At 29.4% G+C, this 72089-nt stretch overlaps 2 protein-coding genes and 1 long non-coding RNA gene across 3 annotated transcripts; 1 reads left to right on the top strand and 2 right to left on the bottom strand.

Moving 5' to 3' along the window:
• The first annotated feature begins 33529 nt into the window (after window positions 1-33529).
• Window positions 33530-34375, top strand: LOC122269237 (tigger transposable element-derived protein 4-like). The gene has a single exon (XM_043041323.1). It carries the CDS (start codon window positions 33530-33532, stop codon window positions 34373-34375), a length of 846 nt encoding a protein of 281 aa, XP_042897257.1.
• Window positions 34376-36874: 2499 nt separating this feature from the next.
• Window positions 36875-59594, bottom strand: LOC107446989 (ATP synthase subunit d, mitochondrial). Its single transcript, XM_016061784.2, has 5 exons — window positions 58925-59594; window positions 53864-53960; window positions 46527-46598; window positions 42208-42270; window positions 36875-37132 (listed from the first exon to the last, which is right to left on the bottom strand). Exons 1-5 carry the CDS (start codon window positions 59044-59046, stop codon window positions 36974-36976), a joined length of 513 nt encoding a protein of 170 aa, XP_015917270.1. The 5' UTR covers window positions 59047-59594; the 3' UTR covers window positions 36875-36973.
• Window positions 59595-61198: 1604 nt separating this feature from the next.
• On the bottom strand, window positions 61199-66999 carry LOC107447452 (uncharacterized). Its single transcript, XR_006225070.2, has 3 exons — window positions 66425-66999; window positions 63394-63543; window positions 61199-61412 (listed from the first exon to the last, which is right to left on the bottom strand). It is a non-coding gene; the product is annotated as an uncharacterized lncRNA (long non-coding RNA).
• Between the last annotated feature and the right edge of the window lie 5090 nt (window positions 67000-72089).

Here is a 72089-nt window from a genome sequence, read left to right as displayed (position 1 = left end):
TGGTTATGAGTACTGAAATAGTTCCTTTTCATTGGCAGAAATGAGAAGTGTTATGCTATTGCTATTTTATTTTGAATTATTTTGAATTGAGCGCTTTACTATTCCACGTTTTGTTATATTATCTTTACATCCGGCGTTCAGTGGCAGACTACTATTTCATATTGTTTTACAACACATGGCTTTAGCCCTTTTGTGGGAAAGACTTTAAAACAAAACTTACAACAGTTACTTTTCTCAACAACTGAAATTTAGAATAGTGTGATAAAGAAAAATATGTGAACTGTTTGCAATTTCAAATTAATATTGAAATGTACAGGTTTAGAATTTTCTACAGTGAAAATTTTTCGGAACTTCAGTGTTCAAAAAAGTATGCAAAAGTTAGACGTTAAGAACGTATCCAATGAGCGAGTAAAGCGAGCATCGGATTGAGAAGCAATCCGAAATGAACTGCGAAAGCAGTTCCGGGGGTTGGCGAGCACCAGAGAGCAGGGGGCGAAGCCTCCTAGTTTATTTGAATTTTGTTACTGTGATTTCATTAAAAAATTTTGATTTAAAGGGAAAAAACAATTGCACTCGCAAAAATAATACATGCCAAACGCAATTCGTTATACATGCATGTTCAGAGCAAGGTGGGAAATGGTATGTTTTGTATGTGAGGAATGCTTCTCTCTCAGCACGATATTATTAAGCAATTCGCACTTTGCTTTTTATTATATCGTAAAAAAAGAAATTTAAAACCTGAAATAATTTGCTTATGACACCGAGAAAAAGGTATGATCAAAACTACCAGAACATGGTGAAATCTGGCTCTGTGGAAACACTAAAAAGCTCAGTAATTTTCGACGAAGCACTTTTGAAATGAGTGTGGTAAAATGGACAAAAAATATGGTTCTATAATATGAGATAAAACTAGATAAATGTGGTAAAATTTGGTTATTTTATCATGATACCCTGGCTTAAAAACCATTAATTCGATTAAATTTATTTTTTAGTTTAGTATTTATTACTAAATGAATAATAATAAGAACTATAATTTTGAAAACCGAAATTTCCGGCAAACCTCTAACATATGAGCGGAAAAATTATCAAATGAATGGTTAAAATACCGTATAATTTGGTTTTATCTCCATAATTAAGTAGTTGTTTTTTTTAACCAGAAATGTCGTTACTAAACGCTGTAAAAAATTCCGGATCAAATTGCGGTGCAAAGTAACGGCACATCGAGTGCATCATCCATAAAATCTATTTTACCGTGAAATCTAATTTTACTATAAAATATTAAGCCATGATTTTTATTTAATTAGAGTGATTTTACTGTTATTATTTAAAAATTATCCATATATTAGTATTTTTTTTGATACATGTTCCGGTAAAAATGGATTTTGAGGTAAAAAGTACCTAATCCTTGAGTGCCGGTATTTTTTACCGTAATTTGATCCAGAGTTCGTTACAGTATGGTAATTTTACAAGAATTTTTTCTCCGTGTCTGATAAATATTGATTTAGGAACTAATGTTAATGATGTCGCACTACTTTCTAATATTTTTGACTCCCCTTTCTCTCATACTTTACCGTACCTTTTTATTCACTTAGTGTCAAGTAATATTGCATAAACAAATATTATTTATAGCTCAGAAATAAAACACCACGTTCTAGATCATATTTCAGATTTTTTTAATGTTTTTTAATTACATTCATGAGAGTAACTACACCAATGATTATAACTGTAATAATTTAGTATGATCAATGTTTACAACAGAAAGCTTAACCAATATTCATGCAATACTAATTCAGTGTGAATTTTGGATTTTTAAGTTGAATTTTTTATTACTTTTATGTCCTCTTTTAAGAGTGCCTATACTTCAGGAAGGTAAACTACGTAAGGATTTCCTAAGAGGTGTATGTGAACCCAAGACAATATTTTTAAATAAGGGCAAATTTAAGTCTTACAGCATCAATTTTTTTCAAAATAAAATAAAACGAGCAAAAAACTTATATAAAATCTATTAGAATGAAGCAGCTCTTTTATCAGTTAAAAATAAATATAAAATTAAGAAATATTGAAATATTCAAATTGCTATTTTTATATTGTTTTTATTTCAACCAATACGAATGAACTCACTTTTCTTGATACCCTTTGTCACAACCTGCCACAATTTCACAGAACATCATTTTTCCTCTTTGAGCGTAATAACCATTTATGTACGGTTGGTGATACAAATGATATTTTTAATTATTTTAATAAAAAAAAACAATTATGGCGAAAACGAAATTAGCAAAACCTGTTAAATGAGAAAAATAGGTATAGAGGAGGATAACCTATAAAAAAATCGCGTAAATCATAATATGATTAGAGACAAAATAATACAGATAATAGAAAATTAACAGATTTCAAAAAGTTTTTAGCTACACTAAAAATAATTCAAAATGAATCTTGCCCTCGTTTTTTTTTAATGAAAGTTTTTTGATATAAAAACTTCAGCATAAATTAAAGGAACTGCTAAGAAATCAGAAGAAAATCATTTTAGAATACCCATTATTACCATTAAATATTTAAATTAAAAAATCTTCGATATAGTACCTTGATAAGATTCCCGTTATTTTACCCAATTACATTAAACTTTTTCGGATATTTAACATGTTGGCCTGATTGCCGAGCGGTAAGCGTGCCTGACGGCAGAGCCAATGGTGCGGTTTCGAATTCCGTTTAGGGCATGAATGTTTCTCTCCGTGCATTGTCCTGCGTTGTGTGAATGTGGTCTGCCCTATGAGCAGGGGTTTCTGTGATAATGTGGCCTGGATGATGCAACTCGCAATCGTGACTCCATGTTCACATGTCCTGCAGAGGACTGATCGTTAAGGCACGGTTCCCAGCAGATCACCGAAGTCAAGCATCACTGGCTGCGGTCAGTGTGCGGGTGGGTGATCACTTGGATCAGTCTGCGTAGGGACCGAGGGTGTGCGGTATTGGTCCTCGTTAAACTGTGCTACCGTAAAGTGCTCGACTTCGCGCGCAGGTCGACGGGCTACCGAAGCGGGGTGCCATCCCCTCCGCAGAGGATCAAAATTGTGATGGAATGTCTTCGGATCATCCTGCGAGATGCTTCCCAGACCGTCGCCAATAGCCCATTGTGCAGCTCCAGTGCGACGTAAATAAACAACAACAACAACCATGTTCACATGTGCCCACCGGGTAACTTTAAAGAGCAGCACTTCCAGCATCATCATAGGCGAGGAACGATCGATTCTTCATAGTCTACCGTTAAAAAATAAGTAAATAAAAAAAAAAAAAAAAACACATTGTCTAAGAAAACTGGTAATAGAAATGTCAATATCGTCCTATCGGCGCTTTGAAGTATAAATTGTTAAGTTGGCGATATTTTTTTTTCTATCAAAAAGAAGTCTTCGAGTCAATTTGGCGGCTTTTTTCTTCTTCCTTAAGTCTTGTTTTATTTTCATTTTTGTATTGTTCTTTCTTTTGAAATGCATGGTATTTTTATTTAACTAATCGCTCTCTTTCCTCACATTCACGCTATTTAAATATTTTTATGAAAAAATGGAAAGATTTTCTTAATTAATTAGAACTATTACAGTGACTATTAATTGTGANTTCCCTGAGAAACAACCTTTAATTTATATATATATAATTTTTGTAACAATAGCACGGAGTACTTTATGTACCCTTACTCTAATACAAATGAATTGATTAATATGAACTACCCCTTAATCGTAATCAGGATTCGCCAATGCAGATCCTATACAAAAGGAGGTTTGTTTTTTTTTCAGAGTATACCCACCTGAAAAAATTCATATTTATACCCATTTCAAGTGAGGTATTTTCAGTTTTAATCTATATCTAAAAAAAAAGCTCAAATTGCATTTCATATATTTTTTTTTTTTTTTTTTTTTTTTTTTTTTTTTTTTTTTTTTGCAATTATGAAACCAATTCTAAATTTTTTCTATAAATTTAACTTAGCAATTACAAGTTGAGACCATTCAATAGTCTTCACAGAAATATAACACTTATAAAATATATTTTTTTCATTGTTTTCAAATATTTATTTGCATTGAACATGTTTAAAACCTGATTCATTTACAAATTTTATCACTAAGCTTAAAATATACAGATGAATTAAATTTGATTTTGGGAAAATCCAAAGGATGGTTTAGAAAATTCCTTTTATGAATATATAATTAAGAAATTGCAACTGAAAATATTATGTTTTGCATTTTACAGAGAATCATTTATAATCAAGAATCATTTATATAATCATTTATGTATAAATTATCATTAAATATAATCAATTTCAAACTCATTATGCAGTTTATTAAAAACATAGACTCTAAAAAATAATTAAAGTATTCATTCTCAAAACCATTTTTTTCTTATTGATTACCTTAAGCTATCACATCGCAATAATTTTTCGCATATACTTCTTATAAGCAGAGCATATCAACAAAAAAGGATTTCTTTTTTTTTTCCAATGCATAACTTCTTTAAAGCACCTGAGGGTTAGGTCTTTTCCTTTCTTTGGCCACGTTTGGTGAAACCTAATCTAAATTTATTTCCTTCAATCTAAATCAAGTACTTAAAACACAAAAGAGAAGAGAAATAAATATTTTATATATTTGAATAGAAATAAATATGCTGTTCATTTCTATTGCATTTTGCGTAGTACTCAGCTCCTCTTGATTCTTTATCACGTCACTTTAAAAAAAATTGTTCTTTTCTAAAAAAAACTAATACCGATAAACTTAATCACGCAATCGAAATATGCATATTTTTTATTTTATTTTCCTTGTTAATAATATCATTTGTTTAAATGTCAAAAAAAAAATTTTTTGCTAATTTATTATTAAATTAACTAAATTGTATTTTAAGAAAATATGAATTTATAAAGAACGCAGTGTTTAATTCTAAGTAATTTCAAGGTTAGATAAGTCAAGGCTCTATATATCTCTTATTTTTTGATCGATTTCAGTAATTTTATTTAAGTAGTACATGTAAATGCTTAAAACCTTGAACTCGTTTGCTTGCTTTACAGTATCTTGTAGGCGCAAAACGTAATTATGTATCATGATTTTCTGACCTTTATTTCATAAAGTTAGATAAATGGTAAAGCATGAAACAATTTATTTTTTTCCGAAGTAACATAATAGTTTTAAATGTTTCTTAACATATTTAAGTCATAAATCTATAGAACATCTTAAGTCAATAATCTTACATTTTTAGATGAGACTGTGACTTAAATATATTGTTATTTACATAAAAATTATATTTGACATGAAGGTCATTATTGAGAGATGTAAAATTAATAATATTTGATGTCTGTTTGAGTTTTTCTTTTTTAAGCACTCAAGTGATTGATTAATGACATTCACCTTTAATATAATTGAACTAAAGAACAAAATATAAAAATACAAATAAAATATTTCATTTCTTTNTTTTTTTTTTTTTTTTTTTTTTTTTTTTTTTTTTTTTTTTTTTTTTTTTTTTTACTATTTACACTTTGATTTGTTTCCAAATTTGTAATAATTTCCCTGAGAAACAACCTTTAATTATTTTTAACTTTCTTAGATGTAAAATATGGAATTTCACGAAAAAAATTAAAAATAAATTTAGAAATAAAATGTCAACTATTTTGAAATTATTTAACATTGTTATTTCATGCTTCCTAATAATAATAATAATTATAATAACAATAATAATAATAATAATAACCAATTTACGATATTTACTATGTAATAAAATTTAAATTCGAACTATCTTAACAAAGTTAATTTTTATTTTAACTGTATTAAAAGTCATTTTATGCTTTAAAAAATCTTTGATATTGTTCGTTTTTTATACCCTTTCTCGTTTTTATTATAAAACTGTAAATTTTATTAAAATTAAATTCAATTTAAATTAAACTGTAAATTTTAACTGTAAATTTTAATAATGTTCTTTTACACTACTGTTCCTATAAACTTAAATTTTGGCATTGATGCTTTTTACAGTATTTAGATTAACACTAGAACAGCCAGATTTTGGGCTTACCTAAAATCGTTATTTAGGGTCAATTTTATCCTCATAAGAAACCGATGTTTTTTCTAAGTAACGATTTTTAAATTTATGAATATTGTTGAAAATAGAATATACAATAGTTTTTAGAAATTTTTTAAAAAAAAAATCTTGTTTTTTTATTAACGCAATGACAATATTCTGCATTATAATGTAATATTGTATGGCAGATTATTTTTTCACAAGAGCGCAAGTAATACGAATATAAACAAAACATGAATATAAATAGTACACATTAGCACACAGCATGTTTTAAAATGTTTAGTTCTATCACTAGTTAGGCAATAAAGTTGGCTTATGCAGTATATCCGCCTGACGTGAAAGTTACAACAAAACATAGATCAATTATTTTTTAGCATTTCTCGCAGCCAGTATTCGTTTCATTCCGTGCTTTTTGATGTTAAAGGCATGATGTTTCTTACATTTTAGGGTCTGAATTTTATCAATTAGGGGCTATCTGATGAAACTGAATTCGCAATGAGTAATTCGAGTGGCAAAGGATTCAAGCATTGAGGACAGAAACATCACAAACGTTGTAAAGAAATGACACTTGAAGCTACACCTATTGTAGAATAATTCCATAGCTCTAGTCTGCTAAGCCTAAGTCACATTTCGTACTATTGTGTATTTCGTAGTAAGTGACATTGCTTGACTTCTACTCTGTGCTATCGTTTGCAAACACGCTCGCATGAATACTATTCAGAATTATAGTGTTTTTTTTTCTTTTGCACTTATATAGTAAGTATTTAGTTTGCATTTTGCCGGGCAAAAGATGAATGTAATGACGAAAAAGTGACATTAAAATTAGGAGGACATTTCCTTTTATTCAAACTAGTATCTCTGTAATGCAGGTTTTTTTAACGAAAAAAATTCTTCTGCAAGTTTTATTAAGGCAAAAGACAGTTATTCCACCGCACCTGGAGTTTAAGTGTGGTTCCATAATTAAAGCACTAAACTTTTCCCCTCATTTGCTCGTTTTCAACTTATATAAATTAAAATAACCTTTCAAAAGAACAATTTTTGGACTTTATATCAGATTAAATCAAAGTTATGTGACTTGAACGTCATACAATAAATTTTCTTTTTTATTTATATGATAATAATTGTTCACCAACGATACTATCTTGCCCAGGAATATTGCAAATATAACCGTTTATAAACAGCATGTACATGGTTTCTTTTCCACACAATAACAAAATTATTATTTAATAGAAACAAATTATAATTCAATAGGAATTTTTATAATTCAGTAATCGAATCTATTCTAATTTCACGAAAACTGTTGCACGTGACATTTTAACATCATGGACCCTAATTTCTATTTTGCAATTCATCTTGATAATGCTTGCAGTTCTGCAAAATCAAAAACTGGCGAAAAAAACTTCAGAAATCAACTTTTTTCCTATAGGCCACACATTTTAGCACGTTTTGGCTGTTTCAGGTATTTCCATAAGTATTTATTTTACTTATCAACAGTAAGGCATGACATTTTGATATAGTATATTTAGAAACAATTTAGATAAAGACAAAAAATATGAACTTCAAAACTCAAGTGTATGTTCAAAAATTTAATAAGATATGGTAAAAAATGATCAAAATGACCCTAATGGAACTTCTAGTGTTTATTTAGCACAGCTTTTACCCAAATATTTATTAGAAAACGATCAGTAAATGTGTAAATAATTTTCTGGTGTTTTTCAAATATCCTTTAGCAATTATTTGTGCCAAAGAAGTATTTCTTGTCATTTTCTTTCAATCGGTATCTTTCAATTTCTTTCTATATTAAAAAAACTTAACCCTCGATGCCGCCGCTGTTTTAAATAATCATCTTTTTATTATACTTATTTTTGCTACGCAAAAATCTTAATCTTAGAAACCTAAAATTACGAAAGTGTGTAGAAAAAGCTATAAGAAAAAAGATGATTGAAAAAAGATGATGAAAAAAGATGATGAAAGATGAAAGAGATTTATTTCCTTTTAAACTATTAGTAAAGAATACCATGCGGCCACTCTACAAATCGCAGACATGCATTTATAGAATTGAAATTGTACGTGCTGAAAGGACTATATTTGTTTATGGGTTCAACTATGTCATGTTTAACTAAATTAAAATTTGTTCGAAAGTTTTTAAAATTTTTAGAGCTTTTTGCAACAAAAAAAAATTCTAAATTTTAATTTTTTTCCTTTTTTCTTGTTGAGCAAATACTATAAAACCTAAAAAAATTGAATTACGATATGTTACTGAGAAAAGAACGGAATAAATGAGGGAATAGAACATTTAATACTTGATAATTAATTCGGAAAAATTATTAAATTGTGAAGTAATTATTTGTAAAGCCAACAACAATGTTGTTGTTCAACATGCTGAAAGAACAATTTCTATTTGTTAACATAGCACGAGTTTTTTTTTTCCCTCTCGAAATTCTAATTTGTTTGAAAGTTATTAAGATTAAGTGCTCCTTTTCGTAAATTTTTCATATTTATTTCCGTTTTTTTTCTGTTTGATTTAAATATCGGCTATTAAACCATTATTGTAGAAAAAATTATTTTTCTTTTTCGAGATTTTGATTTTATAAGCATGCACTAGAGTTAATTTCAAATCAACGAAATGAAAAGGGGTGGGAAAGAGAGAAATTCGAAGTTGCTAAATATGTATTTTAACATTCATATTGATTTTAAAAAAATAATACAAGAGAAAGCTGTTAAAAGTATCATTATTTTTACTGTTATTTATACAGTTGAAAGTATCATTAATTTTGTACTGTTAAAAGTATCCTTAACGAAAACAATGAATTCGAAATTATTTCTTCTTTTTGAGGCACACAATCTGTATTCCTTAGGTTAATTTCAAGTATAGATGATTATTTTTTAAACCCTAGTAACCATTCTTTTCGTTATAATTAGCATATTGACAAAAGTTCGTACATAAAATTACAACTATTGCATAATTTTTTTAACAAAATGTTCTTTATTTTATGGAAAATATTGACTTTTAAGAAGAAAAAAACAGGTGATGAAGGAGAAAAAATACGATGTAAGTGAACGGAGTTAGCAGGTGTAAAGTCTCCTAGATAGGATGATTTATGTCCACAAATATTTTACGTTTTAACTTTTAGAAATTCTCAGGATTTTTTTTTTACTTTTGAACATTCGTAAAAATCTTGAAAGAGGTATTAGCGATCAGCAAATAATTCTAAAAATAACGAAATTAATAAATAGTCAAAGGCAGTCAACATGCTTCGAACTGGCAAAACAGCTGTTCTCATTAAAATAAAATGCAAATATGACACATGTTTGAAAAAAGGTGAATATAAAAATACATACAAAAATAGGGAAGTTTAAAAGAGGGAGAATTTCTCGAACAAATGGAAATGCTTTGGTTTGATTGTTAAAGTCACTCTAGCGCTACACTAATATAACTAAAGCTACACTATTCAAATATACTAATGAATCCGAAGACAATGCAGGTACATAAGTATGCTACACTATCACAATTTAGATTATATAGCAAGCGGTGGTATTAATTCTCAGGCCTCCGAACCACTCTTTCTAAGTGCAAAACCTTGCTTGGACTTCTCTGACTTAAAAATTGCCGGAGACATTAAATTAGAGCAAAGGTTATCAAATGATGTTACGTACATACCTGCCAACTTTTACGCATTTGGTATAAAATTTATTTCGATATCTAAAGTGGTAGTAAAATGTATGCTTTCTATTTATTCCTTGCATTTATAAACTTAATTTATAATCTTTTTGGCCACCACTATTTTTGAAAAATATTTAGCATATATATATTAATATGTAATACTGTCGTAGTAGTCCACATAAGCTTTTTCAAAATACAGCGTATGCTTCTGCCTAAAGTTGTAATTTAAATTACATTTTACTACCACTGGGGAAAATCATCCTCTAAAGGATTAAAAGCTGGCAGGTATGTACTACGTGGAAGTGTTACAGGGCTCCTGAGAGTTAAAGCTCTTTTTTTTGAAAGATAAATTTTTTTCTTATAAAAATATAAAATAATAAAGTATAAAAATATGAAAAATAAATAAAGGATATAAATTTACTTAAAAAAATTAATTAGCATTGCTCATCGAGCTTTAAAATTCACATCAAAATAACGAAATTCAACAATAAAGAAGTATGCTTTCCTGATAACCATTTTCAACGTCTAGAACATTCTTTTGCGTTTTCATTTTAACATAACCATAAATCAACTTATATTAAACTTACTTTTAACTTATTGACTTACTAGTATTTAACTAATTTCAACTTCAGCAAATACAAACACCAAAGACAAATTTAGAACCAGATTAAAATCAGCGATAGGCCTGCAAATTCGAGTGTTGGACATAGAACCCATTAAGTCTATCTAAAATAATAAAATGAAGAGTTTGTCTATCAGTCTGCAAAGGTATGCGTGAGTGTGTCGCTTAAAGCTTCAGAACCGTTTGTACCGGCATCCTCAAATCTTGACAGTGGGTGAAAAGGTCAGTTTTAACTCTCGATTCTAAAAATTGTTCAAAATTCAAATAAAAAGATTATTTGAAAAATGGAATTTTCTCATTGGTTTGAACTCACGCAAGTGATATAAATTGAGATGCAGACGATTTTGTTTTTCAACTATTTTAACGATAGCATCAGTGATGTTTTCTTGCTTATAGCTCTCATTGATCAAAAAGGGAGTTTATTGCACTTTCTTTAATACTTAATTTTTTTTTTCGTTATGTCAGCTAAACTCAATGATCAAAGTAAACGTGGTAGCAAGAGTGGCCTTCGTCAAAAATTTGCACTTCTACAGTGAGCTAAAACCACGTATTTATCTTTGTTTATAGCTATGCTTAAAAAACATGTTTATATAGAAATAAATTTAAAATCAACGGTAGCTGAAATAAAAAAAGTTGTATACTGAAAAGTTTTTAAATTTCGAAATAGTTCTAATTTATTTATGAGAGACGTAAAAAAAATTTTTTAATGAAGTTTGAAGTTTATGAAATTTATCAATTAATTTTAACTTTTTCTTGTTATAAATTTTAAAAAAGTGCCAGCCTAATTTAGGGTATTTTGTACATTATACGCCCATTCTTGCAAGAACTGCAGATTATCATGATTTATAAGGAATAATATATTAAAGAATAATATATTGAAGAATAATGTATTAAAGAATAACATATTAAGGAATTATCATAATATAATAGAGAACATTATTTAAAAAAAAATTCAATCTCATTTTAGTTTAGATATATGGATATGTATTAAAGAAAACACCGTGTCAAGTTATAAAAAGCTAAACAGTTTCTTTCTGGGAGTAAGATTTTAAAAACTTTCAAGTTTACAAAATCATTTGAAAATCGTCAATATATATATATATATATATATATATATATATACAGCGCTCTAATACTTTTTCCAGAAATGTACACAAAAAGACGAATTTCAGAAGTTTTTTCTAAAAGCAGTAAAAAGTACTCTAATACGATTCGGATCGACCGTCTGTAAGTTGAGTCACCTCCTGATTTAGAGCAGACTTTTCCAGCCAGGTATAACATTTTTTTTTTCTTAAAAGTTCTTTGAAATCTAGATAGTAAATTTATTCCGTGAGTTTGAAAGTCTCGCAGATTTGCAAAGTCGCCGGAGAAGAAAAATGAAGAGCTTTTTTAAGACTGACATTATGAAAAGGGATAAGGAAATGTGCAATGAAAGAATTTTTTATTTTATATTTTTACTCTCTTTGGAAAATGTTTCTCAAAGTAGTTGGAACTTTTCTAAAACAGGTGAAAAGTTTTCCTTTTATTATAGTTTTTTTGGTTTAAAATTACTTTTAAATGCAAATAAAATCGAGTACACCAAATAAATTTTAAATTATATAACTTTGTTGTGAGGTTTATAAATAGGAATTAATTTTTTAACAATTATTTTTTAAATTTCGATGAATTGAAAAAAGCAAAACTCTTTAATATAATTTAATTAATTTCTAACCAAAATAAGTGTTTAAGTGCAATTGATCCTCTTTACCTAGTGTAAATTGCATACGTTAAAGATTATTTTTAAAAATATGAAAGAATCTCTAGGTATGTACGATTTACTGTGAAACGCTACAATGATTTTCTTTTTTTTCGCGATCTTCACCTATGATATTTACTAAAATTGAATTTCGTAAGGTAATATGCACTGAGAAAAACAGTATGGACTTGCCTTCATAGAGGACTTTTTTGATAAAACTAATCTGCACTGAGATAAAATATAAAGTAAAGCTATCGTAATATGGTAAAATTTACTACGTTTATGGCTCTGGGAAACACCGAAAATATCAGTAACTTTTACCGAAAAGCTTTTTTCAATGACTTCGGTAAAATTAACATTAAAATAAGGTTTTATGATATATAATAAAATTTGGTAAAAGTGGTAAAATTGAGTAATTTTAACGTAATATCCAAGAGCATAGCATAAAAATCTTTCATTTGCTTGAATTTACTTTTCAATTTTATTATTTTTACTAATTATGTGATAATAAGAACCATAATTTTGAAAACAGAGTTTCCGGTAAACCATTTACCATATGAACGAAACAATTAACAAATGAATATTTTAAATACCGTATATTTTGTTTTTATTACCAAAATTATGTTGTTGTTTTTTCATCAGAAATATCTTTAACATATAGTACGTACTTTCACTAGAATGTTTTACTTTGTGTGGTACTAATAACTTCTCCAAAAAGTGATATTTTTGTCAGAAATGTTTCCGGAATATTGTTTCCTTAATACTTTTCCAAGGAAGTGTTTTTTAAGTTTCAGGAACATCCACTACCTAACAACACAATTCAAAGAAATATTTCATTGCCTGTATGGAAATCCTGTGTTTTCTTCAACAAACGCTCTTCAGTAACGCACATTTTATCAATATGAAAATGTGATTCATTAAAAAATGTCTCAAGTATTTCAATTGATGAAATAAATAGTCATGTCCATGTATTCAAGAGATTTTTTTTCTTAAATTATAACTAAAGGTAATATTCTGAAATAATAAACGAATTTTATGATAACCTATTAAAAACTTTAAAAAAAGGGAGGAGTCAAATAATTTAACCCTCACCCGGTGAAGTTTTTATTTTTTTATTAACACAAGTACTGAAGTGAGATCCGTAATGATTCATTCTATGTTTTTATTAAAATATTAAGAGTAATGATTTTTTCTACCTTTTGGTAGCAAAAATTTTAAAGTAAATAAATATTTGATTCAAAACTATTTAATTGAAACACAATTCCTCATTTTAAGAAACTGAAAACTTGTATTATGGATATTATGTAAACAGATAAATAAATCTTCGCACATCTAAGTGGGATTCATTAGTTAAGTAAAAGTTAATTATAGACACTACTTCCTTTTTCTATTCATGTTAAGTAAAAAATATGTTTTAGAGTTGACTTTCTAATGTCTGTAAGGAACCGTATTTTTTTATTATTATTTTTCCGATAAATGTCTTTGCGTATAGTAAATAAGAAAATAGAATAGACCTCACTGAGAAAAAATTTCTGGTAAAATTACCGCACTGCATGACAATAACATTTCTGGAAAACAAAACCCCATAATAATGGTATTAAAAACAGAAAATATACCATACTTAAACTATTCATTTGGTAATTTTTCCATTCATGGTAAAGGTACCGTTTATATGATTTTCAAAACTCTAGTTCTCACTTTCACACTTTTCATAAAGAAATACAAAACTAAGACTTAAATTTAGTCGAATCAACGGTTTTTATGCCATGCCTTATGGTATCATGATAAAATTTTCCAATTTTACCGCATTTATCAAATTTTATTATACATTATAAAAATGTTCTCGTTAATTTTACCAAAACGCTTGCGTAAGAAGTGCTCTGGCAGAGCCAGAAACTTCTTAAACTTTACTATATTCTTGTAGTTTTGATCATACTTTTTTTTTTATCAGTGTGGAACCAATGTTTTGCTTTTAAAGGTTTTGGTTAGTTTTAGCTTTGGCTACAACTTGAACTTTTTTTTTCGTTTTCTTTTTTAAATAGAAATTTTGCTTTTTAATATTTAAACTTAAACACAGCGTTGTACTTAAAAAGGAAAGAATTTGAAACCATTAATGGTTGACTAGATCAATTGAGAATTTTCACCGTTAGGCATGAAAATTTGTGAGAATAACCCTACCAACACACTGTCAATTATTCTCGTGAGTAAATAAAGTGTGAATTTCAATTGCATGCTTTTAGAAGTTTTGCTTCAAAACAAAAAAGAGAGCAGCTTCATTAACGTCACTTTTGCTTCGCTGTAGGAAGGAAAGAGAAGCAAGATGTAACAAAAAATGAAGTGGAAACACATTTTCAAACAGTGAAATGTTTGAACTTTGAACTCAAGTGATTGTCATAACAATAATCATATCGTAACATAGTTGTTATCGCCAACGAGATTACGTGACAGAGGGTAACGAAAAGAAAAATACATGCTAGTGTTTTATTAATGGGCCGCAACAATAAATAACTGACTTCAGTTTAGAACCAAGTGCGAGATGATGGTTACGGGTGGACGTGGAAGTATTATAAATCTGATAATTGACACAGAAAAGTCTTTAAAAACTATTATCATTGGTATAAAGCAAAACTAATTGTTTATCATAAGTTCGAAATGTTTGGCAAGCGCCAAGCGATGAAAACCGAATTCGAAGGTATACGCTTAAATGGTTTATTCCTCTGCAATTATATCTGAGGAGCATTAAATGCGCCAATTATTATTTTGGTGATGAAAAAAAAATTCATAAGTTGTAAGTATATGATCGTAAAGAAATGTAGACATAAGAAATGTAATCATAGAAAAAAAAAACCGCTCTAATCCTTATCACCAAATGATGTTCAATACCGGAGTGAAACAAAATTAAGACTTATATCTCGCATTCTAACGAAGATAAAAATATTATTTTTTCACTATTTGTGAGAGAAATAAAATCATTATTCTTTTACTCAATAAAAAAAATAATCAAGAATTTCGAGTAAAGAACCGCCTTTATATTAACTAATAAAGTGCCCCTAATAAGTATGGTCAATGGCGTATAGCCCATATGGATGCCAGAGGGAGAAATAGATCAATATTAGATAACTTTGAAATGTGGTGTGTAATGTCTGAAAAAAGGAAAATGTAATATTGCACTAAAAAAAAAACATTGCAATACTACGTAATTTATAAAAATCAAAATCCCTATTCCATACAAACGTGAGCAGAATCTCAACTATGAGTGCAAATATGAATTATTTCCAACAAAATATTTTTAATTTGTTCTCCATAAACACAAAGAATATTTCAAATTTATTAGTGGTATTTCTCTTTCGTTGACCACGCGAAAACTATGCAATTAATTGTTTTTAAAAGAGAGATAATGTTACATTCTCTATAGAATTACTTTCTTGTTGTAAATATTTACCTACTAAAAATAATTTTTAAAATGAAAATAAATGTAATATATTTATACTTTTTAGTCACTCTCGGCAGCATCTTGAGGCCTTTTTTTGCCTTAGTCTCCCTCCCTGCACACCGTTCAGCATGGTATACATATTAAATGCATGAAAAAGGCAAATTAAATTCACATTACATTCACATTATTGCTTTATTAATGTCGAAGTATGTCTCTTTAAATGAACATCATTATTCGATTACAAAGAAGGAATTTTCGACTGCTAAAGGTATTGGATTGAGAATTCAACTGTAAGAAAAAAAATTGATCTTGAAGCTAGCTGTGAGAAAAGCTTGCTAAGTATATGGATACTTTCTCAAAGTAGAGTTTTGTTAACCCCTATAATTATATTCTATCCGTATTACATTAAAAATATCCTTTCCAACTCAAATATATGCGCATTAAATTCCGTTCCCACATTCAGTAACACAAAAAAAAAAACTAACAAAAAAATTGGATTATATTATTTATCAAGTTATAGTTGTCCTCTAGAATGATTATACTTCATGTATATTTTAGCACCACAAAACAGCTTTATGTTTCGAGTTATTCAGTGCTTCAGGCTCATTTAAACTATATATAATTGTTTAAATAACAAATTAAAATAATAAACACATATTTCATACAGAAATTATACCCAAATTCCAATTATTTATTCCCACTTTTCCGCAGAGGCAAAAATGATAGTCCTTATGAATGAATGATTAAATAAGTATTGAATTTAAACAGCTTCTTCTCTTACGCACTTTGTCTTAATACATATTAATGACAATCTTTTTATGGTATTCAAGAATATCTTAACCCTAAAATATGAATTGGTGCACATAGCAGTGTGCTTGGACTCCGTGACTTATTGCTTTATTCAAATCACTATTAATAATGACCAACAACTATCAACTTATGTAATAATAATTACCATTTAATTGTTGTGAGAGAACATTAAGAGCCACATTCCCTTACGACTAAAATGAACCCTCACAGGGGTGTAGATATAGCGTTATCAATCAAATATGCTCTTATATACTTTTATTTAGTTTTCACTAGCAAACATATATGATTGGTATTTATCGTACACAATAAAAAAATTCCAGATAAAATTACGGTAAAAAGTACAGGCATTGGTATTTTTTACGATAAAATCCATTTTTACATGTTACTGAACAAAAAAATCTGATATACCGTAATTTTTACAGCAATAATTACCATAAAATCACTGAATAATTCTAATTAAATAAATATAGCAGCAAAAATTATGGTACAATATTTAACGGTTGAAATGTATTTTACCGATGATGCATCCAAAGTGTCAGTCCTTTATTTCATAATTTGATTCAGAATTTTTTTCTGTGTATTTGATAATATTTTTCGAAGCATATTAAATACAAAATCGTATTCAGACCAAAGTGGGAAGTATGGTAACGGTTCTTTGAATTTTCTTCCTCGACAAATTAAAAACTATACAATTTCATAACACTTTTAGCATTTCATAAGGCAATATGCCTGTCCTGATTTTTATTTTTGTGAAAAAAGGAATGGTCGAAACTCCCAGAATATGGTAAAATTTACAATGTTTTTGTCTCTGTGGGAACACCAAAAAGCTCAATAATTTTTAACGAAAGGCTTTGGTAATGGTTTTGGTAAAATTATCTATAGAATATGATTAAAAATGAGATAAATATGCTAAAATTAACTATTTTGCTATAATACTTTAGAGTATGGCTTAAAAAGAATTTATTTGGTCACTTGGTTTATTATTTATATTCACTTTTATTTATTTGGTTTATTATTCACTTTTTAGTTTTGTATTATTTACTAAATGTGTGGTAATAAGAGTTATAGTTACACCAGAATTTCTGTTTAAAAGTTCCCGTATGTACGAAAAAATGAATGGTTCAAATACTATATATTTTGGTTTTATTAACCAGAAATATGGGTGTGTGTTTTTTTGCAACAAATGTGATTACTTTACTGTATAGTAATTTTACCAGAATTACTTCCTCCATGCAAACTTTTAAAAAGCATAAATACAATAGATTGCCACATTGTTTTTAATGGTTTGACAAGAAAACAAAAATAAACAATGAACTTATTATCAGATATGCTTTAGAGTTGACAGATCGACAGCTAGGATAAGTTCTAGGATAGTACATTTCTCGCACTTTCACAAGCGATACAGTATAAAAAAAAATTGGTTAAATTTGCGAAAAAGAACTACCAGCTAATGCTCCAGTATAAAACCGTTTATTTCACAGAAAAATACTGTTACTTAAAAAACAGACTCTTGTTTTTTAAGCAGATAAGTACTGTGATTTTAACAAACAAACTCTCTGTTTACAAAAAAAAAAACTATAAAATAACCATACCTTCAATGTGACCAGTAGGAGTGGAGAGCAGTATTCATGCGACCTTTCGACGCTGGTATTCGACCCTGAGATGCCTGGGATAAGAACGAACTGTCCATTGGGTTACCAAAGCAAAATATTTAAGTGTATAAAAATGTTTAAAATTATAGTGGCCCACCCGAATAAAATTATTTGGTTACTTAACTTGCCAAAAATTATGTAAAAAAATATATAATAATAAGGTAGAATATCAATTTGAAATAAAGTGGAATCGTAGTTCTATTTATACAAAGTTCAAAAGCATCAAAAAATTGCTGAAAAATGAAGAAAAATAAGAGCAAGAAAAGAAAATAATTATAAAATTATTTGAAAAAAAGTAGAATTACCACACAGTGAGCAAAACTGCATAGCAAAAATTAGAATTTGGACTGACGGTTTTAATCCGTTTATAATTGGGAAGAAAAGCAGAGAATAACAGCTTTAAAGCTATTCGACTTTTATTTACTTTTATTCAGAAGTATAGTAAGAGGAAAATTATGAACACACGGTACTTGTAAATGTTTGCTAACACAAAGACAAAAATAATCATTAAAACTACAAGAAGAGAAAGACGTAGAGCATTAAATTTATCCATAACTACTAAAAAAAAATTGCTTCAAATTTTTGAAGAAAAAAAATTGACGAAGCTATTATTTGATATTTAATAAATAATCCCAAGAAAGTTAAGCAGTAAGAAATTACTTGTTAAAAAAACTTCATTCTCTTTACAAATATATAAATTTGAAATAACAGTCGGTATGTTCCAAGCGCTCAAAAGCAGGCTCCTGATTTCAAACATTGCTATACATGAATGAGACGATAGAGAAGTGGTTTGAAATATTAAACTCCAAGTTGCCGCCGAAAATGGAAAAGTAAAGGTGACTAACAAAACTTTAAAAAATTATTAAAATAAATTGATTAAAAAAACAGTAGCCAAGAGAAAAAAGTTGGAAAACAGAACAAGAAAAGCCACGGTGGCCGAACGGGGCAAATCAGAGTAAAATGCATTTCCTCGAGCTGTGGAGAAGTGGTGAGGAACTTAATGTCGTTAAATAGGGAATCAGCATTCATTTGATTAAAGAAGATTCTATGCTTACAAGATGAGCTGATGTGAATGGGGTGATAATAACTTCGGCTTTGTCGAATTTGAATTTGGTTATGTCGGTCAAAATTCCGATAATGAGCATCAGCAATCGTTAATTTTTCAAATTCTCTTTTAACACTCTTCTTTCACACAACATAATTTTAACATCATAACAACTTCAAATTCATCTTTAACACAACATATCTAACGTATTCCTTAAGTCTTAATTTTAAAACGCGTCTAGTTTGTCTAATGTATCCAAGGTCGCAAGGAATATGGTAAGAAATACGCTGGCAAGGAATATGATAAGTGTCCCAACGATTATCAACCTTTGCTCTGACTCTTCTTTAAACTTTGAACTTGACTTCCTTCTCTCGCTTGCTGCTAACCGTGGATTTAACCTGCCATAGTCAATTCAACTCTTGCTTAACTCACTAGACCCAATCGACCCTTTTCTTCTAATCCTTACAAAGAATTTGCTAATTTACCGTTTCACACCCTTGTTTTGTTATAAAATTGGTAATGCCCTCTCTCAATTTTAAGTCTTAGAGTCATGTTTAGGCTCGTTAATAAATTTAAGTTTAAGTTTCTTAAAGATTATATTAGTTTTGATCATCACTGGGGCATTTACCACATCCCTTGTCTGTGCGACCTTGGACACATCGGACAAGCTGGATGCGGTTTAAAATTTAGATTTAAGGAACATGACAGATATGTCTCTAATTCAAGAATAGGAAAAATCATCGATTGCAGCACATTGTTGCAATCTTGGGTATCAATTCAATTTCGGCAATGGGAAAATAATTTCCAAACAGTCACATCAACTCATCTCGATACTCAGGAATTATGAATGCTAATTTTGAATGCTTCATATGAATGCTAATTCCCTTTTTGATGACATTAGTTTCTCACAACCCATACATAACTCGTTGAAATGCATTTTACTCTGATGTGTCCCTTTCGGCCATTTTTTTTGTTCTGTTTTTTATCTTTTAACTTTCGGCTACTGTAGCTTTCTTAGTTTTGTTTTTCACCTCTACTTTTTAATTTTTCGTTGGCAAATTTACGTATTATATTTCAAATCAATTTTGTTTCTTCTCATTCGCATCAGGCAAGTCTTGAAAATGGGCGCCTGTGTTTAAGCGCTTGACACATGTCTATGTTATTTCCAATTTGTATATTTTTAAGCGAATGAAGTTTTTAATCAAGTAACATTTATCAGCATTATAGTGGGATCTTTATCCGACCACTTGTTTTCTTTCGTTCTTTATAGCAATTTAAGTCCTCTTTGAAAGCAAAATTGGTTCAGTGCTTGATTTATGGATTCTCTTGTCTTGTAAATCTTGTTCAAAATTACAAGGATAGGGAGTAGAAAACTGATAGATCCAAATCCGATACGGATTAGCTATTCAACGCTGATGATAAAATAAAGAAACAATGAATATGCATTGAAAAATATGTTTAAGATCGAATAATATAAATAATCAAGTATAAAGTTTTCTATCCATATTTTTTTATTTACTTATTATGGTTACAATTGTTTCCATAGTTTCTTGTAATGGGCATTTTAAAAGCAATATTTTTCCTGCTCTTCAATTTTTTATTTATTATACTATTCCTTTTAAAAGTCTATACATTTTACTTAAAATTCCGAACTTTATTTCTAAAATTCTTGCACTCTTACTTGCGTTGTTTAAAAAAGTTACACTCCCACGAAAGTTCAAGGATAAGAGCTGTGAGGAGTAAGGTGAAGTTGTTCTCTCAAGTAACATGAATACAGATTAACTTCATTTAAAAAGTTCTTCAAGAAAACATCACTGTCTTAAAGCGTGAATCAAGTGTTCATTTCTTTTCTATGTTCAGTTTAAAGTTGCAAGAATACTGAATAAAACATTAGAAAAGAATCTACGCCATGTGAATCAATTGTTTACCGTCGTGATAAATCGTTCGTCATTGTATAAAATTGAAAGTAAAGCATATTATGAATGTAAAGCAAACAAAATTTATGACATCTTTTTATATTCGAAACATGTAACTGTTTGACTTAATATTATTTTTTAAACAAAATTATATTAACTAAGGTAAACTATTTCATAATTTTAAAAACTGAAAACTTTACCTGAAATCTGAAGATTGTAATAATTTTTTAGTGTTGAATGCAATATTTCATTTAATTCTTCGCAAAAATACCAACGATTGAAATTAAGGATTTTTTTTTAAATAATAACAAAGTTTACAAAATTCATAGTGATAAGAAAAATTACTTCAGCCGTAAAGAATAATTATTGTAGTCGAGATTTTTTATGAAAAAAATGCGTTTTTCAAACTAACTCTTAAAAAAACTGGTTTATGAAAAACATAATTATTATTTCTACTCGTTTTATTAACTTTTTACAGTGGTTAAAAAAGCCCATTTTGGAAAAAATTACCGGCAAAGGTTTTCATTTTACCAGCTTTGGTAATACCTCAGTCTCCTCTAATGAACACATGGCGGTCGGTATGCCCGTCTACCATGATGCCTGCCCATATCATCACCTCGACCATAGTGGTCCTTTTCGGCAATGTTATAGGTCCGATAACTTCTCCCGGATTCTCCCCAGGTGAAAACACGTCTCAAGTCACTCTAAAGATTGAATCGCAGCTCCTCACAGAAGAGAACTCGTCCCCAATCCTTTCGTCCTCTGTCTAAGACAGGTGTTCTCGATACCATGCTATATGGTATTTTTTTTCCTTTGGTACAGATTCAAAGGAATGTAGCCTGCAGGGTGCTTGACATAGAGACTACCTGCATTCAATCTCTGGGCGACTGTTTTCTATGAAATGGATGCAGATGTTTCTATTCCATTATACAGTTGCGAGAAAGTTCCTATCCCTTTTAGCTAAAAATCTCAAATAAAGGACTTGTATCTGCGTTGTTGCCCTTTTGAAGCCTTGACCAGGTTGGCGAACCACTATTTCTATCTCTGATGTGAACTGTTTCTTCAAAATGGACACCACATTTCCCAAAATCCCTACAACAGACAGCCTGTGCTTGACCCACTTTGAATCTTCCGGCTATCCACCATCTTATGGAATCGTCTAGATGATGATGATTAGCCAATCTAACGGCAGCTAAACGCATAAATAAAAAAAAACAAGGATTAGACTAAGCTACGATGCTTCAAAACGTCTTTTACGAGAAAATTTAGAACATCTACACAAAGGCGAACATAGTTCCACTGCCTTGCGTGGTAGAGCTGTCCGCGACGAGCTTCGTTATTATCTGATACCCAATTTGCGGATAAGCGCTACTTTGTTAGCTAATTTTATGATTTTGTTATTTTCTCTTTTAGAAAAATGTTTCTCTTTTTAATTATTGTCATCAGTGCATTATATAAATATTTTCCTTTAATTAAATGTTTTGTCGCCACTTTGTTTTTGTTGGAATCAAAGCTATTTAATGAAGTAGAACAATGCATTGGTAAGTAAAAATTTTAGTAAAAACTCCTAAATAATTGCCAAAGGTCAAAAAAAATCGAGCCTAAAAATAATGCAGTGGAAGATAGTGATACTGATGAAGATGTTGATTATGATAATTTAGAGACACTCTCCATAAAGAGAAAGAAAATACAACCAAAGCTGATGAAATATTGAAATTAGAAACGAATAAAAGAAATTCTTTAGTCAAAATGTGGAAAAACTAATTAAACGATAGAAATAGAAAGAAGAAAATCATTATACTGTGAATTATTCTTTTCTACTTCTTTTAAACACTATTCTTTTTTTCTAAAAACTAACTTTACTTTAAATAAAACAGTGACATACCTACCAGATTTTTCCATTTTAATCAGAATTTTTTCTTAGACATTAACACTCTGAGCGTTAGTCTGAGCTTTTTCCAAACATTAGGTGCAGGCTTTCCTGCATCAAAAAACCGGTTTCTCCATCTCATTGAATTTTCTCATTCAATAATTTTCTCTTCCAATAACAAACTTCTGTACTATTTTTACCCAGGGACTCAATGCTTGGAAGGTAATAAAAGGTAGCTAATTGTATGATTTAGCATTTGCATCAAACTGATACGGACAACCACAATATTTACACCACAATTTAATGATCTACAAAAAAATTATAATTATCTGGGGATGTTTTATTTATAAGTACTGACAAAATTTTAAACATATTTAGTTGCTTACATGTTATTTCACTACTAATGTAAACATGGTGACGAGCTAACATTTCCGAGTTAACAGCAATGCAATTAGGACAACTTTAACAGTATTTTAATTCTCACTTACTCCTCTGCTCTATAGTCCATGAAGGACGTTGGTCTTCTTCACCACACAGCTCCACCTTTTCTTATACTTAGCCTCTATCTTTAAATCTCCATCTACCTCATTTAGCAATATTTTTCTGGTATGTTCGTTCCTTCCTTCTAGTTTTCTTCGATAGATTTTCTTTGTTGCCCTTTACTAACTGATTCGTAAACTTTCTAGCATTAAAATATTTTTTTCAAGTTTTTTTGAAATAATTTTCTAACAAAATGCCATGTGAATTATATTTGATTGTTCAAATCATATAAAGTACGCAACGCATATAAATATTTTGTTCAAGATTATCTGATGTCCGAAAACTCAATGAAAAAAGTCATTATGGTATTAATTTTTATGAAACAGATAAGTATATTCCATAAGTAGGGAATATTTAGTGAGTATAACAAAAATATCAATAAAATTCAGAATTCTTAAAGTTTAAGTTAATATTACCAAGATTTGTCCTCATTAACATATATCAAAAGCATCGTGAAGGCCGAAACTCGCACGCGATATTTCTCGATAATTATTATTTTAATAACAAGCGGGAATTCAAAATAAGTAGTTTTATTTACATATTTATAATCAGAAATAAGTCTGCTTATGATTTTTTTTCGCATTATGAAAATAATGCGAAAAAAAGAGAGTCTTCATACGCATCAAATTACTCCACTACACTATTGTTATTCCGACCATTAAAGGACGCATTAAATTCGTCGTTTAAGTCGATTTTATGGAGCTCAGGAGGAACAAAATAAGAGCATTACCATTTGAATAGAAGTATAATGCGATCCTTAATTCTGTAACCATAGAAATAAATGGATTCAATTGAAATTGCAAATACAACCATGCATCGCATTAGTAAGACCATTACAGGATACATATGAGGTAGATTTATGCATTTTAAAAGATATATTATAAGAACTCGGGTGCGGCAGTTTAAAGACATATGTTTTAAATTTTTCTTTTTATTACTGTTATTTTCTTTTACTAACGTTACAGACGAATGCATAAAAATCTCGAAATAGCTTTTGGGTTTTTTTTCTGTAAAATTACTGGCAATTGTGCGGAATAAAATGCAAATGATAAACTTATTCAACATTTCTTTTCAGAGTTTATCATTCTGTTACAGAACACATATTTTATTTGTTTCTTTTTTATTTTTAAGATGCAGGAATGTTTTGTTAACAAACTTTTTTTAAGAATTGTTTTGAAAATATTCAGACCATTTAAATTATTTTTTCTTGATTTTGATACGAAATTTTGCAGTGTATTATTATTTTTAATAGTGTTATTTTCTGTATAAACTAAAACGTACCCTTCAAATGTTGAAGGGCATGTTTTAGTTTGTATAAGGGTACGTATGTGACCAAATTCTATTAATTCCAATTTATTAAAGTACAAGTATGTAACCTTTCCTACCAAGAAGAAAACCACTGAAATTCCGTAGTTCTTGGAGGGTATTAAATTCTTTAAATATAAATCTTATAAATTTGTTTTGTTTTTTTATATTATTTAAAGACTCTCAACCCACTTCTACATCCACATTCCACCCCCCTCTAAAATTCCTATCATAGCTTCTCCGCCATCCTATTCTATTTATCATTGGGAAAACAAAGATATTCCTAAGGAAATGGGACTTTTTCAGGCTTAGTTTACATTTGTGTGATCCGTGAAGTCAATTTTACTCACAGTTAAAAAGAAATCAATAATTTGTGAAATTTTTAAAATAATGCAAAATTTCATTATATTTAAAATGAAAACGTCTATTGTTTTGTTAAAATATTATAAGACAAAAATTAAAACAATGCTTCTAAGACTTATTGAATGAAATAAACATCTTTGTTACATAGAGTAAAAAAAAAAAAATAGTCTGATAACGTCAAATGTAGGACACAGCGTAAAAAAAAAGGAACACCCTGAATAACTTTTGATTTAATGATCGGATTGTCGTGTTTAGAACTATTTCCTAATGGTCCGAGAGCTTAACGTTAAATCTGAAAAATTAATTTATGCAAACAATATTTTAAGTTACGAAATCAAACACAAAAACGTACTTTCTTTGCCTAAACATACCTTTTTTATGGTTTATTCGAATATTTGACCATCAGAACTACCGCAATCTATTCAGAATCAATCAGGATTACCGCAACCACGGTTAATGCAATCTGGAAAATATGGTCCTAATAGTTTAGACTAGAGAGCAGTTAAAAGTTTGAACCCCTTTATACAATTTTCACTTCTTGAATATTTCGCCATCCCTAAGAAATTGCGTTTTTAAATTTTTATTTCAAGCTAATCAACTAATCCCTATCAAATTTTACAGTTAGTCGTTTTAGACCAGGGGTTTCCAACTTACATGAGGCCGAGGGCCACAATTAAAAACACCAATCAAATGGCGGGCCGCACATTTGTAAAATTTTATATAAGACTCTTTTATGTTTGAAGGAACATTAAATATTACTGTCAGATTTTTATCAAGTTGTTCAAAACAAAAGTATTGAATTACAAATAATAATAAATATTTTCTTGGATGCAAAACCTGAGAAATAAATTTTTTTTGCACCGTTGGTATGTTAAATTTCACAGAAACGAAGAAATCAGTTTGTTTGTTTGTTTTTTTTAGAAGAAGAAGAAGTCTTTTAAACCCATATAGATTTTTAACGAAAATTGTCAGCAAGAAAATGAAAACCAATATATTTTAGTTCGCAGGCAATAAAAAAAGGCTTCGCGGGCCGCCAGTTGGTAACCACTGTTTTAGACTATGTAGATTAAAATGATGTAAAAATTTGAGTAACTAATATTTTAAAAAATTTCAACTCAATTTTAAAATAAATAATAAAAAATAATTCATGTGAACAAATAATTATTTTTTCACAGGATTCTCTTTGGATAAGCACGTTTCATAATCATGTTCTTTTTTCCTTTTATATTCGCGTATCTGAATTTTAAGGATCAAGAATCCAAAAATAAAACATGCTAGTTCAGAAAAACTACATTTTTGTGTGTGATTTCGTAACTTAAAACATCATCTGCTCAAATTAACTAAACATATTTCAGGTTTTAGCATACTTAAGATTAGTCTCTCCCCCACCATTAAGATTCCATCACCGAACCAGTCACAATCAGATCAAAAATTATAAAAACATTCTCTTTTTTTTGGCGCACTATAAAACTTAATTTATCAGATACAAATACGAACTTATTTCTCAAGTATTTGTATATGGCACGTGTGTGCACTTGGATCTTTTATTTTACTTTTTTAAACACGTATACAAAATTCCTGCATATTTTCAATTAATCCCGTTCCATTTTTGGTACAATACCCACATATTTAAGCTGATTTTCTTGAAATTGGTAACAAAACTGGATAAAAAAATTTCTCCGCATTATTTTGTTTCTGTAATACATTTTTAACTGAATTAGAACTTACGATGAATCTTTTGGAAGTATAATTAAACTTGGCTCTTTCAACTTTATTTAGTTGCATTTTCTTGGACTACAAAGCAAAATGTGTGGTATTTTTTAACTGCTACTTTATCACTTAAGAATTTTATTTAATCAAATTTTCAATGCATAGTATATTTTTCTAAACATCTTAATTTCACATTCCTTAGTGAAATGATACTGCTCAGAAAAATAAAATGCATAAAACGACGGAATGACTTTTGATATAAAGAGAAACAAAGGAACTTTTAACCGAACCGTTTAAAATCACATTTATAATGTAATATTTTTTTGTTATTATTTCTGAAAAGTTAATTACATTGACCAAAGAACATATTGTTTCAAACAAACGACAACATTCCGTTACATACGCATCTAATATAACAATTAACTTTCTAAGATCTACAATGCGTTGAGCAAAAAGAAATATGCTGATTGAGCACAAAAGGAATAAGAGTTCATTAATTTTGCGAAAATGCTTTTTTAAGATGTAAAAATAAATTCAAAAATTTAGTTTAGTTTAGGAACAAAAATATTTAACAAAATGTAACAAATATAAATATGTATGTACTTTTGCTCCCCTTATTTTTTTATTAATATTTCAAACATGAACTATGAATAATGAGTTTTCAAAATAAAAAATCTCAGTAAACAAGTAAGCTCCTTTTAATTAACGAGCGCAGTCGTTACTTAAAAGAGAAAAAAAATCTTAGGGAAAAGTTAATTAAAAGTTGAATACCGAGCATTTTATATACATAATTTTAATTTCACATTTATAAGTGATATAATATCCTCGCAAAATATCAAAACATGTAACACAAAATTGAAGTCCCATAACAGCAGTGGAGATAATGCCATAATCTTTTCTTTAAAGTGAAAAACATATTTGAAAACATTGGAAATCATGAAAATAAAACAAAAGAAAACATTAACTAATAAAATTCATGGTTAGAATTTTATTTTTAATTCGAAAATTAATATATCCTTTCTTAATATTAATTCTCGATAACAACACTGCCTTCAGAAAAAAATAAACAAATAATGATTATTAGTGATTAAAAACAAATGATTATATAATTTTTTTGATTTTTTATTGAGAATTTCAGCTTCACTTACCTTTCTTACTATACACCTTTTAAGAGCAAACGATAAATTGAATAGCAAATTATTCTTTAAATTCTCAAATCGTTAACGTATTGGAAACTCATTTCAAAATCGCTGATAATATATTGAGTTTAGGATTAAAATAAATATTCATTCACAGCATGTAAACAAAATATAAGTATTTTAAAAAAATAAATTAATATTTAAGTTCAAAAGAATCGCACAAATAATTATGATTGAGTATGAATGGGAAATTACTATTGCCACTGAGGTTATTAAAAATAACTTACCATATGTTTAAAATATAGTTGCCATTGCTAGTCTTTAAAAACATGGTTTAATTGCTCCTTTAAATAATTTATTATTCACGACATATTGAGAATAAAGGACAAATAAATATATTTAAAATATTGTTCGGTATGAATGTTTATTTAAATCTTCTTTTTTTTTTTTTTTTTTTTTTTTTTTTTTTTTTNTTTTTTTTTTTTTTTTTTTTTTTTTTTTTTTTGTACCAGAAATAATGTGCAGCTACATTTTTCAGAATTATCTTCTGTTACTACAAATTAAAAACTCCGAGTTTTTGCGTAACAAACCGCGAACATAAAAACACTGATAAAGAAAGAATGAACGAAGCTGTTTCAGCCATTTAAAGAACAAACCAGTGATTGCCAAACCGTAGATCGCGAGATACTAGTAAAGACATTTTCGGTATATCTCGTAAACGCTCCAGTGGATTAACATTAATTCTTCCACTACGCTGGACTTGTTACTGACGGAAAAAAAGGAGGATTTGATCTCTTATTTAAGTTAATAAGTCTGATAAAAAAAATATTTTTTACCAACTACACTTCAATTTTTCATGCACAATTCAATTTCAGTTTCTTTTTGTCATATACAATTTAATGAACACATTGTTGGACGGCGACTAGTAACTCGTCATCAACATTTGGGCATGAAATCAATATTTGGAATGTTTTACTTTACTCCCATATTAAATTGCAAAATAATAGCTGGTCAACAAAATGTTAATATTAATTTTATATTTACTTGAAATGTAAGTTTTTAGGCAATTAACCGAATAAACATTTTTGTCGCTAACAGTTTTTTCGAAGCTCGTCCGCCAAGGAAAATAAAAAGCCACAGTTATATACACCGAAGAGCCATTACATTATGACCACCCTGCTAATAACATGTAGGATCACATTTAGCTCTCAAAACTGCTAGCACCCGCCGTGGCATTGATTCCACAAGGTGCTGATAGGTAGTCTGAGGTATCTGGTACCAAGCGCTCACCAACTGGTCCTGCAATTCCCTCACATTGCGAGGGGGTAGCGTGGCAGCACGAATTTGGTTTTCCAAGTAGGACCACAAATGCTCTATTGGATTAAAGTCAGGTGAATTTGCGGGCCAAGACATGACTTGAAAGTCACTGGAATGTTCCTCGAACCAATCCAAGACGATTCGACCCTTATGACATGGTGCACCATCCCCCCGCAGGAAAAACTGTTGCCATGAATGAGTGAAGCTGGTCTGCAACTATGTTCAAGTAGCTTACAGATGTCAGGGATTGTTCTATGAGGATTATGGGTCCTAATGTGTCCCATGAAAACATTGTTTCTGGGCGAGCCCATTGTTATAGATAGAGGGTGGTCATAATGTAATGGCTCCTCGGTGTATAATATAACATATACAGAACGGACAAATAGGTACATGTTTTCACTAGTTGCCCATTTAATGCAATGTTAGAATATGAGTGCGCAACCTGCGGCCAGTGAAAACTTTTAAACAGAAATTTTTTTTTTTTTTTTTTTGAAAAATAAAGTTTTGAATCGCACATTTGAGTTATCACTATTTGATACCCTCAATTTTCTAAATCTATTGTAAATCTAAGTTGTTTCGTGATCGCTTTTCAACGATTATTGTTACGAAATTACACATGGTTTTAAAAATCCAATATTTTAAATATATAATGATCGATGAGCGAATTTCGAAATTTGAGTAATCACTTTTCATCATAAATCCAAGTGACTTTATTTTTGCCACTTATATGCGGTTTTTAAAATTTAGATACATTTCTTTATTCATTACTTGATACTGATACATTCATACATATTTGACTCGAGAGTTATAAATCGCGCATTTAATTTATTACTTTTAGGCGTGCTTTATTTGTGCCGTCAATCTCATCAATTTTTTCATTTTTTTAAAAGTCGTCATTGCTAAGCTTTTCCAGTTAATTTTAAAAATCCCGTATTTTTACTACAATATTATTACGACACGAGAGTTTCAAATTGCACATTTAAATAACCACTTTTTGAAGCATTCCCATGTTTTTTTAAGAATTTCGATTTTTAATACGAAGTACGAATTCTAAATCACGCATTTAAATAATTACTTTTTGCTGTGCGATATTTGTGCCGATTTTATCGTAAATTTAAGCGTTTTTTTTTTCTTTTGCAATTATTTCGATACATAACTTTTTACTACTATTCATTTGTGCATATTTCATCGTAAGTGTAAGTTACTTTTCCGCCGTGTTTTGTTAGCCTCAAGCATTTGTAAGTGCTATTCAGAATCCCGAATTGTAAAACAATGTTAATGCAACCTGAAAAATTCGAAAAGTTGAGGAAAACTCGAATTTGCTTACTGTTTAGACTTATTTTGTTTTAAATTTTTCGTACCGTAGGTGAGTTTTTTAACGAAAGAAAAACAGTTTCTTATTTAAAATTCATAATACCTCAAATAAATCAAAAATGTAAATAAAATATGATTGGCAACAACTTGAGATTCATCCTTAATGAGCTGAAGACAATGATGCATGAATAAACGCCCTATTACAATTTCATATTGGAGAGCAGATAACAATAACAGGGTAACCACAGAAAAAAATGAACAAAATAGTTGCTTTTAGTAAGTAGCCTAAAGCATGAAAATAGTAGCCAAAAACTAGGAATATAGTTGCCTAAAAAAGAACAAAAATTCATCAAAAATATGACTAAAATTTTGTTAATGACTTAATTGTCATATAATATATGTGTGTATGAAAAGTGATTACTCAAATTCGAAATTCAAGCATAGTAATATTGTATTAAAAATTGTTTTTTTGCTTTTTTTAATCATGCGGACTTTCGTAGCAATAATCATTGAAAAGGCGATCGAGAAATGAAATAGACTTACAATGGAATATGTGCAGATCGAACGAATTAAAAAGTGAAAACTCAAATTTGCAATTCAAAATGTTTTTTTTTTTTTAAAGTTTAGTGTGTTCCAAAACGATCTTGTGGGGTGCAGATTTTCCACCCAATTTATGCTTTAAAAAAGAAGAAAAACATCGCTAGGAGTACAGAAAAGTCTCACAATAGTCTCCTTTTCCTGAAAATACAGACAAACCTCGATATAAGGTCATCCGCATATAAGGTCACTTTTCCAAAGTCCGGGTTCACGGAATAGGAATTCTTTGTAACAGATCATCGGATATATGGTCATGTTTCAAAAAACCTTTATCGCTTATAAGGTCATTTTTATCTGAGGCGAGGGGAGCTCTTTTCTCCCCTCTCGAGTTCTAGGAAAATGTTGCAGTCAACGAACACACCTGGAGAGAGTTTCCACCCCCCAGTTCACAAAGAACCCCAGCTTTCACTGCCAGTAATTGCTCGTCCCTGTCCATAGTTCCAGGGAAGGGGCTTTCGCCATTCGAGCGAGAATAAAGGATAAGCTTTCCCATCGCGTCACGTGACCATTTGTTGACCACACTAGAGGAAAGAATTTCATTCGAACCTCTCTCATCGTGTCATCATGTTGGCAAAGAGAAAGACGTTCTATCAGAGAAAGAAAAAAATCGCTGAGGATTTTGAAAATTCAAATTTATCAAAAGCACGTTTTGCGGAAGGACGTGGTATACGAGGGTTGCTATTTATATTTCTGGCCTAATAATGATAAAACAAATATGTAGGATCGAAATTGGTTTTATTGTTTTTCAAAATATTCTCCATGATGATCAATACACTTTTGCATGCGTTTGAAACAATTTTCAAAGCACTTTTTCCAGTCTGATTGAGGTAACTCCAAAACATGCGTTTTGAATGCATCAACCGCTTCTTCAGGGGTCGAAAATTGTTGTCCACGTAATTTATTTTTGATATGTGGGAATAAGAAGAAGTCATTGGGTGCCAAATCAGGGCTGTACGGCGGATGACCCATCAGTTCGATCTTTCGCTCCGTCAGAAATGCCTTTGTTTGAGTCGATGTGTGAGAGCTCGCATTGTCATGATGAAGAATGATTCGCCTGTTCTTCTGCTTTTTTCGAATTTCTCCGATGACTTCTGGCAAACAAATGGTCGTGTACCATTCAGAATTGACCGTCCTGCGTTGCTCTAACGCCACTGTTGCCACATGACCGTTAATGCCGAAGAAACAGGCAATCATTTGTTTCGATGTGCTTTTTCCTCGAACAACTTTTGTTGGTTTTGCCTCGTCTTGGAAGACCCATACAGTTGATTGCTGTTTTGTTTCCGGCTCATATGCATAGAGCCATGATTCGTCACCTGTGTAGATGTTATACACAGCCTTTGATGTACCTTGAACGTATTTTTCCAACATTTCCTTGCACCAATCGACACGAGCCTTTTTTTGCGCGTTTGTCAGATTATACGGGATCCAACGCGAAATTTTTTTTACGCTCAAATGTTCATGCAATATTTTATTGATGCTAGTCATACTAATGTCCAAAGACGCCTCTATCTCACGGTATGTCACATGACGATCTTGCTTTATCAGTTCACGCACAGCATCGATCTTTTCTGGCACAACAACGGATTTTGGACGACCTGCACGGGATTCGTCCTGGATCGAACATCGACCACGATTAAATTCGTTATACCAATTTTTTACAGTGCTGTAGGATGGCGCTTTATCGCTGAATAAAGAATTAAATTCATCGAAGCACTCTTGTCTTGACAATCCACGTCGAAAGTTATGAAAAATAATGGCACGAAAATGCTCACGATTCAATTCCATTTTTTGAAAGAGAAGAACTTTTCAAATTACTGTGACAACACAAATGAAGCTTATAATGGTTAATTGTCTGCTGAATTTATGTTTAAAAATATCAAACTTCCGATTAAAATCGTCTGCGGTCACCTAGAACACTTACTGTTGCCAAGGCCAGAAATATAAATAGCAACCCTCGTACCACGCACCACCTTAAACAATATTCTGTCTTCTCATCGCATTGGTAATGGGAAAAGAAAAAGAATGCGTTTTTCCCCTTATGAGAAAATTGAAGAAGCCTTTCTCCAATGGATAAAAATGGCTAGGGCTCAAAATGTTCCGACATCGTGTTCAGTATTGAAAGAAAAAGCTCTGCAAATAGCCGCGGAATTGGGAGAACCTAATTTTATGGCGAGCAATGGATGGATTCAGAGATTTAAAGTAAGGCATGCTTTAACTTTCAAGACAGTATGCGGTGAAGCCGGAGGTGTTGACGAAACTGTTTTGAATGACTGGAGGAAATCTGTGTTAGAAGATGACATCTTGAAACGGTATAAGCCATGCGATGTATTCAACGTCGACGAATGTGGTCTTTTTTTCCGAGTCTTACCTGAAAAAACTAGCGTTCAAAAATGAGAAATGTGTAAGTTGCAAAAAAAGTAAAGAAAGACTTACAGTATTTTTAGGGGCCTATATGGATGGCTCTGAAAAATTGAGATCTCTTGTTATTGATAAATTCCAAAAGACACGTTGCTTTAAAAACGTGAAATCTTTACCAGTGGATTACGACACTAACAAAAAAGCGTGGATGACCGTCAACATTGGGGAGAAAACAATACGGCGTTTAGACAGGCAGTTTGTGAAGAAGAAGCGAAAAGTTGTTTTCATAGCAGACAATTGCACAGCTCATACCAACATCCCACAGTTAGCCTCGATTGAGCTTGTTTTCTTGCCTTCCAATGTGACCAGCGTTCTCCAACCATTGGATCAAGGAGTTATTCAAAACCTAAAAGTGAACTATCGTAAGCTCCTCTTGAAGGACTTAGTTGCTGCCATCGACCAAAAAAAGGAGTTTCATGTCTTGGATGCCATTTTCTATGTGCACAAAAGTTGGAACATGATGTCCACCACATGCATAGCGAATTGTTTTCGTCAGGCTGGTTTTGTGAGTTCTCTGAATATCGTGGATGACGAAACCGAAGAAGACGATATTCCTCTATCTGGTTTGATGGAATATTTGAAAAATCGTGGCCATGCCATTGAAGGGGAGGCTGAATATGGTTTGGTTGATGAGGAAATTGCCACCACTTCTGAAGCTACAATTTCTGAAATTGTGGACAGTGAGGACAATGACAGTGATCCTGAGACTGTAGTTGTAACCCAAGTGGAAGCCTTCAATGCAATAAATGCCTTACGAAATTTTTTTACAAACCATGAGGGAGCTGAGGAACATTTTGAGAAGTTTCAAAATCTAGAAAACATTGTTCGAAAAATTAAACCAAAAACGAGACAGACCTGCATAAATGATTATCTTAAATAAGGAAAGATGTAATGTATGTATGTACACTTTGAGGAAATTTGTAAACAACTTTATTTTAAATGAAATTTTTAAAAAAAAATCTAACTTTAATTCTTTACTAGTTCTGTTAAAATTTATTGACTTAAATATTTAATTTATTAGCTTAAATATTAATATATTTAATTTATTGACTTAAATATTTATTTTTCGCTTGTAATACCATTTTTAAAAATCATAATGTGTACTATTTACATGCTCAGTTACGAACTGCTAATGAATCGGTTAAAAGGTCACTCCGCTTATAAGGTCACTTTTGCGATTCCCTTAGGGTGACCTTATATCGAGGTCTGACCGTAGTTGCTTTTATAGCCTTTTCAGGCAAAAAAAGTTGCCATAGTCGCCTCATGCCAAAAATAGTTGCATTTTAGTCGCCTGTGGCAACCCTGCAATAATCACCTAGCCCCCAAAACACATGGGCGGACTTTTCCAGCTCTAAAAACCAAGTTAGAATGAATACAGGACCACCAGCAAACAATCAGAGACTGTACACTCCTCTATCAGCCCCCCCCCCCAGCCTTAAGCATGGGGAATCAAACCATAGTCCAAGCTTGAACATACCTCAGTTTCTTAGACTGAGAACAGATAACTGGAACGGTAAAACAGCTTTGGTGGTCGAGAGTAAACATAGTACTACAGCAAAGCGTTCCTTAAATAACAAATACGAGTCAAATACTTAATTGTTCATATCCAATGTGTTGAATTATGTTTTTTCTCTTCCTTCAGAAGACACTGCAAAATTTTGACAAAATCTTAAATTTAATCTAACACTTGGATGGGTTTACAAACACTCATTAACTGGAAACATCAGTTGGTTACTTCCAACTTTCTCGAATCAATAGTTTTTTTAAAATAAAAACTAAGATTTTTCTTGTACGATTAAAGTTTTGTTCATATGAATTATTTCAAATAGTTTCGCTTATATAATAAAATCATTCAAAATAAAAAATTCTGAAGTATACTTGTTGCACTTCAGTAGGTACAGATCATGAAGTGGATATCGAGCTTGCTTTTTATTTTTTTTCCCAAAGAGAAATTACTTTCAAAACTTTTTCTAAGAGAATTTTCTTCCAATATAATAATTACAATAATGCTTAATTTTAAAACCATATGGAAGAACATTTTGTTTAGAGAAAAAGGATGTCATATTGTTACTCTTTGGATAAATAAAATTATATATATATTAAAATAAGCATCGACATTTATAATTTGAGCTATTTACATATTTATCTATATTAGAATGAGTTCTAATCGAGTGAAATATTCACTTTAAAGGTAAGAAATCAATGATGTCATTGATGTTTTTGAATTCCCTCATTACATGGGATGCTGACAAAAAAAAATTTGTGATAAATTGCCAGAACATTCTTAATACACGAAACATCTTCCTCTGGTCAAGTTAGATGAAAAAAGAACAAAGCTTAGTTATTAAGGGATTGAAGCCTGTCAGAAAATTTCTTAAGGTGTTTCGCTTATTTCTACAACCAGGTCTAAAATCTACCAGGATTTAAACATGAGAACGGAGATTTTTATACTAATACATTATAAAGTAAAAAGGATGCTAGAAAGTTTTTGAAATGAAATACTGATTCTTGTCTGAAGATATTTTTAATATCAAACATTAATAGAAATGAAAACTCATAGTTATCCATTGTTTTTATTAATATTAATTTAAAAGAAAAAAGGGGGGGGGGTTGTCTGACCAAAATATTAAGTTGCCATTTTTACAAACTGAATAAAAAAGTATTGTTAAGATAAATCGGGTTACTTCATATCTGACAATCCTTGCAAGTTCATCATCAATTAGAAAAGCTATAAATAGCCATGTATGATTAATTATACATAACTACATAAATATATCTTCAAATTTAACCAGAAGTGAACATGTGCTAGAAGAATGGGTTATCCATCGCTAATAAGTATACCAATTTACATTTTTTAAAAAACTTTGATTTTTTCCTTTCTACACAAGTAAAAAAAATTTTTTATAAAGAAAATAAAAAAGTTTTTAGATTACTAAATAATTTGAAATAACTTAAAATCCTCATTTTATCATTTAATGTGAGGCCATAATTACAGATTAATAATGAAATAAATAAAACTTTAGATTAAATAAACAGTTGAATAATAAATTAATTTTTCAATTTATAAGCATCACAATTTAGTTCAATGTTTAATCATTTTATTAAAAGAAAGATATTTTGAGTTATGTTTAAGAACCATTTTAAATTCAAGATTTTAAGTTTTTATTGACTAAAATAATTTATTGTATGATATGCAAATTATGATTTTTTAGGATTAATTGCATTTTAATCCAAGATAATAAATTAATAAAATTATTTAAATACACTGTATAATTTTGTACTTAAATAAAATTAAATAAAAGCGTGGTCAATTATTTGCTTCTAGAGTTTCGTATTTTATTATATTTTAATATCAAAACACTAATAAGTGCATAAAGAATGAAAAGAAGTATTACATCATTTTTAATCAATGCAAATAATACATTTCATATCTAATTTAATTGATAAACCTATTGATCATAATAACTTAAGCATTTAATTATATCTGTCCTCTGTATGGGAAAATAGGTCGTGAAGGTTCGTCATGGGGCCAGAAGCTTGGATCCTTGTAAGGATGCAATGGAGCATCTGGGAAATAATCATAAAACTCTTCTTTAGACATTTCAAAGAAAGGCATCATATCTTTCCACCATTGCAGCTGAAACAAAACATAACAGTATAATTATGAAAGTAAATTTACCACAAAATAGAATCTTAAACAAGAATTTTCATCAATGCAAAAGAGGGACCATCAAAGTTGAAACAAAATGTAAAAGAATTAAAATGAATGCAAATTTATAATAAAAGAAACCAATTATAAATAAAAATTTTATATCATTGTGAAAATAACAGAAAAGAAACACATGGAATATGTACTAAGAAAGCATAGAAACAATATATGGTAAAAAAAAATAAGCATTCGGAAGATTTTATCTCTTAAATCACTGAAAAAATGTGTATTTTTGGAAAAAAATCTTAATGCCTATATGGATGATATAACATGTTTAGCACCCAGTGTCAAAAACATAGGCTAAAAAAAAACATAAAATTTCATTTAAGTACTGTTATAAATATAATATTGTAAATACCACCACTCTTTAGAAACAAAATTCTAACATTTAATCAATATTTAAATTAAATCAATATTTAAATTAAAGGCCTTAATTAAAAGACAGTCCTTTTAGGAACTTCTCAAGATTATGCTATTTTAAATTTTTTAAGGCCATTAGAATTAGGAAATTATAAAAATTGAGTCATAACAGAAATATGTCAGGACATTCATTTAATTATTTAGTACGGATTCAATATACAGTCGAACTTGTTTACGTTGAATCTCAAGGGATAGGCAAAAAATGTTAGATCAAGAGGTTTCGAGTTATACAGGTACGGTACTTTAAAAAATTAAATTTAATTAAGAAATTCTATTAAAAGTGCATTAATCGTCTGAAGTAGAAAAAATAGGCATTTCTTCAAATAAATTATACCACATACATCTATTTACATAAAAAAATTTTAACATACATTTAACACTGAAAATAATTTTTCAAAGATTTTTGACATATAACCTTATTTGTTTCGATTATTCTTGTAAGGTTAGAAAGAGTGCAAATTCCTCATAGCCAACACTTTCCTGGAATTCAAGAATATTTTATTAGAATTCAACAACTTTTTCTACCCCTTTTGCATTCACTTTTGGTTCATCAATATGATCTTCCCTTGACATTATCTATGATTTTCACGTCTGTCCACTAGTGAAAATCTTCAAAATTGATGTCAACATTAAATCCAGATTTTATTGCATTCCATTCTGGCAAATCTGGCACTGCCTTTTCAGCATCAACAGTTTCTTCTTTACTGATGCCTTCAACCTCTTGCTCATCATCTTCACAGCTATTGATAAAACAAGCTTTTTGAAACAATTTTGGTAAAGCCCATTGTGCAGCTCTAGTGCGACATAAATGAACTACAACAAAACCATTTTGGATAGACACATTTCTCCAGGCAAAACAGTAATTCTGATAGCATCTATTTTTGCGTGAGAACTTTTTTCATTGATGGCAGAAGTTTGTGTACCAATGGTTCACTTTAAAACTCTTAATTATCCTTTGATCCATTGGTTGCAATTTTGAGGTGAAAATGAATTTCTATTCTTAGCTTTCTAATCTATGTTGAAAAGCTAACCCCTGGTGGTCACTACTCATTTACACCTCACTTACTGCCAGAATCATTGTATTCCTTTCCAGTTAAAGAAATGCAGGGATAGTGATTAAAATTCCAAGATACATCCCCAACCTATTCAACCCTACTTCCTGAGGGTTCACGAAATTCATCTCTATCTGCAAGTTCTACTGATAAAGAAAGTTTGGACAATTGGCTCTATTATTAGAAATTCAAGAAACAGATGTTTTGGAGAAAAAAAATTAGACATAAACATGGAAAATACATTGATTATAGACAGTAAATGTAGGGAATTTTAGTAATTTTGAGATAGAGGTTTTCGAGATTAACAGGTTCAACTGTATAAGGATACTATTCGGACAATTAACTGCAAAGAATTTCTATTTCATTTATTTAGCTTTTGTAATCTGTAATCAATGGAAATTTTAAGCGAGCTTTTCATATTTATGCTCTACATAATAAAAATTTTTTGTAAGAGCAACAGTGTTAAGTTTCTTAATACTTTTTGATACTAATGGAATTGGTATTTTAAAAAAAAGCATTCAGAGAACCAAACAAAATTTTACTCTTTTAACGATTTTTTATAAAAAAAAAGAAACTAAAAAAAGACAATTATTGTTAAATTAAGACTATGAGTAAAAACAAAGTGCTGAAACTCCTGAATAAAGTTTTATAAAATTTTCGAAAACTAATTTATGGTTCACCAACTAGACGAAAAACTTACTTCAAAATTAATGAATTTTAATTCATATTTGGATTTTTAAAAAATCAGTTCAGAAATGAGAGAAATAAAAAAAAAGCAACATTTGCACTTAAATCACATTTTTAATAATTTCACAGTTTTTGTGCTTTATTACAATTATTATTATAATTTTTTTTTGAAGTTTTAAAAAAGATTAATAAAAAAAGAAAAGAAATGAACAATATAATAACAATAGCTCTTAAATAAAAATAAACCTATATAAGGATAGAAGAAGAAAAAATTAAAGCACAAAATACAACAGTATGTAAATAAAAACAATTGTGATCTTTTACAGTTTGCAAAAGACTAGGGAATAATTTTAGAAATTATAAGATGTAAATAAAATAAAAAATTTAAAAAAACGTTTGATACGCTGATACATTTTTAAAATTAGAGTATAATTTTATTAGTACATTAATTCTTTTATTTTTAATTAATATTTAGTAACAAAACCCATATAAACTTAATTTTTTTTAAAAATTTTTTTGCAAATTTAAGTATTTTTCCCTACAAAAAAAATTATAAATAAAAAAAAGTAATTTTCAAATAGTTATAGCAACTCAAAATAATGGAAGTTAAATAACTACACATGTTGATAGATATTTTATGCTTTAAATTATAATTATATTAATTTAAAATAAGTTCATTTCTCTGGAAAAAAGAGAATAATCACAAATTTTCCAATCAATAATGTTTTAAACTACTAAAATGATATATTATTACATTATCATTTAATTATGGAATAATAATTTTGTTAATTTTTTTGTAATTATTTATATTCATAGTATATATTTCAATTTTAGGAATAATTTTGTATCAAAAATGTGTTTTTGTCCTCTCATCTTGGAAAAGATAGGTTTTTGCCACTTTTTGCCAATTTGCTTGGCAAAAACTTGTTTTTGCCAGGACGGTTTTTACCGGTATTTACCATGGTTTTTTCCACCTGCGGCAAAATCTTGCCAACCCTGAGTTAAACCAATTTTCGAAACTTGTCATATAAAAAACAGTATTTTCAGAAGAAAAACAATTGGAGGTCACTAAAAGTACTTATTTTTACACAAGTCGGACTACTTCACCACTAGAGATGTGAGGTAAAAATATTTTTAGAGATGAATATTCTCCTGAGGATGAAATGTAACGAATAATATAGAACAGAGCATAAAATTTTAGTTCTAAAGTACAAGCCAAACTAAAATTTTGTTCTCCAATATTTTCTTCAAAAATATAAACATATTTTGAAATGTTAACAGATAATAGCATAAAAACTATTCAGCAAACAAAATCAAAAAAACAATAAAGAAAGTGAAAAACTAAAACACTGCTATTTCTGAAAGATACTGATATTAGTTTAAAAGAAAGTTCCAATGTTATCCACAGATTTCAAATCATCACAATACAAAAAATAACAGAAAATTAAGAATCATCAGAAATGCTACCATACTTTTAACACTTCCTACTTTCATATTGCAGCCCTTTGACACTAAAATAGAATATATCAAATTCAGGCCAAGCATAAAATTTTATTACATCAGAGTCATTTTATAGAAAAATCCGAGCAAATCGCAAAGTGTCTCTGTCTTCCAACAGCTTTACAAGCTAAGCTGTTTTCAGTCTATTATGACTATTGAAGATTCTCTCATAGGAAGACTAAGATCACTAGTAGAATAGCACGAAAACCTTATGAATCTGAAGCATATTTGGGAATCTTGCTTTAACACATTCTTAATTGTCATTGTTAGTGAAACATGAACACAATATCCACTTGTTTATAACAGTTTTTGTTTTGAATACATAGAGGGTTTTTTTATTTCCTTTAACCCAAAAATAAAGAAATTTTTCTTTAGAAGGCCAACTCAAGGCCTCAAAACTACATGGAGAAGTTAGCATATTTGTTGACACAGATTGCAGTTGTTCTGTGATGATCATCATTGCATATTTAATTAATCCTCCTTTCAAAGTCTGAAGCTATTGCTCCCCATTTTTAATATTTATCAATCGCAAAAATAAATCAGAAAAATATGGTAGTCTGACTTGAAACACAACATTTTATATGAGAAAATTTAGCTGCCTGGCCTAAATATTTGGTTGCCAATGGCAAGCTAGTGCATCTTATCTTATTCCTTTTATTTAGCTATTATATTCTGAAAAAAAAAAGTAAATTTAACGAATTAATAATTTTTAAATGTGCTAAAATTTATTCAATCCTTATGATTTTGACTGTTCCTGTATTAAATTTTTTTAGAAAATAATCTATAATAAAATTTGAGATATTAATTCCTTTGTAAAATGCTGTCAATTATATAAATATTGAAAAAGAGAATATTCCCCTAAAGATTATTACTGAGACTTAAGTCATTGATTAATAAAATAAGCTTAATCAAAAGGCATTTTTTCTTTTAGACATTGAAAGAACATTAAAATACTAAAAAGAAATCGACATCCAAGGCGAAACATAGGAATGGTTAGTTACTTAAAGCTTTGCTTTGGCAGGAGATAATATAAACAGGAAGACATTCTGTCACTATTTCCCATTCATGTTATACATGAATTTTCAGTTAAGCACATGCAACACGCTTTTAAGAGTTAAATTTAGTTTTTGGCATTTAAATCTTCTGATATTTATTTTGACTATAAATTCTTATTCTCTTTAACTGCGAAAAAACTCATAGTCCAAAAATTTTTGTTTTGCAGAAAATGATCTCTTTCCATACTTCCAGATGAAGCATAATCAAAATGAAGAATTAAACTTTTCAGAATTAAGAAAATTTTAATTTTGCTTAACAAAAACTTTAGAGTTTAAAGCTAATACTTACTCTTTTGTTGAAATATTGAATTTTCAAGTCTGCAAGTTCCTTGCATTCCTTAAGATCATTATCCTAAAAAAGTGGAAAAGAAAAATATTACTCAATAAAAATATTTTTACTTTTTATTTTAATTCCCAGCCACTAAAGAAAGTTTAATACAATTCTTTTCTTAAATAAAGGTATTAGTTGTTCATTTATTATGTAATATATATATGTATATATAAACACTGCAAGATGCCGAATAAGCATCACTAAGTTTTTGATGAGATGGAGTAAAGAGACTTGAAAAAGAGAGAGAGAGAAGAGGATTAAATTCACAATGCTGATAAATGTAAAATGAGAAACAGTCAATCTTCTTTATTCATATTCAATGATTTTTTTTTTTTTTTTGATTCTCAAAGTTTAACAGTTGATTAGGAAATCTCAAAAATAAGTTCCATTAAAAATTTGTTTTATTTACTTTTTTTTAATATATATATTGAAATGTAGATGGTAAATTTCTTTCACAGAGGAAAAATCCCTTTTGGAAGAAATAGGCTTCTTTCAACCCAAGTCAAAGAAACTTTTTATGTACATCAGGAATATATATCAGGGGTAATTGTGACACTAAGTGAAAAACCTTGAAAATTTCATGATCAAAACAAAAACTCTGTATCAATTTATATACCATACATGTTTCCTGCTTAACATAAATTTTCCTGTTTAACTAAGATTTATAATTAAATTTATAATTATGACTAGACCTTTGGTAAATGTCCGAAATATATACTAGGTCTAGTTAAGTGCCACTGCCCGGTATACATTTGCCCAGTATATCCTACACTGATGTTTTTTAAAGGTTCAGTGCCACTGCCCGGTATACCCTACACTGATATTTTTATAATGTCAAGTGCCATTGCCCGGTATATATTTGCCTGATACTCCAAGCACTGACGTTTCTCCTAATCTATCGTCAGTAAGTATTAAAATATCGAATAAATGTAATCTATCGTCAGTGAGTATTAAAATATTGAATAAATGTAATTATATCCACAAATAAATTATTATCAAATCGGATGTAATAAATATTTCGGGCTTTCACCAAAGCGACTATGTGAGTGTGAACATTTACCGGTGAAAGTCTAGATTCTCCAGATTTCGGCCATTCACAGTAACATGCATTTCTCAAAAATAAAAATATTATTTTTCATTTTTGAATGACATTTTGACGAATCGAAGATGTATTTTATACTTTGAAGGTTTCTCATTTGGCATTCTTTAGAATGTCTGGTAAATGTGTGAAATATAAATCGTTTCATACACTGCCGGCTAGTTTTAGGCATTATATACAATGCCGAGGCTGTCTATAGAATGTCGGATTCCAAACTTTGCCAGTGACATATACACATAATTCTTCGAAATATAAATTTACATATCGATCTAGATACGAGTGTAATAATTTATTTTAACAAAAAAGTAAAACAAAAATTACAATTACAAAATTTACAATTCAGTGCAAGATTAAAATAAATGTGGAAAAAGTTATTTTTAAAAAAATTTTAAATGAAAAACTACTTTAACTACATTTAATTTCAATCCTTCACTTCAGTTTCCTTGAAATTAAGCTCTTAATTAGTATACAAATTTCTTGCCATGTAAAAAGTTGCCAGCAATAGTATAAAAATAATCACGGATAAAAGTTCAATAAACTGGCAGCAATTGAATTAGAAGATAAAGAGAACAGATCTCCAGAAACTGAAATAAGCTTCGTAACCCTTGTAACCACAATATCTCTGAACAACTTCATTTCATATAATTGAAATTTTTTTCACCTCTTCACAATAATTCTATTAGCTAATGATAAAATTGAAAAAACTTGTAATGTTGTATGGATTAAAATTCAGTAAAATTTCTGAATAAGGGACAATTGCAAAATTGTGCTTACGTGAACAGTGTTAAGAGGTAGCCGTTTTTTGGAGTTAAACAAAATTGGTTGGTTCAAAGAAAAAAAAGCATATTTACTAACAAGATGACTCAAATAAACAGGTAACTTAGCCTTGATTTATTACCTTATAATTAATATTTAAAATAAAATCTGATGTTCATAGCTGTTTCTTTTATACTTAGAAAAGCAAAAATTTTTACCACATTACCTATAATGTTAATATCATACTGTTAGTTTTATAATACAATTCATCATCATTATTCAGATAAAAAGTCAGAATGTTTTGAGTAAATCGAAATAAGATTTTATTTCAGAGTTACTCAGATCTATTTCAGTTACTTGTACTAACTTTTATCTTTGTTGTCTTCTATCAGTGTTTCGATAGTTTTGTTCATGAAAAAAAACCACTAAATTTCCATCAACATAAACAAAATCACTCGGTTGCATATTTTTTATCCCAACTTGCGTGAATATTTCTGTGAGTTCTTTGCCTTCTTCACTTTTAGTTACCTCGTTCAGTATCTGGATCTCAGAAAAATTTGTAAATCATGTTTAAAAAAAGCATTTTTAAAAGCTTCAAATTTCACTATTTTACGGTCAGGCTAATCCAGTTCATCGCATCTAATGCATTTAACAATTCAGTACTCATTCAAATTCAGATGCGAATTCTGACACAAGAGAAACTAATTTTCTCATTCACGTCTTTGTATATTATAGCTTAAATGTCTAGACTACACCCTGATCTGTAGGTAGTTAACAATAGCTTTGCTCCTTTCGGTTTAGTCTTTGGAGGCAGAAATAAAATTTTCACATCACTGAAAGATTTATCTATTAAAAGATACTTAGCATCCTTAAAAAAAATGTTTCATTCTTTATTTTCTTATTTTGTTTTAAAAGCCACTCAGTCATAATCAATTAAATAAACTATACACCAATTGCTTCCTTCTTACAAGTGCTGGCAATTTCTACAGATTAGCCTTACTTTCAACCGGGGCCAAAGAACTTATCCTGAATGTCATTGGTGCTCGACAGACATGGCCTCCCCTGCGCAGATTCTGACTTGTTTGGGGTTCAGTAAATATGAGGTACTGTGAGACTCCAGTCCTTTTATGGACTTTTTGGAGGTGTTCGGATTCATGGGAGTCGTCTAGCGCTGCTATACGATTCGCGCTATCAAATCTATGATTGATGACTGTACAAATGCTTAAAAGCTGTTAACAATGACTTGTTGTTGTTGTTTGTTATCCTCTAATTGTCTGACGAAGTCAGACAAGATCCAGTAGGTTGTTGACCCTCAAAAAGATCTGATATGTTTAGTACTTTGTTGTTGACAATGACTTAACGAAAAAACCAATGAACGAAAATATGTTTAATGATAAGTTTAAAATATTGCAGGCAAGAGATGAAAAATTGGAAAAAGTTGACTAAGATAATCTTTATATAAAATTCCTGCTAGTAACAAGTGGCAGTTGTTCAGAAATCACTGCTCAGAGGTTCTCCATAATGTAAAACTTATGGAAGCTGTTTAGCAGCATAGTTCTTCTTAGGACATTAATGTTGTATAAAGGTTGTCAGTAAAGGTTTTACAGTGAAAGTCAATCATGAACTCTTTCACTGTGAAACCTACAAAATGTTATAGTTACTTGAGTGATTACTAGAAAAAGAGTTCAATCATGACTATTTGGGATAGCATTTGTTGACTCAGAACAAGCACCTGATATGTTTAGTACTCATGGTATTAGTCAGCATGCAAGATCGATGGCAAAAGATTTAGTATTTATATGATGAATTCCAACAACATCTTATGAGATCCTAACAGTAAACAGAAAACTGCCACACTTAAATCCATGCCAAAGCCATAACCCAGCTACAAGCCAAAATAAAAAAAAATCAATTTAAGACAATTGGAAGCCTGCAAAATTAAAACCTTTTGAAATAAAACAGATTCATAAATTCACAGATAAGTCAGATTTTGTTACATAACAGCCTTGAAATCTGTTTACTATTCTGAAATTTTACAACTAGTATTTACAAGCACATTTATACTCAACATGAAAGGCTTAACTTCGCCACTCATGATATAGAACAATGTCAATTTACTTTTCAAATAGTAGAATTTAATTAAATGCTGAAATTACTTCAAAGGAAGAAAAAAATAAGAAAATAACATTCATTGGCATTAAAAGTAAAGAATGATAATATATAAATTGATTGTAATTTCGTAAAATTTTGAAAATGTAATTTTTTTCAAGCATTATATGTTGTTAACTTTCAGTTAGTAATCTGCATATAGAATAAAATGTTGCAAAATATTCATTTAGATTAAATGTCACAATATTGTAGGGTGGCAAGTTGATATACCAAAGTTGGAACAGTCCAATATAAATTTTAAAAATAAACTTACTAATAATTTCTCCTGATCATCAATTTGAGACGAAACTTTATCTGGAGGATAGGGAACCGTGAAACTTTTATACTGGAAAAGAAAATTGTGATTTTAAATAAATAATAACAAAGTAAAAATCATAAGTAAACTAAATAAAAGTAACTAACATTTCACAAATACAATTACAAAAATTATTTACTACAAAACACTATAATTGAAGAGCTGGATGAAAACCATATTAAGAGAGATTAAATTTGCATTAATTTGTAAGAATTAATTTGATTTAGATTGTATACAAACCAGGGTATAAACTGGGTTTAAATTACACAAACTGAATTTAAATTTCACACTACCCTACAATAATGGAAGTGAAAAATTTTGTCCATGTGACTTTTCATACTTAGCAATAAGTATTTTAACAACATTTTACAAGTAACAAGCATTTTTTTACATCCTTTGCCAAAAACTCAAGCAATAAGGTTGCACAGTATTACCTTGGATGTTATTTGCAATAACTACATAAAACTTCGTAACCCCAGCCTAAATAGTCATGGAAATATGGAAAGAAAAAGATTTTTAAAAAAACTAATTTTTTGGAGCAATTTAAAATGAATAACAAAATTATTGTTTTCAAACTTGAAAAAATTTTGTTAAAAATTGCACAAGATATGACATTTAAAGAAGTTCTTTTATACTGCAAGTATGCAAAAAAAAATTAAAAAATTTTTTTTTTTCATTTTTCATAATTAAGAACGGTATTCGGCAACCAAAGAAAATAGTCAGATTTAAAAATTTTTAAAAGTTTTAAGCAATTTTCTAAGTAATTTTTGTGTTTTTTAAAAGAAAGCTCAAAATGATCAAGAGTTTTCCACAAATTTCATTTTGTAATATTATAAATTAAATTACTCTACAATAACCGTACAGCAAGATGTAATTGTTAGGGGAAATTTGTCGAAAATCCTTGATCATTTTGAGCTATCTTTTCAGGAGTCGGTCCAGGCCAAATTTACTATGGCTTAGCGGTACCTTCACAAATTCAACTTTAGGAAAAACGGCAGTTTCACAAAATACTTTCGCTTAAAAAAATTTTTTTTGTATCCCGTAAGAAACGATAAATCCAAATTTCTGTGTTAATTTTTTAAAATAATTTTTAATTTTCACAAATTATGGCTAAATATTCACAAAATAGGTACCTCTCAGAAAAATCTAGACCAATCCCTGCTTTGAAAAAGAACAAAAATTACTTAGAAAATTTATTGAAAATTTTTAAGATATCCAGGGTTTAATCTATACTAATCCTCTAGACTAAAAAAAAGGGTACGGTGCTAGAAATTGAAAAGAGCACTATACTTTTAAAAAAAGGGCAGCAAGTTTAAAAAAGGGCAGATACCTTTGCCTACTTTGTCTTTTTAAATGATAGATTAATTTACAAAACATGATCAACATTATTATTATTATAGAGTTAAAAACGATTAACTAATAACCACAGCCATATGCTTTGTTGTTCAAATCAGAAGTTTCATTAGCCAAATCTGAAAAACATAAAATTTTATTAATATCATTTAAAAGTTCTCCTTCTTTTACGGAAGCCATGACATACAAAAATTCATTTGTAGAGACTTAACTAGAGTAACTTGCTTCTTTTGCTTTTCTAAGAGGCTTTAAAATGGAGCAATCTAATTCCTCGATACAAAATTTAAAGGTTGAAATAATGTGGTTTACAGCAAATTGTTTTCCACAAGGTAATGTAATGTTTTCATTCCTGCTTTAACTGCTTTGAATGCTTTTGACTCCGGATTTTCACTTAATAAATTATTGAAATATTTGAAAATTTTTGTTTCTTGAACAAATAGAAGATATGTGTGTCGCAGATTTTTCATGAGATTTTATTTTGTGTGAACTTATGTTTACGCATCCATGTTGAATCAGAGTTTTTTGTGTGTGTGCATAATGCATGAATTACAATGCAAAACATCTCTCAAGCCTTTGATACTATCTCTCAACCATGTTTCTTGTCATTTCTCATCAAAAGAAGTTTTGTGTTTAGTACATTTGTTCTTAGATTTTTCAGTTTCAATTGAATTGCACTTCTTATTGGAAATAGAATCTTTATTATCCAGGATTTGAATCCCTGTTGTGCTAGACAAAGAACTTTCTTCTGTTTGTTCCACTGATATTTGAAGTTGGGAACATGAAGTTGTGCATGCAATTTCAGGTGAAGGTAATTCATCTAAATTTTTTTCATGTAACTGGAAACTAAAGTCGAATCCTAATGCCTGTTGCATTCTATGGAAGCACCAGAGATATCGTTTGGACTTAACATCATTGAATAATCCTCTCATTGTTCCTCTAATACTTGAAGTTGGGATAATCCTTTAATTGCAGACAATATCTTAGATAAAAATAGTGGAACTAAATTTTTATCAGGCAACTAAAAAATTGCTTTTTTTTTTTTTTTTAAATTTGAAATATACTTCATGGTTTCTTTATATATATATATTTATAAGAAATAACATATAGACTGTTGAGAGTTTGATAAAAAACAAAATTTCTTTTTAAAGAAGGATGCAGCTCTTTTTCAAATTAGTCCACTCTTTAACGGCCTTTGTGAAGTCACATTTACCACTTAATTTTAAAATCATCAACTTGTGATCTTCAACTTTCAATTGATTTCTGTTATCTGTGAGCAAGAGTTCAATTTCAGAAAATATTCTTTCTACTTCTGCATTTAAAGTTGGCATCACACATGCTCTGTTCATTAATTTTCCAATAGAGGGAAACATATCATCAACAGTCATCTTTTGTCTGAACATCATGGATGTAAGCTTTTGTATAGACAGAACATTTTGTGGAATGTCACTTTTGGAACATAAAAATCCTTTAAATCTTCTATTCCCATTCCTTCAGTAAAACGTCTTCTTCCATTTCGAAATACTCTGCTAATTCTATTATCTCTGTATTTCTACACAGAGATAGCTCAGTTCTTCTTGGACTTTTCTAAGGTAAAAAATTCTCAAATTTGTGATTATTTCTAAATTTTCCAGTGTTTTTGAAACATTCGAATGTAAAAGGTCAAGGAAACTCATGCACTGTTCATTAATTGTCCAATAGAGGGAAACATATCATCAACAGTCATCTTTTGTCTGAACATCATGGATGTAAGCTTTTGTATAGACAGAACATTTTGTGGAATGTCACTTTTGGAACATAAAAATCCTTGAAATCTTCCCATTCCTTCAGTAAAACGTCTTCTTCCATTTCATCAGTTGCAAATAAGAGTCACTACAAAACTATGGAGATTTTTTTTAATTAATCTGTGCATGCACAGTATAAAAGAACTACTTAAAATGTTCATGTGCATTTTCTAACAATTTTTTTTTAACATTTAAAGTAATAATTTTGTAATTAATTGTAAATGGCCTCAAAAAGCAGAAGAAAAAAAAATGTATTTAATTGTCCATATTTCCTTAAATATTTCAGCTACGTTTATGAAATTTTATTTAGTTATTGCAAGTAACAACTAAGGTAATTGATGCAAGTCACAAGATTATTACTTGATTTTAAGGAACAGGAAGTTCAAAAATACTTGTTTATTTGTAATTTATTCTTGGTTCCTCAAATCTCTGAAAGCTTTAATTTTTATTGCTCAGTATGAGAAATCACATTAACTAAATACCTTTAAAGTTACAAAATAAATCTTTAAGTATTCTAGAAATGTTTAAAAAAAAATGGCAAAAACTGAAAGTATCTTCCATTATTGTAAGGTAGTGTATATATTATACATAACAGCCAATATGAATGGAAAAAGAACCCTAAAATCTTTTCAAAATGGTTGTGTTTTTGACATTAAATACTAGATAAACCATCAAAAACAATCACAATCATAGTGAAAATGAAGTGTATCTATAACATATTTAATCAATATGTCAATACATGCAAACATGTGAATTTATGCTAACTTTATCAATATTTGTATTACAGTATAGGTCGATTGTAGTTTTTTGCAGAAGAAAGAAGTTTTTTTTTTTTGTGTTTTATTTTATTCACTTTTTTAATGAATTTGTTCCAAAAAAAATATTTTCTTTTTAGAAGAATTTTTATGCAATTATAGATAATTTTATTTGGTTACAATTTTTTTCCTTTTATTTTTGTTTTGTAAATTTCAGCTGCACAAGGGTGCAGAAAATTCTCAGAAACCACCACCAGTCAGATATTCTGCACCCTTGCAGCTACATAAAATTGAATTTATAGTTTTATTATAAAAGATTAATTTATGTACATATTTGTTATTTAATATAATACAGAAATAGATTCTGAGGCAACTACACATCTAGTTAACAAACTTTACTTTTGAACCCAACGTTTCATATTACCTTGTCTTTTAATGTACGGAAATGATGACTTAAATACTTATTAGAATACCTATTATTAAAATGCCTTCTTTAAAGCAACTTCATATCAATAAAGTTTCCAATAGATTTTTTTCAGCACGTCATGGTTTACATTTAAAATCTATTAATGTAATGAAAGACCTTTTTATCTAAGATATTTTCTTTTTTTTGCAAATGTTAAATTGTATTTAAAAAGTACTAACTTTATATACTTCCTGCAATTTAGTAATTAAAATTTTAACAATAACATTTATACCAATACACAATGCAATTTTTCAGGTTTTGGAAATGACAGTTTTAATTATGGCATATTAGCACTATAACTATAGATTAAAATTTGTTGCAATTTTTCTTTGTGATTCAGATAAAACAGACACAAATAAATAAAAAAATTATGTTATAAATATTCTTTGACTCATAATTTATAATAATAATAATAGATATTAAACACATTTTAGATAAGTTGTTACTTTTTCTTGAAAAACATAGATTGAAACAAATTTTAATCATAACAAAAATAAATATATCTAAAGTCATTAAAAACAATATATACAATAAAAAAAAATTATGCAAAATAAAAAAATATGTGTTTGATATGTAATTAATTTTTAATAGAAGGTGTAAGACCATTAAAATGGGAATAGAGTTCATACCACAACTCCACAACAATAGTTCAACTCCACAAAAATAGCACATTTGGATAAATTAGGTAATCTGAATAAAGTTGGAACATTTTAAACAAATAATAGTTATTCACCCATTTTCGCCTATATTTTTCCTGGCCTGTAACCTTTTACGTAGAATCTTCCTACATGTGTCTGCAGTTTGGAGTAGGAAACTTTGAGAGACGAGATATCAAGAGGGTTAATATAATCTTATAAATTAACTATTTCATAAAAAAAAATTCAACTATTTGGCTTAGCTGAATATTTAGCAAGATTTACTCACAACTAAATGTGGTGCATCCTAGTAAAGTATAAAACCTTGTTCTTCTAATAAATATTTCAATTTTTCCCCTAAAGCTTTTTCAAACTTTGTTTAATATGAACAAAAAAAAAAAAAAAAAATTGCGAATCTAAATTTCTGCACTTAACTTTCCCGACTGGAAACAATTAGGTTTATAACATTATTAAATTATGTAAAAGCAATTTTTTATGCTCGATAATTAACTAAAATTACTTTTAATTTACAAATTATATATTTTAAAGTCTGTTAACAAAATTCAATACTTTTTTCAAGCCTCATGAATAATTTCATAAACATTTTATAATTTAAATACTGCGATTAGCCTAGACATTTAAAAATATAAAAAATTAATAGCATATCAAAAGTCAAGCACTTTAAATAAAAATTTGATTAATAAAACTATAAAAATTTTCTTCCCAATATTTTAGGAGCCTTAATTCACAACACATTCTTTACAAGAACGGATACATAACTTTTCCGATAAGGCACATTAACATGTTAAAAACAAATTTAATGCATTTCAAGATATATATATTAAGTTAATTTACCAATTGTTTAGAAGTTCTTGTTTTAAATGACGATTATTTGTAATTATTCTGCTCTTGAGTTAAAACCTATTGATCTAGTACAGCAAATTTCATAAAAACTCATCTTGGAGAATAATGAGTTTTTTCAAAAGAGGTAAACCAAAAGCTTTTTTCGTGTTGATCTGTATTTTTTCTCCCAAACCCCGGTTTACATATCTACAAAGTGTTCCAGAATGCAGAGTACAAACTCGGAAGGAAAGTAGTAGAGCACATCATTAGGAGCAATAATTAACCACTTAATGATGAACATTCTCTGGCTAAGAAGGGGACAGAAGAAACTTTGATGGGTCCAAATTCACTCACCTTCATGGGACTGGCATTGAAAAAGAAAAAAAGAAGACAATGTTTCCTGGCTCGTACCCCTAAACATCACTGGTACCAGATCACCCGTCCAAGAGGTGCACTCAACATTCGGTGCAACCGCAAGGATCAGACGGCGCGTACCAGCGGCCACCTTAAGTCTCTTTCTTTCGAGGGTAGTGTTAAAATCTTCCCAAACTGCCCCAGGTGCCAAAACATGCAGGCTTCTCCCCAACATATCCTGGGCTGTCTTGGACTGTACAAGAGGGACATTTTAGAAAACCCACTTTTGGTGGCCGCATGGACAATGTTTAGCCCTGCTAATTTTGGGGATTAGGAAGAAGATGAACATGCTTAACCTGCATTTGTCCCTGCACCTGAATGTAGTTTAAACAGAATGGGGGGCTATCTCATTATGAAAGGTGTGTATGAGACTACTTTGACCAGACATTTAAAAACAATTGGATTGGGTGTTGCAGCCCTGTTTCTTGGCCTTCCAGAACACCTGATTTATCTCCTCTTGATTGTTTATTCTGGGGTTCCACTTTGACTTAGAGCACTGCATACTAAATTCTGAAATGGACTGGTGGCATGAATCTTTATCGCCACTTTTATGATCAGTGAAATGCCAGGAATCTCCGGAAATATTCGGCAATCCAAGTCGCATAGGTGTTGTGCATTCATTCAAGCCAATGGTAGCATTTTGAAACACCTCCTGTGATATTTTAAGTCATACATTGTACCTTTTTTATTGTCTATTAAAGCATTTTACAATACATTCTGCATTGTAGTCTTCAGTACCTCTTTATTATGTGAGAGTGAAATTTTCGCACATCCTTTTCTATGTAATTATGGCTCCTAACGATGCTCCCCACCTTCTCTCTAAGTTTGTACATGGCATTCAGTGACACTCTGTATGTATGTGTGTGTATGTATATATACATATATATTCATTTGTTTACCCATATTTAGTAGTCACTAATTTTTACTTGTAAATAAACAATAAGATTAGGAGCTGCTGATTTAATTATCTAAAAGAAAAAGCATCGATGGAGAAAACAGACATAATATTTACACATTTTTTAAACAAAAATTTTAAAAATTAACAAACCTGCTTTTCGAATTCATCAACCATAGCAGGAGAAGGCAATCGAGAGCGATACATTGAAAAATCTATAGTAGGAGGTTTTTCAGGATAGCTCATTAATCTGAATAAGAAAAATAAAATTTTATGAAATATCAAACAATTTTATGATTAGTTAATAAAAATATTCTTGAAAAACCTAAAAATGTTTTACGCGATCTTTCGAGAATCATTTTAAAAGAAATTTGGATTTGTTGACATATCCTGTACAGAATATTTTTTTTTTTTTTTTAATTAACCTATCACAAATTATTTTCAAGCAAAAACATTCGTTTGGATTCTTTTTTTTTTATTATCATAAATTGTCAAGTAACTTTTGATGTTGAAAACGTACCCATTACACTATCTTACTAAATAGGGTAGGAAATTTTTTATAAAAGCAGAACCTAACCTTATACAGAATCTGAATAAAGCACCCTAGTAACAGCATTTAACTAAGCTTTTTTTAGATTTTTCTAAAAATTTAAAAAAAAATAAAATCTTTTATATAGAAAATTATGAGAGTGACCTGAAAATAACCACTTGCCATGTGGTGAGGAAACAAAAAAAGTGGAGACCTAAATCAGAGGTCTGTTTAGAAGAAATTTGGGTCCGTTAACGAACCCTTCACAAAATATCTTTTCATAAAAAGAGACCCTTCACAAAATATTTTAACTTAAAAACGGACCCTTCACAAAATGATTTTACTTTTAATCGGACCCTTCACAAATTTGTTTATCTTCATTATTGTTTCGTTAATCAAATAAACCGTTCCTAGGGTCGAAAAAAAGAAAGACAGGTGTAAACGAATTAAATTTTGTCTTCGGCAGATGCTTCTTCCTTTATTCGCTCGAAATGAATACTCTGTGTTCAGCAGTATAGGCTAAATACCAAATATTTGTATGTTGCATCGCTAATTTTTAAGCAGCAATTGCTGTTTATTTTTGAAAATTTAATTTTTTTAATTATAATTTTACAGTGCTGAGCATAATCTTGTATCTATTTACAATTTAAAAAATCCTTGAAAAAGTTTTCTGCAATAATAAACCCTATTTGCACAAATTCATAAAAGCAGGACCCTGGTTGAAAGAATGTGACTCAACGCTTATTTTATATTCAAAAATTACGAGTAATTTTTTCACAATTTCACAAAAACCGGACGTTTTACAAAATATCTGGACAGACCCCTGCCTAAACTAAATAAATGGTAACTTTTTTGAAAAATAGCTTAAAAGTAGATAATAGTTAAAAAAAAAAAAAAAAAAACAGAATATTCACTTAAATGTCTAATGTCACCATTCAAAATTTTGATTCTTCAGAATTCATCAATTTGTGATAGAAAGATTCTTGTTGAAGGAGAGCTTTTTAAAAATTCACATATTTCAAAGTTATAATGTAACATTAAATGTATTTTGTGTCCTCAAATATTTTTATAAGTTCTTCAAAAACAGTATGTTCAATAAAATTTTGTAACATATTTATTTTATTTTTATAGTTGAATTAACTTTTTATAGCTGTAGATTTTTTTGAATATGAATTTTCTTTAAAAAAATTTTTATTCGAGCAAAACAAAGTTCGCAAAAAGTCACTATTCAATGAAAAAGACTTACAGATATCAGTCACCAACTTATTAGGTTTGAGGAAAAAGTAGATACTAATCATTAGAATCTACCAGCCAGCCCCTATCTACAAACTGAAGATTTAAATTTCCAGGTGTATTAAGAAATATTTCACAAAAATTGGTCCTTCCCAAAAAAACCTGGTCTTATATATTGTCAAATTACATTTAGTTACTTAAGAAGCAAAAAAAAAAGAAGATTTCTTTGTACTGTAAACACACGCCAGCAAATTTGATGATGTAAATAACATACTAAACTAGCATAATAAACTAACAGTCTGGAATTATTCCTCCATAGGCATGAATAAATACTGATACATGCTTGTACCACACAATTGTGCGACGCTTACATTGGTGGCTAATAAACTACTTGCATGAACAATTTTATTTGAAACCATGATGGTAGGTAACATCACATGAAATTGAACTATGTTTTGATTGATTTTCATTGATTTTAAATAATTTTTAACAGGAAAAAATATCCTTTAATATTATCTATCCATGTATCATCAACTAATGTCAATGTTTTATTAAATCATATTAATTTTTAATAATCTGTTGCTCACAAGACATAAAAAAATATTTTACATCTTATTAGAACCAAGTTTAACAATATCTTTTCAATCTAGTTTTACTGAATGGCTAAGTTAATATGTACAGTTTTTTTATAAAAAAAAGATTTTATTAAAACTTGTTTTAGGAGTGGTAACAGTTCATCTTGACAAAGCTCAGATGTGTTCATCATTAGTACACACCTCAAAAGCAATCAAATAACATCTAATTTAATAACTGATTAATTTCTTTACATGAAGAAATGCCAGATCTACCCATTGAATCATTGAAAATTTCATCAATCATTGAAAATTTCATGCTTTCTACTTTAAGAATGTAGGGCGAGTAGCTATCGACAATCAGGGTTCGTGATTTTTTTTATTTTTTTAAAAAAAATCAAAAGAATCAGATTTTTTTGATTTAAATCGGATTTTTTTTATTTAAATCAGATTTCTTGATTTTTATTCAAATACACTGTAAGAACTTTAATTTATGATTAAAAAAAGTTATACGTGTTTAATCAAATTAACTTAATATTAAAACTATGTTGTAACAATATTTTAGAAGCTCTAACTAAAATAATTTTTCATTATAATACATGGCTTTGAATGCATAGCAACTGTTTTGAAAGAAATGCATGATTAAAATTTAAAGACTAGATTAAATAGAGAATTTAAAGAATACTTCAGGGGTCTGTCTGGGTTTTTCTGAGAGGTACCTATTTTGTGAAAATTAAAAATTATATTAAAAAATCAGCACAAATATAGAAAAAATATGGATTTATCGTTTCTTACGAGACACAAAAATAAAATTTTAAGAAAAAGTATTTTGTGTGATTATTCTATCATTCTTCCTAAAGTTGAATTTGTAAAAGTACCGTTAAACGGTAGTAAATTTGGCTTGGACAGACCCCTGCACTTTAACTATTAAAACAAAGTTTCAGTTACCAAACCATAACTTTAATTTAAAATTGTGATTTCTTTTTTTTCCTCTTGATTTTTAAAATGACAAAATAAATGCATCAGACTGTGTTTATAAATGTAGTCATTCATAAAATAATAAATAAATATTTAATCTATATATTTTTATATTAAAATATTCATTTTTAATTCTATATCAAAATAGATAAGTTAAGCTAAAAAAAAAATTAGAAAATCTATGTACTCATTGGAATTTTTTTTCACAAAATTTCTTTATAGAAAATCAGATAATGTCAAAGATACTGTAAACATATTATGAGAAAAAAATACCAGTTAATAACCCTACTGCATCAAATAGACTTTGAAAGAGTTTGAAAGGGAAGAATGACACTATATTAGGAAAAAAACATCTGAATTCATCAGCCCTTTTTTTTTCTTTTTCTGTTTTTGGCATATTAGGGTAATTTCTTTTTAATATAACCTCAAGCTTCAGAAATATACATTTTCCACCAATAAAATATGATGTAGATTTTAATTCACGCTTTTTCATTCAAAAGGTAGAATTTTAATTAACATTATTTGTATTATTTTTTGAAAAATATTCATGTTTATTAATTACTTTCTACAGCTATGCAAGTCTATATTAAGACAGCATTAAATGTTTACTTTAATCTGTACTTTCAATCTCAAGAATCAAAACATTTTTAAAAATGTAATTTCAAATGTGTTAGAATTTAACACACACCAAAAAAGTAATTTCATTAACTAAAATTAATTAATGCAGCAATTTATTTAAATTAAATTTTAATACTAATAAAAGAAAATAATAAAAGTATCAAAAATTTAAAACACTGTTTTTTGACTTTTAAAATCAATATATTTAGATAAAAAAAAAATTTTGATTTAAATCAATGATTTTTTTAAAAAAATCATTTGATTTAAATCGTGATTTAAATCAAGCTGATTTAGATCAACAAACCCTGTCGACAATGCTATCAAAAGGTCATCAAGATTGAATCGAGTTAGCATGTCTTATATACTAGTATATTGACATCTAATAATCGAAGTGGTAATTTTACCACAACAGTCCTCTACCAGAATTTTATCAGGGATAGAATTCGATGAATGGATACCGCTAGTTGCTGTACTTATGAAAGATCGAGAGAGCTGTATTAAGTTCATGGTTGTGTTCTCTTCTGTGTTATTAGCAGTTGAGTGTGCAGAGGATCCTGTTATGTGTAAATGAGAAGAAAAAGCATGAGGAGGATAATGTCGCAGCCAGCAAGTCAAGTGTACAATGTGGACCTTCCATCGAAGAAGGCCTAGCTGCCAAGGTAGGCAAGTGCATATCAATGTGGGGAGAGGGGTTATCTACAATGCCAACCTCTATCTAGCGAAAGGTACCTTAAGAATGAATCACATTACCATATCTTATATACCAGTGAATTGATGTTTAATAATCATGGTGGTAGATGCACCACAAAAAGGTATGAGAAAGTTACATTTTAAGGTATTTTTCGATTAGGTGGACGAAATATTTTCTTTCAGTTTCATTTATTTAACACAAAAGAAAATGGGTAAATAGTTCAGTTTTCCTGTGCCCTAAAAAAAAACCTTTTTAAATAACCTAACAATGAATGAGTTAGATGAGAATAGTTAGTTCGTTTTTACACAAAAATTGAATTGGGTTATAAATTTAATTTGACACACAAAATGAAGGAAACATCACCGAGGTTAAGACTTTATCCGAGGCAAACAATCCAATGAAGGCAAACCTATCGAGAAGAAAATATGCGAAAGATATTTTTAGAAACTAAAGTGTAAAGTATTATTTAAATACAAAGTAAATAGTGCCATAGCTTATTTTAGATAAAAAGTTAACAATAAAAATTTAGAACAAGGCGGAAAGCAATAACTAAGTTGCATAGAAATAATTGTTAAGAAATAAATGAAGTTTACTTGTGGGTGTAACCATCTACTTTTGCCTTAAATTGCTGGAACTTCACTTTTTGATTCGCAGGAACTCTTTCAGCAAAAGCAGCCCAATCAATAGAAGATTTAATAAATCGTTTAGTAGCCATTTTAGAGGTCACTTTAATGAATAACAATCGGTCTCTACACGATAAATGTATAAGAAGTGAAACGATTTCCTGCTACCTATTTCTGTCTCTTATAAGAATGATTATTTTAAAAAGCTTACACTGAAAATTTAAAAGGCCAATTTCTACTAAATGCACTAAAATACCTAAAATGTTAGGGACCGCTTCTACTACATGCAATTTGCACACCTTTAATCACCGTTTCGATTAATGGAAAACCTGATTAGTGATTTTTTTGTGAAATATTGCATTTCACAAATTAGGTTCACATTTTTCCACGAAGATGATCGAGTTTGTGGGAATCACATGCAATGAGATTGGTAGGTTTGACTTTGGGTAGATTTGCATGTGCTGTTTCATTCAAGGAGCATCTTTTATGGGTACAAAGCGCAGAGATCAAGTAAATATATGCAGCGTGAATAGCTCTCAGGGACCATTCTGCATCATATTGCACAAGATACTAGTGCAAATATTTAAAAAACTACGTGAGAGACGAAATAAACACGCATGTGCGAATCGCATTTACATTTGACGCATTTAGAGTCGCATGTTGGGAGAATGCTTACGTAAGTATGCTGACGTGTAGTTTCTATACACGAGCGCAGATGGATGGTGTTTTCAGTAGAAATGTAAACAATAACAATCTCGAGCTCGGCATCTACTCTAGTTCCGGTTAAAAAGTTTGCAGCTGTTATTCTACATGTTATTCTGATAGGCGATGTTCTCAAACGGATAATTTTGTTTTCAATAAAAGAAATAAATTAGATAATTTCTGAGCCCAAATCTGCCGTATTTCATAAGATATTAATGTTATTATGTAATTCTGGGGAGTTTGGAGTGAAAATTTGTTTTAGTTATTTTGTTATTTATTATTAAAAAAGGTGACATGGTTGCTAGATTTTGAATAACTCGATTTTTTGGCAGTCTTGATTTGGCCTCTTTCCATAAGTTTATTACTGCTTGTTCTTGTTGTAAGCTGTGCACCTTCTTACGTTAGTGTTAACACTTTTAGCATTGTAAACACAAGTAATAAGTAATCAAATACATTGTTTGCAAGAATCTCAAAACACAACGATGACAAATGGCTTTAAAATACAACGGAAACAGTAACCCGGAAATTTAGGCGGTACCGAGCTTGCAGCGTTCCCTACCCAAGTAGCACAATTCACAAAAACGATATCGTAAAAACTTAGCTTTGAACATTGTACAATATCGTAGCGAAATATTGTACTATATAAAAATGGACCCCTTTTATAACGTATATTCAATATTGCAAAACAATATTGTTCGATATTGTAGGAACGTTGGGTAACGTCGATCGACATCTCTCTGCATTTACAAACGTTGTACTATGTCAACCGACATCGTCAACACGATATTCAAAAAACGAATGCTGTGGAATGCAGACAATCGCCAAAATTACGTTATTTGAGAAAATAAAAATTAGTTTTTGTAAATATTCATGCCTGCTTGTAAGCTGGAAAAACCTAACAAAACCGTTCTAGCTTGTTTAAAATTAAATTATTTGTTATTCCCAAAACTTGTAGAATTTTTTAATTATAAATATTTAATAAGTTTGGGTAGGCAGGTATATTTTACTATTATTCCAGAAAATAAGCTAGAAAGTAAATAGTTTTGTTAAGATATTTCTTCGCTTTTTCAGGGTACAAGCAGCCATTTATATTGTGAAATTATTTTAATATTTTAAGTGATTTGTGCAATAATTTTTAAAGCATCTATATTTTACTATGTAGATTAAAATTACAATATGTTTAATTTAAAACGATTAACTTTTTTGTTGTGACGTTTTAGTATTATATAATCTGTATTTTACTAAAATAGTATCTATGGAAAACAAAACTCCTTATCTTCACAGCATCAGGTTCGATTTTAAAAAAACTGATTAAAAAAAAAAAAAAAAGCAATATTTACACTGATATTGTCATAATAAAATAACAGGAGTCACTTCCTCAGATTTCTGACTTAAAAAAGGGCAAGCATGGTACAATAAGCTGCGATCTAATTTACTTATAGCCTTTATCCATTAAAGTGTTGCCAAAATATTTATTAGGGCTTGAACGGTTGTCAAATGTGTAAATGAAATATAATTTTTATTAAACAGTAAAGAATAATATACTAATTTCTATAATTTATTGTATTCTTTAATACAATCAATTGTTTCTAAAACAAAACTGTGGCAGTTGAGGCGCAAACTTAGTCTTCCTGCCTTCCCGGCCATTGGCGGTGGCAAGAACTTCACCAAATTTTTCAGCTTTTTCTAGTCAGCTAGTTTCTTTAAACAGTCTGAAGGTAGCAGCTAGTCTCTTTGAACAGTCTGAAGGTAGCAGCTGAAAAAAAATAAGACATAAACTGTGGTTAATTTTAATACTTTTAAATTAAAAGACAAATAGTTATATTGAAAAATTACATGAACTAAAGTAGACATGAGCACAATGCAAGTACTACTAACAGCCCTAGGTTGACAATTCTTTTGTATAGAATCAGAGCAGTTTTTATGTTTCCAGGAGCACCGGGCCTATTTTTATATGGGGGCCCTTGACGAGTAAGTTAATAACAAATGGAAAATATTATATTTTCATAGCTGCCAACCTCTAGTTATAAAAATGCAGAAGATAGAAAAAAAAAAATGCAGAAGAAATGCCTAAAAATGCAGAAGATTCGCAAGCACATACTAATTACCAATAAATTTATAAAAGAAGCGGATTTTAACTATTTTGATTAATTATTTATTTATAAATCCACTTATTATGAGCAAAAAAAAGCAATACTCATCTTTTTTTAAAACAAAAAAGGAAATATTTTTTAAAAAAACTTTCGACCAGCTACTTGATGGTACAATATTCGATTAAAAATGTAGTTACGGCCTTGCCAAACGCTGTTACAAGAGGAACAGCGACGTCTGACTTAAAGAAAATACTAGCTATCAGGCAGATGGGTAAAATGCAGAAGATCTTATCTTCTGCGCATAAAAGAGGAAAAAATAGCTAAAATAAGTAAAAATGCAGAAAGCTTCTGCAAAATGCAGAAGGGTTGGCAGCTATGTATTTTATAATATGATAGACGGAAAAAAGTTTTTCCTTGAATAATTTTTAAAAAATATTTGGTCACCTTTCAATGAGGTGATCCGGGTTCCAATCCCAGTATCGGCTGAGATTAGAACCCGGCTAGTCAATACAAATTCCACATCTAACATGAGGTTACCACAGTGCTGATTTAGATATAGTGAAGTATTTTGTAAAGGTACTGCTAAGTGGTAATAAATTTTTAATCTTATATCAAAATAGATAAGCTAAGCTAAAAAAAAATTTTAAAAAATCTATGTACTTATTGGAATTTTTTTTCACAAAATTTCTTTATAGAAAATCTGATTATGTCAAAGATACTATAAACATATTATGAGAAAAAATTACCAGTTAATAACTCTGCTGCTTCAAATAGACTTTGAAAGGGAAGAATGACACTATATCAGGAAAAAAACATCTGAATTCATCAGCCCCCTTTTCTTTCCTTCTATTTTTGACATATTAGGGTAATTTCTTTCTAATATAACCCATCTTTCTACTATAGCTTTAGAAATAAACATTTTCCACTAATAAAATATAATGTAGATTTTAATTCCATGCTTTTTTAATCAAAAGGTAGAATTTTAATTAACATTATTTGCATTTTTTTTGAAAAAATTCATGTTTATTAATTACTCTCTACAGCTATGGAAGTCTATATTAAGACAGCATTAAATGTGTACTTTAATTTGTACATTTAATGCCATCAATCAATCTCAAGAATCAAAAAAAATTTTTAAAAATGCAATTTCAAATGTGTTGGAATTTAACACACACCAAGAAAGAAAGCAATTTGAATAACTAAAATTAATTAATGCAGCAATTTATTTAAAATAAGTTTTAAAACTAGAAAAAAAAATAATAAAAGCATCAATAATTTAAAAACACTGTATTTTAACTTTCAAAATCAATGCTTTTTTTCTAAAAAAAAATCATTTGATTTAAATCATGTAATAAATCAAGCTGATCTAAATCAACAAACCCTGATAACTAGAAGAAGATGCCATGGTTGAGAAAAGATGCCATGAAAAACATTACAAAACCTTAAGAGCGGCTAACTTTTGAACTTTGAAACATACAATGCTGTAAATGTATTAGAGTTCAGAATACAAACTAAGCAAAATAAAACAGGAAGGACCAGGGTAGTTAATTTAAGGAATAACTGATCCATTTTAGTGCAAGATAATGACTCACGAAAAAGTAAAGTCTAATTACAAATTTTAAAATTCTAAGTCTATAAAATTACCTAAGATGGCGTTTGTAACAGCTGAGAGGCTTTCAAAACACTGTTTCCTTTTTCATTTTAATTTACAATACATCATCGCCAATTCCAAGATGGTGCTGAAGTAAAAGAACATAAATAGCCTTCTTTACAGATGGTTTCAAAATAACATATCTGAAAGAAAAAAAAGATATATATAAAAATATAATGTTTTAATAACCATTACAAAATGTACCTCATATTTTATCATCAATTAAGACCACACAAGTAAAACGGGCATAGGATTGCTGAAGAAAGGAATTATCTACATTTTTCATTTTTATAATATATTATTTCTTATTTCAGTCACTTTATTCTCAAAGAGTTATTGCATTAGTTCTTTACTTTGTATATGAGAAGCTTCCAAAGCAATGGCCTGTGCATAAATATATTAAACATTGCAATATCAGATTGTATGTTAACGAATCCAATTATCAAGAATTCTATGTATAAATAGTGTGCAGAGAAATACCCATACCATTAAAACACTTATCATGTGATAAGTGTTTTATTGACTGTGCAGTCATATTTGACTTAAGAATCACATAAGTTAAAATATGTTGCAAAGTTGGGACATATTCAGCTATGGATTGCTTTTCATTTTGATATGTACATGGTATCTGCGACATTTTAGATTTTAAAACCCTGACTTTCCATCAATAACTCCAAAAAGTTGTCATGAGTTACCGAAGTTACTATTTTATCCGACAAAAACACTACAATAAATTCAAAAAAGCATTATAATAACATTAATTGAAATGATAGGTATAACCAAAGCTGTTATACTCTGAATCCTTGAAGCAGAATTTTTTCGAGCTATTTGCGACAAAACTCTCTAGCACTAATATCTTTCTGCAAGATACTTTTCACAAAAATAAACAGTTATGTTACTAATTTAAAATAACAAAAGCACTGTGTTTAAAACAAAAAACTATGTATAACCTTTTTTTAAATTGAGCGTATAATTTTTATTATAACATTACATGCAACATTTTCGCATTTTGTTGGGAGGCAGGGGGATATAGAAATTATTTCCTTCGCCTTTTGTCATCCCAGTAAAAAAAAATTGCAAATTATTAAATCCGCAGTAGTACTCGGCGAAAAAAAAAGATTGACAACAAATTCACACGAATTGGTCACCTCAAATGAGTGTTTCGTTTCTTGATTAGGCTGTTGTATAAAAATATCGTATAATAAATATCAGATTTAAAAACTATGGAGAAATCAATAGCAATAACTGATAAAATTCGACAGAATTATTGACCTAAAAAGTAAATACCCAAATACAAGATTCGAATTTTTCAGGTTGCTTATCGGGATATTTAAAATCCACTTGAAAATCAACATCAATAACTGACGAAAATACAACAGAAAAAAACCCATCAATTTACGCTACTATTGGCGTATATTGAACACGCCAAAAAGTTATTATTCAAATGCATGATTCAAATATAACTGGTAAATTTCTGTCAAAAAATAAATAAAGGTAATTTTTTTTTTTTTTTACTTTTCAAAAGAAAAATCTTTCTGCAAGAACTTTGTAATGTTCAGTGAAAATGTTGCCGTGTCTCTGCAAATCTGCCACGGGGCTCTAAACCTTCTCATTTATTGATATTAAACTTAAAAATTGAGTAAAGAAAGAGTTGAAGCATTTAAATAGCTGAAAAATATACAAAAGTAAATAACTTTTATATAGCTTTTTAAAGCTGCTTTTTTTCTTCTTAAAAGTAAGTGTAACATAAAATGCCTAAACAAGAATTTTAAATTCATTATAATAAAAAAAAAATTAAACAAATAAAATAATTAATAAGATTCTGAAATCACTGAAGTTTAAAAGATTATTCGCTCTAGAAAGGATGTTCTTTCCTTAATTATTTTAAAGAACACAATTGAAACATTTTATATTTTAATAAAATACGATTAAGATTGGATATTTTGTTACAAATTCAGATATTCAGAACGCTATGAAATTAGGGGGATTCCATTTTTAAAATTAAGATTTTTCAGTTACCTAAATCTGCAATTTTTAAAAAAATAATAGTTAGATCATGACAAATTTTGTTCAATATAGAAATCCATGACTTTCTAGGTGTACTGATACCCTATATGTACCCTAATAAATACATATATGTACCCAAAGAATAGTATCAGGAGAGATACCCTATTCTTTGGCAGGAGCATATGGGAGGAACGTTGAACAAGTTCGTCTTTTTTAGTCCGAGAAAAGCAGATAAATTGTTATAGTGCACAGAACCAATAAAAGTAAACAAGATCTTTGGGAATATCAGAATTGAATAATGTGATATAATTTAATAGTTAACAAACTTCAGTTTATGTAAGTTAAAACCCCTTCTGAAATTATGAATTACTTGATTAATGAGCTACTCGGTTCGGTAAGTAAGATGTAGACATATAAAATTTTCATGATTCAATTCTTTTTTTTTGTAATTTAAACATTATATATTAATTAGATACAGTAAGCATAATATTAAATAATAATTAAACACACACACACACATATATATATATATAAATATATATATACTGCAAACTTGTACGGTTGAGAAAAAAACTTCTTACTAGCAGCAACATTAGATATCTTATTAAATCTTCAGTATACATATTAAATCAATCTAGTAGACATACTAAATCTTCAATTTAAAATTTCGAAGAAAAAAAACATTTCAATCTACCATGACAAATTAATAATTAAAAAATATGCAAATATGATCCATTTGTTAGCTCACTTAGCTCTTAAATTTTTAATTAGTTCAAGTATTAAAAAATATTTTTCATCAAACGTACAATTTGGCAGGTGTGAAAAATATAAACATAAGCATGTCAGAAGGCTTAACATCTCCAAACATACTATAAAATTACGCCACTGTTTGTGAATATGAGAATTGAATAACGTGATATAATTAAATAGTTAAGCAGCCTGGACAAGAAAAAGGTGGAAATCAATGTAATTCTTGCAATATATAATTTAATTATATATATTAAAAACAGCACATACCTGCCAAGATCAGAGAATTCGTTCACTTCAACAAGGTGCATTAATTCCCCTTCATCTTCAGCTGGTTTGAGTTTTCGGGCTCGCTAAATCGAAATAATTTTCATTCCATTTACATTATGAGCTAAGGTATAAATCTTATGAGACGAATTTAGATTTAAATATAAGTAGACAAAAGATAAATAGATCGCAGGTGTAGCGGTAAATGATAAACAGCATTTTAACGGGTTATGGTTACGGTTCCGAGTGGTATAGATCGTAGATTTCAGTATTTAGAGAAAAAATCGATGTCGTGACAAAAACACGATTGCAATATTGATATCAAATATTGTCCGGGGTTGTTCGGATGTCTCTAAATTTATATTTCAAACTTATTTTTTGGAATTATAACAATTTGACGTAATTTTTTGTCTTTTAAATGATTAATTTTGATTTAAGGACACAATAAAGTTTTAAATGATAAGTTTTACAAACATATTTTTAATGTGAAATCGACGGGAATCGTACAATATCGTACACACAATTTCGATTTTCGCCAATATTGACAATGTCGGTCGATGTAAACTAAAGCTGTTACAATATCCCTGTGCTACTTGGGTAGTGTAGAAAACACCATCCATAGGCAATTAGTTGCAGTTTGCGGTTCAATTATTAAAGCATATCTAATAACAAATTACAAAACAACTGAACTTGTGCCATTCTTACTTTGTCCGAGAAACTTGCTGCAAGTGAGTGTTTGGAAAATATGTGCAAGATGAACTGTGATTTAATCACAAGACTAGTTCATAGCTGGATCACTGAAGTCAATCCTCACTGGCTGTGATCCGTGAACGGATGGGTGACCACTTTGATCAGTCTAAGAACATGACGAGGGTGAGCGGTATCAATCCCCGTTAAACCCATGTTCAACGTTCAGGAAGTCTAACACATTCGTCGATAACCCATTGTGAGCTCTAGTTCAACGTAAATAAAGTACCAATACCATTTACTCGCGTAAATAAAGAGAAAGAACTGAAGTAAAAATGGCCGTGTGTCACGAAAATGTAAAATTTCTTATCAAAATTGATTTGATGCAAGTGTTCTATTTCAACAAGTAATTGTTTTTCTATTTATTTTTTTCTCGGTTTACATTATATCAGTGTATAAATACAAAACTTTAAAAAAAGAGGTCAAAAGTTTCACTCATGCCAAAAAAAAAAAAAAAAAAAAAAAAAAAAAAAAAAAAAAAAAAAAAAAAAAAATCGAAACAACATAAACACAACATGCATCGAGGACAATATTATAGGTGCAATCAGATTACAAGGAATTACCTTAAACGCGCTTGTAAGTATCGTAAGAATACGCAAGACGAACTGTTCCCGAAGGCATCGAATCGCACTGACATGCAATCACATATGCGAATTGCATGCAGTTGAAAAATAAAAAGACTGTATTTCATCTTCTGCCATATCACATTTTCATCTTACAATCAAACAGGTTTTAAAGCTTTTTATTCTACCTCCATCGTTGATGAAATGATTAATGAATTTATCACTAATTTAAAACTAACACTAATTTAACACTAATTTAAAAAAATACTTATTTATCGGGGTCACTTTGAATAATTGAATATTGAATAATTTAAGCTTTGGATGTTTTTCTGTGGATCTCAGTCTCGGATGAGAAGTTTTCAGGCTCTTTCCTCCAAAAGTGAATACGAACTCAAAACAAATATGCTTATTTTTAAGAAGCTAAAGAAATATTCATGCATGCTGTTATTTATTTTACATCATATCATGTACGTTATTAATATGATAACACTAGTTTAAAAGTATTATATTTGCTCTTCCATTAGTGATTGTAAATATGTAATTGCGGTTATTACGCTAGCAAATTTAATACGTTAACTTCTTCCTCTTTTCATTTATGATACTTTTTTTTTAAAATGGTAATTTGAATTCTTTTAAGAAAGTTATGAAATCTGCCTTATAAAACAAAATATACCCGTATGCCCTGAATTGGGGCAGGTCGGGGTAAATATTTCATAATTTATAAAACAAAATACATTGAATTTTTAAAATCATACATTACAAATAGAATCTTAATTTTATTCCTCTATAAATTGTGGTGCCGTTTTGAGAGATTCTAATAAACTATAGCATTTAATTTTTTTTCTTTTTGATATTTGCGTCCTTTGTAAGGTAAATTGTTTAGGGAAACCTGTCAACACTAGTAAATTGACCACCTGTATAAGTTTACCTCGATTATTAAATTTATACATAAACAAAGCAGGATGTTTATATGAGTGTGTATGTATCTTTTTCCATAATTTTGAGCCACTCCAAACCAAATTTGGTGTTTTGGTGTACAGTGTGCCCCCCCCCCCCTAAAAACCATGCCACTCGGAATAACTTTTGATATATTGATCGGATCTTCACGTTCTAGGACTCAATCTTAATGGTTCAAAGGGAGGACCTCATGCAGTGACGTACGCAAGGGAGGGGTTTAGGGGTTTAAGCACCCACCTTGAGCTCAGACAAAATGGCAAAAATAAAAATTTTAGTAGAAATTATGCGGGCTATTATTTTTTAAGACTATATATTTTTATTTGCCTTATGCCTGCTTTTTTTTTCTCACGATATTTCTCAGAATACTGAAAAAACATTTACTATAATAGGGTTGTACTTTTGAAACCAAATTCACGTGATACTGTTACGGACTGGGTTCCTTTCTGACCTGCCAGTATAGTTTTCGAGACTGGCTGTCATTCGCGAGGTCTTTACGCTATGATTCTGGAATCCTAGACGTTCTGTCGTCTTTGAGACAATTCGAGAATTTTGTAGATGCGGTTAAAAAAAATTATATGAAAGGGGGTTACATTTATTTTCGATTTTAGTCAGACTAAGAGTTATCTCTGCCGCTTGTCCTTCGGAGCTTGTTTCTAAATCTGTTTTGTTTTGGAGACACTGTGCTCGTTGAAGTTATTCATTCCAGCTCGAAACTTTGAGATCGTAGCTTAGTGGATATTTCTGTGCCAATATATATATATATATATTTGCTGTTCTTGGATCTTTAGGATGTCAAAACGCAAGAATTTAACAATTTTTAATTATTTTGAGAGAAAATCACGACCTGAAATTAGTGAGGTGACAGCATCTAGTACCAGTATAAGTTTTTCTGTTGTACAGAAATGTGATACTTCCGTTGAAGAAAACGTTTCTAGCATAACAAAATCTGATGAATGTGAAAGTGGCCCTCAAAGTGTTACTTCTTACCCATATGACATTGGACTTTTTTCAGAAGATATTACATTATGTTCTTAAACTTAAAAAATCAAATCAAAATTTAACTAAACAATGCTGTCTAAATAATAAGTCAAAATTGTCTAGCTGTCTAAATTAGGGAAATAATAGTGCTTTATTACAGACTCGAATTTCTTTTAGCAGTTTCAGAAAATTATGAACACCCCCCTTGAAAAAATTCTGCGTACGCCATTGACCTCATGTATGCGCTATTTAAAAAGTGCGGACGATATTTTAAGTTATGAAATTAGACACAAGAACGTAGATTCTCTGAATAAACATATTTTTTTCCCGAGGGATTCGGATTTCTGATCTCCAAAATAAAGGGGGTAGTCGCAATCTGGGAAATATGGTCCCCATAGTTTGCTCAGGAGAGCGACCCAAAGTTTTGACCCATTAAATGTTAATTTTATTTTTTGCATATTTCGTCATATCTCGGTACACTTTTTTAGAGAATTAAAAAGTTTTCGCACCCAATTGTAAATTCGTTTGTCGAAAGATAATTTAATGCGAAAAATAAATTTTTGTAAACATTTATTATTTTTTATTATTTAATTTAATATTAGTCGAGAAAAATTTTGAATTGCAAGGTATACAATTTTTATATCATTTTAAAACATCAACTTTTACTTAGCGAAATACAAAATTTGAGCAAAATTGGTTGAATAGTTCCTGAGAAATCGAATTTAAATCTTACAACTTTCTTAAAATTCAATTTCTTAGAATTTATTCAACCAATTTTGCTTTCTCTCAAATTTTGCATTTTGCTATAAAAAATTAGATACTTTCAAATGGTATAAAATATTTTATACAACACAAATTTTTTCGTCTATTTAAATAAAATAATAAAAAAGAATAAAACTTTACAAAAATATGAGCAAAAATTTTTCAATTCGCTTAAGAAGTGCTCGACATATGGCAAAATATGCAAAAAGTTAAAATTTTTTTTAAGGTGTCCAAACTTTGGATCACTCTACTCATCTAACTATGGGGACCATATTTCCAAAATTGAGGCTCTCCCTATAATTTGGGGGTCATAAATCTGAATCCGTTGAAAAAATGGTATGTTTATTCAGAGAAAGTAGAAATATACTTATAAGTAGTTTTTGTGCCTGATTTCGTAAATTAAAATAGAGTCTGCACTTTTTAATACTCGTTAAGTAACCCCCTTGAACCATTAAGATTGAGTCCTCGAACGTGAAGATCCCATCATTAGATCAAAAGTTATTCTATGTGCTGCGTTTATTCTTTGCGCACTGAACATACATAGAATTGAAGACACGGCAGACCTAACTGTCTATTTTAAAACTCCTTCCGACCACTGGTTTACACGCTACCAAAAAAAGATTTTTTTCTTCATAAAATTGGATAAATTTTATTATAATATGAATGTTTTTCTATCTTGTAGCTCTAATCAATCAAAAATTAGCTTTATCGCACGTTTTTGTGAATTATTTATCTTTGGCCTCTAATGTAAATTTATTACAAATAAAATCAGCATTTTGGTAGCCCGATGACCTGCGAACGAAGTCGAGCACTTTACGATAGAATAGTTTAACGATGACCGTGCACCCTCGGTCCTTCCGCAGGCTGATCAAAAATGTCGCCCATTTGCTGACTAATCACTGCCAGTAAAGCTTGATTTCGGTGTTCTACTAGGAACCGAGTCTTTAGGATCAATCCACCGTGGAGCATATTGTAAAAGTAATTTGCCAAAGAAAATAAAACAGCCACAATAGACAATATGTGATTTTTTTCTTTTTTCTTTTTGAGACGTAGCAAAGTTAACTGTCATTGATTGATTTTATAGATAAATTTTTAATACTATCTCCCTCTTGTTCAAGTTCAAAGAAAGTCGAATTCTATGCCTGGATAGGGATCGAGAATAAGTTAAGCTTTCTAGTTCCTTAACTAGATGAACTTTCTCCTTGCTTGCAAAGTTTGAAGTCAATATTTTTATTATATTTTTATTGTGCATTAATATTAAAAAAAAGAATAAATTGGTAAATCAATCGCGCGTTTTACGAGAACTTGAAGTAAAGTTTTAACTTTAGCACATATTCGTTGGTTACCAAAAATGGAGTCTTAATCAAAATAGACAAAAAACATCAATTTATTTAAAAATATCTACCATTTTAAGACTTCCAAAATATTTACCATTTTTCGAACTATTCGTATATGAAAAGTAAATTATTGATTAATTCTTACTTTCTGAATATTTCTTAATTTTAAAGAATTTAGTGAATGAGTATATTTTTTAAATATAAAGAACAATATCAGAAAGACCTTCTGTTTTTAAAAGTCCATGAGCGACATTTTCGTTCGAACTTGTTTTTCGTTGAAAGATGCTATTTTAGTAGGACGCAAACAATCTTAAGTTAATGCAT

Source organism: Parasteatoda tepidariorum, chromosome 1, assembly GCF_043381705.1.
Source record: "Parasteatoda tepidariorum isolate YZ-2023 chromosome 1, CAS_Ptep_4.0, whole genome shotgun sequence".
Lineage (NCBI taxonomy): Eukaryota > Metazoa > Arthropoda > Arachnida > Araneae > Theridiidae > Parasteatoda > Parasteatoda tepidariorum.
The sequence above is the reverse complement of the archived record's forward strand: the minus strand, read 5'-3'. Positions and strand labels throughout refer to the sequence as shown.

What these genes read in the sequence shown, in the direction of transcription:
- LOC122269237 (XM_043041323.1), top strand. Translation starts at nt 33,530, where the DNA reads ATGGATGGCTCTGAAAAATTGAGATCTCTTGTTATTGATAAATTCCAA.
- LOC107446989 (XM_016061784.2), bottom strand. Translation starts at nt 59,046, where the DNA reads ATGGCTACTAAACGATTTATTAAATCTTCTATTGATTGGGCTGCTTTT. An exon ending in TTGATGAATTCGAAAAGCAG is followed by an intron (nt 46,599 to 53,863) that starts GTTTGTTAATTT and finishes TTTCTTTTCCAG; the next exon opens with TATAAAAGTTTCACGGTTCC. An exon ending in TTCAATATTTCAACAAAAGA is followed by an intron (nt 37,133 to 42,207) that starts GTAAGTATTAGC and finishes GTTTTGTTTCAG; the next exon opens with CTGCAATGGTGGAAAGATAT.